Source organism: Bos indicus, chromosome 29, assembly GCF_029378745.1.
Source record: "Bos indicus isolate NIAB-ARS_2022 breed Sahiwal x Tharparkar chromosome 29, NIAB-ARS_B.indTharparkar_mat_pri_1.0, whole genome shotgun sequence".
Lineage (NCBI taxonomy): Eukaryota > Metazoa > Chordata > Mammalia > Artiodactyla > Bovidae > Bos > Bos indicus.
In genome coordinates, this window is record NC_091788.1 from 26,870,421 (window position 1) to 26,921,449 (window position 51,029).

Genomic DNA, 51,029 nt, shown 5'->3' on the forward strand with positions numbered 1-51,029 from the left:
AGATTCACAGACCCTCTGTTTAAGGGTACGACCAGTGGCCAGGGTCAGGAGGACTCGAGGGCCGACCAGGCTGCCAACGAATGGGGCCGGAGCGGCAAAGACCCCAACCACTTCAGACCTGCTGGCCTGCCTGACAAGTACTGAGCTGCCTCTCCCTCTGCTCAGGAGATGGGGATGTGAGTCCCCAAGGGCAGGGACGCTGACCTAGAGAGTTCTCTGTCCTCGGAAGGCAGCAGATCTAATAAATGCTCAAGAGATGGAATACTGAGACTGTGTGTCATTCTTGGTATAAGGACATCCTGTTAGTTCCAGGACTGATGGCCGGACACCAACATGAAGGCTGAGCTTGTGCCTTCAGACGTGTGTTTGGTTCTGGCACACAATCTCAGCATCATTCAGGACAGACGCCCTCTCCATCCTTCCCTAATCAGACCCGCTCCCTCTCCAGGCCCCTCTGGTGACACGGGGGCCATTTCCAGGCCATTCTCAGTCAGGCCTTCTCACTCCCTGCAGTTGTGTCCTGTCCCCTTCACTGTCGTGGGGTCTAGTCCCCTGGCCTGTCCTCGGTGCTCTCTGTGTGGGGCATGGACACAGCCCTAGGAGGACTGGACGGTGGAATCCTGCTCCAGAAACTGCCACCTTGATCTCCTGTTCATTTCTCAGCAGCTCTTAGAAACCCATCTATGAACCAGCTTCTTTCTGTGCCATTCGGAACTCCCTCCAGCACTGTTTCCTGCTAGTTTATATTTTCTGGTCTTATTTGAAGCCTAAATGAAGACATCGAGCCTCCTCGCTTGTGAATGTTTCCTCATAGCTTCTTATTTTAACTAGCTTACTTGCAGAAATATTAGTGGGCAGAGAGCAGGACAGAGAGTCTACTTCTGTAAGTGAGTGTCCAGAAACCAGTTAGTGATTTATAAGGGGAAATTTTCAAACAAGGTATTATTAACTGGTTGTAGGATTAACTACTAAGAGATTAAGAAATACAGAAAGCTGAGGTTTTGATCTTGTTGGGAAGCCTGTAGCCCATGGGAAGGCTGATAAAGATTGCTGGTGTCCCAATCCAAAGCTGACAAGTAAGATGTCCCCCCTGTACCCATGAAGCTTGGTATGGAACCACTCAGGGGTGCAGTTGAACTCACTGGGCATGCAGCTGCGGTTTCCTGTGAACTCACCTTAAGGCAGCACACATGGGGCAGGGTTAGAAGGCCTCTGAGCTCCCTGGAAGCCAGCCGTGGAAAGGGCAGTGCTTCGGACTGAATGTGTCCCCCCTCCCCAATTTCTATGTTGAAGCCCAACTCCTAATGGAGCTGTTCAGATCAAAGAAGTAAATAAGGTTAAATGAGGTCATAAGTGTGGAAGCCTGGGCTGGAAGGATTAGGATCCTTATAATGTTAGAGACGTCAGAGAGCTAGCTTTCTCTTTCTCCTGTAAAGACACAACAAGATGGTGTCCATCCACTGACCAAGAAGAGAGCTCCCGCCAGGGACCAAGTTGGTTTGCAATTTGGTCCTGGACTTTCCAGCCTGCAGATGTGTGAGGAATGAAGTTCTCTGGTTGAAGCCACCTAGTCTGTGGTATTAATGTATTGTTAGGGAGACAGAATGTTGCTGAACACCTTGGGAATCCAGCTGTGAGGCCACAGCAATTGCTGGGAAACTTCAGTGGCTGGGAATAACATAAAAACTCCAGAGTGCCAGTGGGTGTCCTGTGCATGAGGAGCTGGATGGAAGGAAGGACACGGGACCTGGAAGAGATGGCGGTAAATCCTACTTGTCCCTCCAGAGCCCTCTACTGACAGATTAACATCAGGCCCAGTTGGCATGGGAGAAATGTTGCCTCAAACTGCAAACAATCCAAATGCCCATCAAATGAAGAGTGGGTAAACAAACTGTGACATGTCTGTACAATGGACTTCTATTCAGCAATAAAGGGGACAGAATAAACACGACTGTTTCTCAAATTATTATATTGAGAAGAAGACTTCCACAAGAGTGTATACTTTATACGAAGTTCATGAACAGGTTAAAAAACCTGATATTTAATGATAAAGAAGAGTAGTTGCCTCTGGAGGCAGAGGGGATAGCCTGGGAGGGGCTGAGAGGGAATTTCTGAAATGATGGAAACCTTCAAAATCTCTTGAGGATGTGGGTTACATAGGTGATTGATTTGCCAAACTCACTGACAGGTGAATTAAGACGTGTGAAATTCATTGTATGGAAGTTGTACTTTTCTCTCAGTCCATTCAATCTGCTATAACAAAATATCATTAATCGAGTGCCTTATAATCAACAGAAATTTATTCCTCACAGTTCATGAGGATGTGAAGGCCAAGATCAAGGTGCTAGAAGGTTGTGTCTGGTGAGACTCTACTTCCTTGTTCATAGATGGCCGTCTTATTCCTGTCTTCTCATGTGGCAGGAAGGCAAGGGAGCTCTCTGGGGTCTGTATTATAAGGGCACTAATCCTCTCGTGACCTAATCACCTCCCAAACTCTCTACCTTCAAATACCATCACATTAGGAATTAGGGTTAAACCTATGGGTTTTAGGGGGACAGAAACTATAGCAACAACTTAAACATAACAATTATTAAATAGAAAATGCATCCCCAATAAATAAATGTCATATATTATAATAATTAAAAATGCAGATGTATAACTAAATTAGTAAAATATATATTGTGAAGCATTTAGGAATATAAAAGTAAATCTTATATGGCCTTGCCCTAAAGGGACATGTCGTCTATCTATAATCAGTGGAAAATTGCAATGAGGGAGGAGAGGGAGCATCCCGTCAAAGTAGGTTAAAGGCACAGAGCAGGCAGAAGTCTTGTACTTGGGGCTTTAAGAGGGCAAGGAAAGGAAACTGCATGAAGAACTTTTTCATGAAGCATACATTCTGTAGTTGATTTTTCTGATGAAATCAGTAAAGTAATAAACTTAAAGATAAGTGATCTAAATCTGTTAAATAGAGATTTATCACAGGCTTGAACTAAAAATTCACTGACTTATTTATTTACTAAATCCTTTATTCAATAATTATTTAACAAATATTTGCTGTGTTTACTCTATGACAGGCCCTGGGTGAAGCTAGAATATTTCTTGTCAAAATTAGGGATGATTCCCTTTTTGGGGAGTAGATTGAATTTTGAGCTTCCGTGGTAGCTCAGGGGTTAAAGCGTCTCCCTGTGAAGTGAGAGACCCGGGTTCGATCCCTGGGTTGGGAAGATCCCCTGGAAAAGGAAATGGCCACCCACTCCAGTACTCTTGCCTGGAAAATCCCATGGACAGAGGAGCCTGGTGGGCTACAGTCCATGGGGCCGTAAAGAGTCGGACACGACTGAGCGACTTCACTTTCACTTTTACTTTCAGACTGAATTTTAATTCTTTTAGTTGTTTTGAGATGGAAATTGTAGGACATTTAAGGAAAGAGTTGTCAGAAACATTTAAATTTGTCCTTTTGGTTGAATGCAGTGGCCAAACATTTACACTTTTCCTGTACTGCTTTTCACCTTCTGCTTGAAGTGGATTTCTTCAAAAGTGGAAGCAGTCCTGGACCCCAGAATTGGCAAAGTTCCCCTGCGGATGGGGGGAAGGCCCCTGGATAAGGTAATCCTTCAGACACTGCACTTGGTTTAACAGGCATTGTCCCACTTAATCATTATCAGGATGATTGCTATCTTAAGAAAATTGACCACACTGATAGGGCCAAAGTTGGTATACAAAACCACGTCTCTATGACCTCAAAGCAGAGTCTGTCCTCTGCCCTGTGATTATATCACCAACAGGCCTTGTGAGCAAAAGTCACGGAAGGGGACAACACCCATGTAAGAAGACTGTGATGACCCAGACCATTCTGAAATACAGATTGCAGTCACCCCTGTAGGCAAAGGTGAGGTGCAAAGGTTAGATGGAATAGTTGGTAGGAGAAGGTATATGTTCACAGCAACAGCAGCCATGTGACCAGTTGGAAAGGATTGTCTATTGTGAGTATTTCTGTAATGTGAATGTTTATATACATATATATTTCACAAATATTTTTCTTCTTCTCATCTATTCCTTTATCATCATACAGAATATGTACTGCTGCTGCTGCTGCTGCTAAGTGGCTTCAGTCGTGTCTGACCCTGTGCGACCCCATAGACGGCAGCCCACCAGGCTCCCCCATCCCTGGGATTCTCCAGGCAAGAACACTGGAGTGGGTTGCCATTTCCTTCTCCAATGCATGAAAGTGAAAAGTGAAAGTGAAGTTGCTCAGTCGTGTCCGACCCTCAGCGATCCCATGGACTGCAGCTTACCAGGCTCCTCTGTCCATGTACTAACAACAGTTAACTGTATAGCTCAGTGTTTAAGTTATAGGATTTCAAAAAGGGAGAATAACTCACTAGAAAAAGAATAAGCATAATATATTAGAAAAGCAAAAAGAGACTTTATCCTCTTTGTGGAAAAAGGTTGGTATGTTTCAGATGTATATGGAATAAGTACATCATGTACGGGAAGCTTGACTTTGCCATTGTCTTTATTCGGAATTAGCTATGGGTTAGGGAGGTGGTTACTGATGCTGAGTTGACAGGGAGTGGACTGTGATGGGTCTGAAGTTGATGTGTCAGTTTGGTTAGGCTAAATAATGTTTCCCACAACACCTTTCTCTTTATGCTTCTACGTAAAGTGGGCATCAAGAGCCAGTTTGCACAAGATGCGGCGGTTGGAAAGGAAGCAGCAGTCCTGCTGTGTCTATGTGTGGAAGGTCAGTGCTGGGGGACCAGGACGTTCATGAGCGTTGTGGCTTCTCTCTCGGTTCATCTCATTGGCACAAGGCAGCTGCTGGGCCTACAGCTGCTCCACCTTCCCCTGACACTCCTGCGGCTTCTCTGACTCCTGGACCAGGTGGTGGTCAGCTCCATAGGAAGGGAGCCAACCTCTGCAGACCAGCAAAACCGCAGGTGCTGAGAGAGACTGACACAAGTTCTGGCTGGTTCTCATGGGCTTTATGTCATGCTCCTGAGTTCTGGCTTGTCCTGTGGGCTTCAAGCTCTAGCATCAGACAAACAGGCAACAGCCTTACAGAGACAGTCTAACCAGAACCTACAACTGTGTCCGATCAAATATATGTACATATTTACACAGTGATACAGAGAATCTTCTGTAAGTACTACTTCTCTGACTGAACCCTGGTTAATACAGAATCGCTACATGGAACTACTGACACTGCCCTGGTTTCCTGAGGAAGGCTCCCTCCGCTTTTCTTCACCTCAGCTGTGTCGTCCAAAACCCTCAGAAAAGCCAACTTGAGGGCCAGCCGCCCCTGCCTCTGATGCTTAAAGGAGTCAACAAAAAAGCAAATGATAGAGATGGCACTGCTATAAACAGGACCATCCCTGTCTTAAAATAATGTAAGGACATGTTGAAATCCTCCTGAAACTGGTACAGCAGAAAACTTTGGATGCCAAAATGCAGGCTGCTGAGGAGGAAGACCAGCACTCTGAGTAGGATGACCACGCACAGCCTGGTCAGCTGCAGCTGCTGGGACTCACAGAGGATTCTGACCAGCAGGGCCAGGCTGGAGCTAGCAAGAACCACCAATAAGAAAATCAGTTACCCAGCAATGATGAAATCAAATACTGGACACCAATCACAGTCAAAATCCCTAAAAGGAAGCCACAATATTTCTCTTCCAGAAGATTCAGCAGCAGACACAGGGCCCAGGGCTGGCACATTTGAGAGCTGATGTGTGTCTTGAGCACCAGCAGTGGTACCAGATGGGGCCCAGGATGGACAAGCAGCGCTCAGGGCTAATGGTGCTGAGCAAGGTCAGGCCCTTGAGGTAGGCGAAGGTCAGCACAGCGGTGAAGCAGTTGGCGATGGAGCTGGAGACAGAGTGGAAGGAAGTGAGGAGTGTCTCCAGGAAATGTGCAGTCTGGAAGGTGAGGGAGAGGAAACCAGCCCTGCCTGGTTGAGGATGTAGAGGAGAAGGCTTTCCTGTGCACACGGAAGCCCAGGAGCCAGGGCACAATGGTGTTTCATGCCAGGACCAGGGCGGATATGAGGGCAGCAAGGTCAGGGTCGGGATCTGCATGTCTAGGGTTTGATGAAGGGCCTGGTCACTTCCATTCGTTGCTGTGGTTTTGGTCCCCTAGGCTGGGATGACTGGATCCAAGCTCAGAAACCCTACACTGTGCCCCTGGGAACACAAACAAGACGTGAGCACCTGCTGTGTGATCATTTACTCTCAAGGCCACCCTGCTAGGTGGGAGTGACTGTCCCTGTGTCACAGAGGAGAGAACCAGAGGTTTGCAGAGATTAAGGTACTTACTGAAATCTGTATAGCCATGGAAACCTGGAACTTGGATTCAAATCCAGTTCTCTCTGAGTCAAATGCCTGGGCTTTCTCTACTATAACACGAACCCTCCATTGACATGGGAGTGTTATGGAGCCCCACCCCCACCAGAACTCACTGCCCAGAGGTTATGCAAAGTCCCCAGAATTTCCTGAAGAGGACAGGTAAATGTCTGGGATAGAATCTGAGAGCCCAGGAGAGGGCGTTGGGTCAGATCATTACTTCTGTCCTGGGCCAGAAGTTTCTCCCCGGTGCATGAAGTCAAGAGGACGTAGAGTGACTGCAGGCCACCCTCATGACTGAGAGAGGCCCATCCACTAGGGAGAAAGAAGACTGTGCTTTAGGGACATGAGACGCATGTGATCTCTTGCTAGGAGAGGTGCGAGGGTGGCCAGGCCAGGTGGGTCAGCAGTGGCTCAGTGTGTCAGCTCCATGAAGACAGGGGAGCTTTTTATATTCCCACAGTGTGTTCTCAATAAGTATTCATTCAGTGTGTGAATGAATAAATGAATGCTGCTGCTAGTGCTGCTAGGTCACTTCAGTCGTGTCCGACTCTGTGTGACCCCATAGATGGCAGCCCACCAGGCTCCCCCATCCCTGGGATCTCCAGGCAAGAGCATTGGAGTGGGTTGCCATTTCCTTCTCCAATGCAGGAAAGTGAAAAGTGAAAGTGAAGTCGCTCAGTCGTGTCCGACTCTCAGCAATCTCATGGACTGCAGCCCATCAGGCTCCCCGTCCCTGGGATCTCCAGGCAAGAACACTGGAGTGGGTTGCCATTTCCTTCTCCAGTGCAGGAAAGTGGAAAGTGAAAGTGAAGTCGCTCAGTCATGTCCGACTCTCAGCGATCTCATGGACTGCAGCCCACCAGGCTCCCCATCCCTGGGATCTCCAGGCAAGAACACTGGAGTGGGTTGCCATTTCCTTCTCCAATGCAGGAAAGAGGAAAGTGGAAAGTGGAAAGTGAAAGTGAATTTGCTCAGTCGTGTCTGACTCTTAGCGACCCCATGGACTTGCAGCCTACCAGGCTCCTCTGTCCATGGGATTTTCCAGGCAAGAGTACTGGAGTGGGGTGCCATTGCCTTTTCTGAATAAATGAATGGAGGAGCCCAGTGAAGTTGAGGATTTGGAATATAAATTAGTATAGATGTACAAATAAAGGCATTAGGACACACATTTGTAACATGATGAAGATCTCATTCCTGTGGAGAGCTGTGTGTGTTTAGAATGACATTCTGCCCAAATAACCTACATTGATCACTGAGGTGCCTTCGAAGTGAGGACTCTACAAGGCTTTGTTGAGCACCTAGAATCATTTCAGTGCATAATTTAGGGGTAGGATTTAGGGCTGAGCTGCATACAGTGGAGGAAGAGTAAATGAGGCAAGGTCAGAGGGCCACTAAAAAGAGGAATTTCAAGTTTGGCGATGTCTGGGGGGACTGGGAAGTGGGGTGCAGGGTATGAGCAGCAGAAACCCACTCCATTTTCTATCCTGGGGGATCACTGGGAGAGTTTGGTTTGCTGAGTGAGCTTTTGTGCAGGATGGGTCTGTGAGTCTATGAGGGGAAGTAAAAAAGCTGCAGGGCTTGGAATGTAGAGACGCTGCTGCAGAATTCACTGAGAAAGAGCACTAGCTCACCTCTGGGGGTGGGAGAGCTGATAGAGAGTTTATCAGGTATGGTCTCCTTTACTCCTCTGAAGAGCCCTATTGAGGTAAGAACTAATATTGTTCCCATTTTACAGAGGATGGAATGAAGCACAATAAAGACGAATGTTTTGCTCCTGGTCTCACACAGGGTGAATCTGAACCCAATAGGGCTCCTTAGGGTCTACAATTTTGATCAGCCCTCCAGACCCACCACTGCTGTGGTGCTGATTACATGTGGATGTGCTGAAAAGCAGAGCAGTGACTCCCAAAGTAAATCCAAGGTGGCACTCAATATTGTGGCCTAAAAAAACCAAAACCAAAACTAAAATTGACTAATATAAGCAAACTCCAAAACACAGAGGTAGAGAAGCCCGTCAAACAGAGAACGCAAGATGTGAGTGGAACTCATTTAGGAACAGACAGCAGAATGCAGAAGCCCTTTCTTGCTTCACAAAGGCTCTGGAATCCAGAGGACTCACAGGGGCAGGAGACCTCCAAGCGGGAAGAGGACATGTCCTCTGCTATGGCCCAGAGAGAAATCAAGGGCAGAATCATCCGTGTTTCCCTCTCTTAGAGAAGCAAGATCCCACAGCCCTGACACTGACCATGGAAGGATGTTGGTGGGGAACCAGAACCTAAGCCATCCCTGCTTAGGGCACTTAACGGTTTGTGAATCTATTTTCTTTGGTATGAGACATATATATGTATATAGTCCAAACTGGAAGCTCCATAAGGACTGAGTCTCTCCCGTTGTTCACTATTGTATCCCTGGCATCTAGCATGTTCCTTAAAGATTGTCTGTTGTCATAGCCTCATTTCATAGAGGAAGAAGCTGAGACCTAAGGGGTCAAAGGATGTTCCTGGGATGTCACTGCAAAGAGCAGGCCCAACACCACTCCGTCTCCTGCAGCCCTGTCCCAGGCTTTCCTACTGTTCCCTGCTTCACCATTCATTATTTGTGAGGAGCGCCCGAGAAAAATCTTCATGTAAGGATTTTCTTCAAATACGCCCCCAATACCTGTTCTCCTCTTCTGTTACACACTCTCTGGCCAGCTGCTCCTTCCTTGGTCCCTTTAAGCCTCGAGGTGGAAATGTTTCACGACTGCTTGCCTTAGGGGGCTTCTCCATGCATTGTCACTTTCCCTAACCCCTGCCTGTCTCTGCAATTAGCCCCCTCATGCAACACTCCTCAATTATTCCAGTTTGGGCTGTTTCCTCCTGGGACTCTGCCAGATCCACAACAGAAGAAAACTTTGAAAAGCCAGGAAACAATGGAATCTGGGTACCAGCAGTCCAGCTCCAGGAAGCAATGCCTGTGTGTGACCTTGTTCCCTAAATTAACATAAGAGGCAACATTCTCTCCAAGACAGCAGATCTGAATGGTTGGAATCAAGGGGAGAGTGGAGATGAATCAGAAGAGAGAAAGGTCCTGGTTGACCCCATTTGGATCTTCCACCATCGGAGCTGCCAGCATGCAGAGATGCTAGTAGAGAGCTCCATGTCTCCTGCTTTTAGATGAAGGAAACACCATGACCCTCAGCATGTAGCATCACAATGTGAAACAGAGACATGGAAACTTAGAGCAAAACCCAGGACTGGCTTTGGAAATAAGACTGTTCTTGGGATACATCCTTATCTTTCTTCCATTCTTCTGGCCAGAGGGGGAGAGCTGACCTCCGCCTGTGCTGAAGGGGGAGAGCCTCTCAGGGATTGAGCGAAGCCAGAGGACTCATCTTTGTCCTCTAAACTGGAAGATGTGTTCAGGAGCTGGAGTGGAGACCAAGCAAGATTTTCAAGATGCTGGACAGACTTGTGATTTCCTGTAGAGGGCTTGTGAGCCATTCAGAGACCAGAGCTGTTTGAGATGTGATCCCTCATTGAGACATTTCTCTGCATTTGCCCCACTTCCACTCACTTCATCCTGCCCCACCTGGTCCACTTTCCAGTGAGTCATTGCTGTTCTGGAACTTGTCATTGACAACTATGAGCCTGGGTAGCAATGTCAATCAATGTGAACATGCAAGGTGAGGATTTATAACTAGAGGATACAGTCTATCGTAGGATGATTGAAAGTTCACCATGGCCTGACCCCATTTTTTTGTTTTCTCTATCATAGCAGTAATGCATTGTTTCAGAATGATTGGAAAATGTATGCAAAGGGGAGTCTTCCCAAATCCCACTCTCTAGAGGCCACCATTTGTTGTACTTTCCATTCTTCTTACTACTTTCAAGTATCATTAACTTTGAATAGTTGAATTATATTGCTATTTTTAAATTTACCGATATTAACAACTGGATAATGAGGCTCCCTTTATGAAATGTGAAGACTGCAGCATACATAACATGTCTTTTTTCTTCCTCCAATTCACAATATTTGCTATTTTTTTAGACAAGATAGTCTGTGTGTCCAGTCTTTTCAGTCTTATGTCCTATGACTTCAATTCATCCTGTAGCCGTATTGAACTACTTATCATTTTTAAACATGTGATTTGAATTAGGAACTATTTCATACATTCAAATAAGTTCTTCCATGCATTCATTCAGCAAATATTTAATAAGTACTTGTTGCGTCCCAGGCATTGTTTGAAACAGTGGATTTTTGGTGTGAAGAGCAATCAAAGTAAGATCCTGGCCTTTTGGAGCTTACACTCAAAGGCCTGGCTGAGCTCCCTCAGAATGTGAATAAAGGCTGAGAAGAGAAGAGGTGAAGGTGCAGCAAAGGGTCTGCATCTGTTAGAAGTCTGGAGGAGGAGGAGCCAACAAAAACACTGAGGAGGAACAGCTTTTGTGGACGGAAGGAGACCAGGAGAGTGTGGCATTCCTGAATCCCAGTGGACACAGTTATTGATCAGCCGTGTCAGATGCTCCCAAGTAGTGGAGAGAATGACCTTTGGATCAGCAGAATGGAATCCTTGCCAACCTCACCAAGGTGGCTGCAGTGAAGAGTGGTCCGAAGGACCAAGTGGAGTGGGTTTAAGAGAGAATATAGCTGTGGAATGGGACTCCTGGACACCCCAGACACCGGCTGAAACATCGCCACAGTCAAGGAGAGCACTGGGACAGGTGCATGAGCCACGAACATTGTTTAATCAATCAGCTGTGCTTCTGGATACAAAAATAAGTTTAAAAAATTATAGAAAGTAAATCCCAACTACTTCCTCTGAAAAGGAAGAATGATAAAGGCATTTTGTGCATTGAATAAAGCCTCAATAAATAGAATGAGACAGTACTGACCTAAACATAGAAAACTTGATTCTCGCAACTCAGAATTAGACACAAGTGTATATGGTAATTTAGCTTTAAAAGTTGCCTGTCAAACTAATGGGTAAAACAGGGACTAGTCAATGGATGGGATTGAGACAACTGGGTGGCCATCTTAAAATGAAATTGAAAATATACTTTCCAAATGATGTTAGGTCAAGTTCCAAATGTACTAAATAGTTTTAAATAAATAATAAAATATATAATTCATAGAGAACACACGGAAAAATTATTTTATAAATCAAAGCAGGGAAAGCCTCTCTAGCTATAGGACAAAATTCAGAAGAAACTAAAGAAAAGACTAAAAAAAAGACAAGAATATAAGGAAAATTTTGGTAAACATGAGCAACCATAATCAAAGGGTAAATAATAAGCTGGGAAAGTGTTTGTTACTCATAAAGTTCTAATTTTTTCTATATAAAAAAGTTCTTACAAATTGATAAAAAAATCCAACAAACCAATACAAATATTAAAATACAAGAAATGAATTCACATTTGCTAGAAAATACAAATGGTTCTTATACAGAGGAAAAACTGTGAAACCAAACTCATAACAATAGAAATGCAAATTAAATTACACTGAATTATATTTTATTTACCAAAATTTCAAAGACCAAAAAGTTTGATAGAGGGTTGTTTGGGAGATGCTGTGGGACATTTCTGGTGGGACTGAAGATTTATAGAGCTACTGACAGAAGGCAATTTGCAACATATATAAATAAATGTAAAGAGCCACACTTTCCCCCTATAATTCCTTTTTTAGAAATTTATCATATATACATGTGTGTGTGTGTATATATATATATATATGTGCACACACACAGAGTTAAAAGTTCATGGTTATTTGCATTAACAGAAGACTAGAAACATACAAAATGGCCATCAGTGTTGTATAAATTGTGGTCCATCCATACAATAGAATGCTGTGTAGCTATTTTTTTTTTAAAAAGCAAAAACCCCCGGAGGACCTCCAAGATATATTAAGTTAAAAGAGTACAAAACAATGTATATTTGTATGAAAGGGATGTACACACACACACACACACAGAGATCTTTTTGTTTTTTTTGTTTTAATCTGTATCGAGGGTACTGCCTAGAAACCCTACTTCATGCCGTTCCTTCTGTTCTCCCAGAATCATTAATCATTACCTCATATCATTGCTGGTGGAGTTGACAAATCTTGCTTGTCCTGTGTCCTCACATACCTTTGACAGAAATCCCAAGAGAGAAGTAAACATTTCCTTTGCTAATCATATTGATCACCTCTTAACAGCATAATACCGATGTGTAATCTTGTTGGGGGTGGGGGGAGATCCTTTTCCAAACAGGGATGAGAAGGGAGTAAAGTGGAGAAGAACCCATGTCCTCCCACACTTGATTCTTCAAATACAACTCTCTTCTGTTCAAATACGACTAAAAATAGAATAAGTCAATTAGGAAAAACTGCCAGAACACAAATGTCTTTAATGACTCATTTGAAAAAAGCTGCTTGAGAATAAGGAAATACTATTATTCAATATGCTAATTTGTTTACACAGAAGAATTGAGCAAGAGGGACATCACCAGTGCACACTGGATTTAAGACCTCTCTGCCCACTAACACCAAAGCCAGGAGAGATACCAACTACTGAATTTCAGCTGGAGAAAGGACACAGGTGAGACTCTCTTCTGGGGAGTAATTCTGTTGTTTTTCTATTTGGAGAGCCTTTTCTCCCATAATTGATAAATTTCAGTTGGGGAGAAGTGTTTTCTACTCATTATTGGGTCTGCTGGGCAGAGCAGGACCTCAGGAAAGGTTATGAATCTACTTTATTCTTCTTTACTGGATGACAGATTGGCCACGAACAAATAAAACACTGGTAGAACCCTCTTAGTCTTTCTAGAGATCTGGACTGAGAATTAAGGGTTTATGCTTCTTCCTAAAACCTATTTCAAGTTTTCCTATAGTAATAATTCTAAAAAGAGTAAATGGGAATTGGGAACTAAGCTATCTTTGAAATTCAAAATCGCAAAACATATGTCTATCTTATATATCATAGTTGTGTATCTCTGACCTTCTCTTTCTTTCACATCAGCACAATGAAGCTTTTAATAGGCATTCTTTTCTGTACCTTGATCATGGGAGTCACCGGTGACAGCTGGTATTCATTCTTCAAGGAGGCTGTGCAAGGTAAGAGCCCCAGAGGATGAAGGGCACACCCAGCTGACCCCAGGATTCACTCTGAGCAGAGGCCACACACCACACACCTGTCAGATGTGGCTACTCCTTTGAAAAACCACAAATGGGTGAGAGCTGGAGGGTTTCTCCTTCCATGCTGGTCTGACTCAGCACCCACCACGGGCTTCTCCAGACCCCAGGTCAAAGATGCTTTGAACCCAGCCTGTCCTTGATGGTAGTGGGCAGCGAGTAGGACTTCCAAGGCAGCCAGGACTTCCAAGGGGTGAGCTCCTTGTCGCTGTTTAGTTGCTAAGTCATCTCCAACTCTTTTGCAACCGCATGGACTGCAGCCTGCCAGGTTCCCCTGTCCATGGGATTTCCTGGGCAAGAATACTTGTGGGGACTCATAACTCAAATTTTTCCAGTCTTGAAGTTTACCTGTGAACTTGGTATGTCCCCAAGGGTGGAATGTCCAGGGAAAGGGTGACCTGAATAAACGTCACGCCCTACTCTGGGGAGAGAGGGTGCCTGGGAAAGAGAAGACCTGTGCTTGGAAGGAAGATCCCATTCTGTACCCAAGCAAACGGCCAATGGTTGCAAGGCAGAGCTCATGGAAATCAAGCCCTAATGCCTATCCACACAATAAAAAGAGCAAATTCCCACTGATCTGCCGTGCTAAGACTGAGATAAAGCCAGGAAGCAAACCTAATCTGCCATTCTTTTATAATTATTCTTAAAGATTTATTGGTTTACTTATTTTGGCTGTGATGGGTCTTTGTTGCTGTACGGGCTTTCTCTAGCTGTGGTGAGGGGTGGGGGGCTCCTCTTTGCTGCAGTGTGCAGGTTTTCTCGTGGTGGTGGCTTCTCTTGTTGCAGAGTGCAGGCTGTAGGTGCGTAGGCTGTAGGTGCGCAGGCTGTAGGTGCATAGGCTGTAGGTGTATAGGCTGTAGGTGTGTAGGCTGTAGGTGCGTAGGCTGTAGGTGCATAGGCTGTAGGTGCGTAGGCTGTAGGTGCGTAGGCTGTAGGTGTGTAGGCTGTAGGTGCGTATGCTTCGGTAATTGTGACACAGGGGCTTAGTTGCTCTGAGGTATGTGGGATCTCCCCGGACCAGGGATACTTGTGGGGACTATGTGTCCCCTGCATTGGCAGGCAGATTCCTAACCACTGGACCACCAGGGAAGCCCCCAACCTGCCATTCTTGATGGGAAATGAAGCTTATTGGCTACTTGTTAAAACAAGAAAATTATGTGGTCAATTGTTGCAATACTTTGATCTGCATGTATTGTTCTTAATTTTGTTTTATTTTCAGTATTTCTTCTTCAATGCTCTTCCTTTTTTATGTACATCTGAGTTTCTGACCTGTACTATTTTCCTTCTCTCTGAAGAACATCTTTTAGCATTTCTTTCAAGGCAGGTCTATTGCCAACAAATTTCCTTAATTTTTTGAGAAAGTCTTTCTTTCTCCTTCACTTTTAAAGTGTAACTTCACAGGGTACAGAATTTTAGGTTGGTGGTTTTTCTCTCAGCACTAAATATTTCGCTCTATTCTCTTTTGTTTGCATGAGTTCTAAGGAGAAGTCATGTAATTCTTGTCTTTGTTCTTCTATAGGTATCTTTTGTTTTCTTTTGACTTCTTTCAGAATTTTTAAAAAAAAATCATTGATTTTCTGTATATGCCCAAGTGTAGATTTTTTGCAGGGGAGGTTTTAAGGGTTTCTTTTTTTCATTCTGCTTGGTGTTTTCTGAGCTTCCTGGGTCTGTGGTTCATGTCTGACATTAATTTGGGGACTTCTAGGTCATTATCATTTCAAATATTTCCTGTCTTCCTTTCTCTGTTTCTTTCCTTCTGGTTATCCCACACACATATGTTATACCTTTTGTCGTTGTCCCATGGTGCTTGTGTATTCTGTCCTGGTTTTGGCAATCTTCATTCTCTGCCCTTTGATTTTTGAGTATTCTATTGAGATATCTTCTGTCGTGGAGATTCTTTTCTCAACCGTGTCTATTCTGCCAATAAGCCAACAGAATGCATTCCTTATTTCTGTTATGGTGTTTTTTTAATTAAAAAATTTTTTTTTTACTTTACAATATTGTATTGGTTCTGCCACACATCAACATGAATCTGTCACAGACGTACACATGTTCCCCATCCTGAACCCCCCTCCCACCTCCCTCCCTGTACCATCCCTCCGAGTCGTCCCAGTGCACCAGTCCCAAGCATCCTGTATCGAACCTGAACTGGCGATTCGTTTCATATATGATATTATACATGTTTCAGTGCCATTCTCCCAAATCATCCCAACTTCTCCCTCTCCCATAGAGTCCAAAAGACTGTTCTATACACCTGTGTCTCTTTTGCTGTCTCGCATACAGGGTTATCGTTACCATCTTTCTAAATTTCATATATATGCGTTAGTATACTGTATTGGTGTTTTTCTTTCTGGCTTACTTCACTCTGTAGAATAGGCTCCAGTTTCATCCACCTCATTAGAACTGATTCAAATGTCTTCTTTTTAATGGCTGAGTAATACCCCATTGTGTATATGTACCACAGCTTTCTTATCCATTCGTCTGCTGATGGACATCTAGGTTGCTTCCATGTTTTTTTCATCTCTAGCATTAGTTTTTTCTTTCTTAGCAATTCTATCTCTCTGCTTACATTACCCATCCATTCTTGCATGTTGACTACTTTGTCTTTTGATCTCTTAGAGTATTAATCATAGGTGTTTTAAATTCCCAGTCTGGTAATTCCAACATCCCTACCAGGCCTGGTTCCGATGCCTTCCATGGCTCTTTTAACTGTGTTGTTTGCCTTTTGGTATGCTTTGTAATTTTTTCTTAAGAACCAGACTTGATGTACATGATAGAAGGAACTGCTCTAAATAGGCTGCCTTTAGTCATCTGGAGATTGGGGAAGCATTACTGTGTGCCATGTGCTAAGTTGCTTCAGTCGTGTCTGATTCTTTGCAACCCCATGGACTGTAGCCTGCAGGCTCCTCTGTCCATGGATTCTAATAGGCAAGAACACTGGAGTGGGTTGCCATGCCCTCCTCCGGGGATCTTCCCAACTCAGGGATCGACCCCTGTCTCTTATGTCCCCTGCATTGTCAGGTGGGTTCTTTACCACTAGCACCGCCTGGGAAGCCCAGTCCTATGATGAGATCTCAGTAGTTTTTGACGAGCCCGTGGCTCTGGACTGTGAACCTCACAGGTATTTCTGGCTTTTTCTACCCTTCAACTGGGGCAGGATGGCAGGAGTGGGCTGGAGCTGGTTATTTCCTTTCCCCAGGTCACTTAGATTCTGATAATACAGAGTTTTCTGAGGGAGGCCTATTGAGAACAGAGAACTCTGGCATGTTTCAAAATGGTTCCTTTTCCTCTCCTCCTGTGAGCAGTAGCCCAAGGGAAATTTTTTAAAATATAAATTTATTTATTTTAATTGGAGGCTAATTACTTTACAGTATTGTAGTGGTTTTGCCATACATTGACATGGATCCACTATGGGTGTACTTGTGTTCGCCATCCTGAACCCCCCTCCCACCTCCCTCCCCAGCCCATCCCTCAGGGTCATCCCAGTGCACCAGCCCTGAGCACTCTGTCTCATGCATTGAACCTGGACTGGTGATCCATTTCACATATAATATACTTGTTTCAATGCCATTCTTCCAAATCATCCCACCCTTGCCCTCTCCCACAGAGTCCAAAAGACTGTTCTATACATCTGTGTCTCTTTTGCTGTCTCGCATACACAGTTATCATTACCATCTTTCTAGATTCCATATATATGCGTTAGTATACTGTATTGGTGTTTTTCTCTTCTGGCTTACTTCGTTCTGTATAATAGGCTCCAGTTTCATCCACCTCATTAGAACTGATTCAAATGTATTCTTTTTAATGGCTGAGTAACACTCCATTGTGTATATGTACCACAGCTTTCTTATCCATTCGTCTGCTGATGGACATCTAGGTTGCTTCCATGTCCTGGATATTATAAACAATGTTGTGATGAACATTGGGGTACACATGTCTCTTTCAATTCTGGTTTCCTTGGTGTGTATGCCCATCAGTGGGATTGCTGGGTCATATGGCAGTTCTATTTCCAGTTTTTCAAGGAATCCCCACACTGTTCTCCATAGTGGCTGTACTAGTTTGCATTCCCACCAACAGTGTAAGAGGGTTCCCTTTTCTCCACACCCTCTCCAGCATTTATTGCTTGTAGACTTTTGGATAGCAGCCATTCTGACTGGCGTGAAATGGTTGGAAATTTTTAAACAATATTTTCTGTGAGAATCTGGTTGAGCTCTTGAAGGTAACTGTCACAATATTATGGGGCCCAATAATAGCTGGGCCCCCCAGGAGGTTTTAGTCTCAGAGTTGTCTCCACAGAACCTCCTGCAACTTGTCAGTTCTGGTTTGGGTCTTTCTACCTTCAGCACAGGTTCGCTCACCGGTTTCTGCTCCTGAGTTTCTGGTCCAAAAGGCCTCCTTTCTCTATGTCGGTCTGTTTGTCTCTCCAGCCTTGGAAGCAATGCTATGCCCTGTGTCCTCCCCCTCTTATGGATCCAAGAAGAGTTGCTGCATTTTCAATCTGTTCAGCTTTTTAATTGTTACAATGGAGTGCTGACATTTAAGATCCTTATGCAGGACTGGAGGTGATGCTATTAATTTTGCAACTGAATTCTTTATAATTTTTGTCTTGATATTTGACAAATTCAGTCTTTCTGATTTTGAACTCATGTGCTATTCTTTCTTTTTCATTGTATTCTCTGAATACCAGGTTTTTTTTAAAAAAAGATTTCCATTAAAATTTTTTTTATTTATTTTTATTGAAGTATAGTCGATTTATAGTGTTTCAGGTATATAGCAAAGTGATTCAGTAGTGTGTGTGTGTATATATATTCCTTTTCAGATTCTTTTCCATTATAGGTTTTACAGTATATTGAATATAGTCCCCTGTGCTATATAGTGGGACTTCCCATGTGGCTCAGTGGTAAAGAATCCACCTGCCAATGCAGGAGACACAAGAGACGCAGGTTCTATCCCTGGCTCGGGAAGATCCCCTGGAGGAGGAAGTGGCAACCCTCTCCAGTATTCTTGCCTGGGAAACCCCATGGACGGAGGAGCCTGATGGGCTACAGTTCACAAGGCTACAGTCCATAGGGTCACAAAGAGTCGGACACTACTGAACACACACGCAGGTACTGCATGGTAGGTCCTTGTTCTTCACCTGTTTTATTTGAATATCAGTTTTTAAAAGTTATTTACTTATTTTGGTTGCGCCGGGCCTTCACTGTTGCACGAGGGCTTTCTCTACAGCGAGCAGGGGCTACTCTTCATTGCAGAGCACAGGCTTCTCATTGCGGCAGCTTCTCTTGTTGCTGAGCACAGGCTCCAGGCACACAGACTCAGGAGCTGTGGCTTGTGGGCTCTAGAGCGTGGGCTCAGTAGTTCAGGCATGTGGTGTGTGTAGTTGCTCCATGGAATGTGAAATCCTCCCAGACTAGAGATCAAATCCATGTCCCCTGTGTTGGCAGGTGGACTCCAATCCCTGTACCACCAGGGAAATCCTGAATATCAGTTTTTAAAAAGAGTTTTGGGGGGCCACTGCAAAGTTTCTCTGCACATAGTAAAGAATATTTTATTCCTTGCTGCTGCTGCTGCTGCTGCTGCTAAGTCGCTTTAGTCGTGTCCGACTCTGTGCGACCCCATGGACGGCAGCCCACCAGGCTCCCCTGTCCCTGGGATTCTCCAGGCAAGAATACTGAAGTGGGTTGCCATTTCCTTCTCCAATGCATGAAAGTGAAAAGTGAAAGTGAAGTCGCTCAGTCGTGTCTGCCTCTTAGCGACCCTAGACTGCAGCCTACCAGGCTCCTCCGTCCCTGGGATTCTCCAGGCAAGAACACTGGAGTGGGTTGCCATTTCCAGAGCACCACAGTCCCACCCAATTCAATCGAACTGTAAAGGGCTCGCCTTACAGTTACACCGAGATCCGATCCACAGTAAGGACTATGCATCTCAATCTAGGATTTCAAAGGATCACTTTGTCAAGAGTCAAAATCTGAAAAGTAGGGGAGAATTCTTATCCCCCGACTTCACCAACATGTCCCCATGTTACTGTTGTTGTTTTGTCTCCTGACAGGGGCTTCGGACTTGTGGAGAGCCTACTGGGACATGAGAAACGCCAATGTCCAGAATTCAGGCAGATACTTCCGCGCTCGAGGGAACTACGAGGCTGCTCAAAGGGGCCCTGGCGGTGTCTGGGCTGCAAAAATAATCAGGTAACAGGGGGTCCTGAGGGCGCTGAGCGGCGCCTGTCTGTTTCCAGAGAGTCAGGGGGCTCTGTGGCCCATCTTCCTCCTGCCCCTGCTCTCGGCACCTGCATGGACAGCAGAGCCAGGGCAGGATATGGGTGCGGAGAAAGAGAGGAGTCACTAAAGAAGCCTGATTCAGGGTATTCGAAGAACCAGTAACCAGGGCTTTGCCCAATAGGGTGTGTATTTTAGCCCTCCTTCCTGAGGATGGGCTTTTCTAGCCTCCTCTCAAACACACTTCTCTGTCTGCAAGAGGGGAAAGGAGTCAGAGGACAAAGCTGTCTCAAGCGACCCAGCTGAAATTCTCCTGTCTCCCTTCCTTCCAGCAATGTCGGGGAGTACCTTCAAGGATTCTTATACCAGATTTACCTTGGAGACAGCTATGGGTTGGAGGACCAGGTGTCTAACCGGAGAGCTGAGGAATGGGGCCGGAGTGGCCAAGACCCAGATCACTTCAGACCTGCGGGCCTGCCGAAGAAATACTGATCCTGCTCCCTCTGTTCTGGAGGGATGAGGCTATGAGCCACACCACGCTTCTCCAAAAACAGGGAAATAGTGTCACTGAGCTCTGTCACCCCAGGAACTGAGACAGGTACCCAGAGGTGCCCAATAAATGTTTGTGGAACTGAACATGTTGATGGAAGCTGGAGTCTTCGAGTCAGACTCTGGGGAGAAAGGCCTGCTGGCACCATATGGACAGTTAAAGCTCTGGGGAGGACGAGCCTGTGACCGCAGGGCCCCAGGAATCCCTGGCGACCTGGACCCTGCCCTGTGCTCACATGACCCCATTGAGCCCCGGGACTCTCAGAACCCCATTTCTCCTCCTGAGTAAGCCTGCGCTGGGAGAGCACTGGCCATCACGCTGGGCTCCTCAGTGGCTGGGGCCTGACCCTGGCACACGCCTGGGCAGCCCCATCCCCACTTCTTCCGCCCCAGTCACTGTGTTGCTGCCTCAGGCCTCTCTGTGTCCCGACTCTCCACTGCCCAGCTGGTTGCATCCTGACCCACCTCACGCCAGGCCTTATCCCCAGGGATCTCTTCCCAAATCAAGAAGGCACATTTGCTTTGGGAAGACGAGTCCCATGACACCTATCCTGGAAACTGCATCTTAGACTCCAGTTATTTCTCATCAACACCAGAGCCTACCCCTGACTCAACTGTTAACTGGTCTCAGCTCATTTTATCTAAGAAATCATTCTCAGATGAGTTTCCCTTACCTTTATCCTCACTATCTTTGGGTCAAACAAAATACTATTTTCACTTCTAGGGTGAATGTCAGTTATGTGGATACACACTTCCAATGCAGTTTAAGAGAAGCCTCCTCAGAAGCACAGACTGATGGCGAGCCAAACTCTGCTGGGGTGTGCGAAGCTGAGTCATTTTCTTTCATTGTAAATGTTCTAACTCTACACGTGTTATTTGATTTACCACAAAGGCTTTGCAGGTCTCAGTTGAAGAAATGAGGCTTGGAGATAAGTGATCTGGACCTTGCTCCAGGTCACACCTGTAGTAGGTGAGCAGCCAGGACTGCAGGCTGGTGTGTCTGACTCCAGGAGAGCAGGGATGTGTTTTTAAGACCGAGAGTTTCAGAGGCGGGGACTCTCTCCTCCACGAATCTCCAGCATGAGAGCCCTTGTGCCCAAGAGATGCCTGACTGGTTACAGACACACCATAGCTTGTTCTCCTCATGCGAACAGTGCCTTGCAGACTCCTTACCCTTGGTATCTGCTTCCTTAATAAATTCCCACATTGAAAACCCAGACTTCAGTCCACATTAGTTCTCACTCTTGAGCATTTTTTTCTTCCTTTTGTCTTCAAACTTGAAAGTGTGCTCACCTGCATGTTCTGCTTCCTCACTTCTGACTCACACTAGAACCCACACCAGCCTGACCTCTGTCCCCACCACTCAGCAAAACAGCTCTGGTCACCGCTGACCTCCATGGTGCTAACTGACAAGTTCCTTTTTCATACTAGGAAGGCTCTGAGACATGCTCAGCACAGTTGTCTTCTCCCTCCTTTCTGGTAGGTTCTCTCTTGGCTTTTGTTTACCCTCCTTTTGTTTCCCTTTAATTTCCTTTATCTCCTTAGCTGAGTCTTTTCATCTCCCCAAACCCTAAGGGTGCTTCAGACTTGGTTCTGGATTCTTACTTTTTTTTTTCACTTTTTGTGTCTATATTCTCCCCAACAAGTGTACCAAATAGTATCTATATGCTGATGGCTCTGAAAAGGATACCTCCCTGCTCAGAACCTGATTTCCCAGATCTGTGTTTACAGACACCTCTGCTTGGATGGCTTCCAGAGATCTCACACTTGGTGTGTCCCAAAGGGAACTCTCATCTGCCTCCAGAACTCTTCACCCTCAGGCCTCTCCATTTCAGTAGATGACATCATTGTTCCTTCTGTTGCTCAGCCCAGAAATTGAGGCATGTCATTGATGCTTCTCTTCCCTTTACCCCACACCCAGTCCACTAACAAGTCCTGTGATTCAACTTCCAAAATTCATCTCTAGTCCGTCAGCCTGCTCTCATATGCATCTCCATGCTCCTGGCCACACCATTTCTCACCTGGGTTTCTGCAACAGCTGTCTATCTAGTCTCCACATCTTCATGGTTTTCCCCTCTGCTTAAGTTGACTGTATAATTTTTCATCTAAACCAATTCACTTTCCACTGAGGAAAAGGGCCTTATTGTTGACTATACATGGATGGCAGGAGTAAACTGAAACTGTCCTGGGTAAAAGAGAACCCTACCTCTCAGTCTAGCATACAAATTATATTCAGATCATGTCTCTTCCCTGCTTAAATTCTTCCCTGGGTTCCCATTTCCCTCAGAATGTAATCTAGTGTGAGCTGTCCCTGGCCACCCTCCAGTATCATCTCATGCCACACCCTCCCAGGCTCCCTGTCCCTTCATCTCACCAACAAGCCAAACTTTTATTTGGCACAGGACCTTTGCATATGACATTTTCTCTGCTCAGAACACTCTTCTGCTTGGTCTTCACCTGACTGTGTGTTTCTCACCTGTGGAGCTCTCCTGAGATCACTCTTTCTTGAGAGAGGCCTTCCTGGTCACCCTGGCTGATCTACTCTGGTTATTCTGTACTTTTTGCCAATTTCAACATGTGAAATTCTTTTACTAATTTTTTGGTTTATTCTTCTGACTTCTTTTGGACTTTATTTTGGTCCACATTCATCCCTTTTACTATAAAATCAGTGAGAGAAGTGACCATTTCTTTCTTGTTTATATCTGAATACCCAGTCCTTGCATATAATGGAATTTCAACAAGTGCTTATTGGAAATTAATAAATGAATACTTGAATTCATGTATTGTTTTATTAGTAAAATTTTTTCTTTCAAAGGAGGTCAGACTGGCTTTAAGAAACAGGAAGGAACTAAGAAAGAGGGAGAAGCTAAAGAAGGGACAGTAGAGTCAGAGGAAGCAGGAGGCAGGGGATCAAGCCACAAGGGATGGTGGACCCCCAGAGGAGCAGAAACTTCTCTTGCTCTGCGGAAGGAAGGAAGGTGAAGCGTAGGGCTGGGGAAGCAGCACATTTGAGATGCAGGACATGGGACCTGCGGGAATTTGATTGTAGCTCCTCTTGATGTAGGTGACTGTCCCCGAGATTCGTCACACTCCAGGGTATTTACCTGTTTTTTGTCTGTTTTTAAAGCAAGTACATAGAAAACGCAAGGCTAAAGGCATGTCTCTCCTCCTGTGTGTCATCCTTGCATCCACAGTGCCTGTCACAGTGCCTCAAACATAGTAGTTGCTTTATGAATATATGTTGAATGAATGAAGTCTGAGAAAAGGTAGGGTTCAAAAGAGGTCAGAACTGGTAGAGGGGTTTGAGAGCTGTAGAAAGTATGGATGTTGGATACAAATTTGGATGTGGAGAATGTGGTGATGAGTTACTTTGAAGTGACAGCTAAATCTGTACTGATAACATACTAAATACCAGCCAAAATGATATAATTTTACTTCATCATAAAAATAGTCATGTATGGATGTGAGAGTTGGACCATAAAGAAAGCTGAGTGCTGAAGAATTGATGCTTTTTAACTGTGGTGTTGGAGAAGACTCTTGAGAGTCCCTTGCACTGCATGAAGATCCAACCAGTCCATCCTAAAGGAAATCAGTCCTGAATATTCATTGGAAAGACTGATGCTGAAGCTGAAACTCCAATACTTTGGCCACCTGATGCTAAGAACTGACTTATTTGAAAAGACCCGGATGCCTGGAAAGATTAACGGTGGGAGGAGAAGGGGACGACAGAGGATGAGGTGGTTGGATGGCATCACCGACTCAATGGACATGGGTTTGAATAAACTCTGGGAGTTGGTAACGGACAGGGAAGCCTGGTGTGCTGCAGTCCATGGGGTTGCAAAGAGTTGGACGTGACTGAGTGACTGAACTGAACTGAAAAATATTTTAATCTAGTGATGCTTTGCACAATCCCTCACAGATATGAAAATTAGGAATCCTACATGCAAGAAATTATTAGTCATTGCGGTAGCTGATGAGAAGTCTTGAAGAAAGAATAAATATTTTGAATGTCTGAAGTTCTGTGTTGACTATCGAGGGGCAAGTTAGCAGAGAACACTGTGAGACTAAAGAAAGGCAAAAGCACACACTGGTTCTCTGATACTGAGACCCTTAGACTGAAAGCTGTGTTACTATTTGTATACCACCAAGAAAAATGTTACCATTTAAATTCAGACAGAGTGTTTTCTTATCACCATGAATTTTTACTCTATACATTTTGAAGGGGTTCTTTTGGACTTAGATTTTAATCTTACTTCACTCTTGTGTATAAGCAAAAAGGAAAGTATACACAAAAACTAATCCTAAAGCAACGACAACCGTTTCATAAGTGCTTCCTAATAATTGGGGCTTCTCTTGTGGCTCAGCTGGTAAAGAATCTGCCTGCAATGGCGTAGACCTGGGTTCAGTCTCTGGGCTGAGAAGATCCCCTGGAGAAGGGAAAGGCTACCCACTCCGGTATTTTGCCTGGAGAATTCCATGGACAGAGGACCCTGGTGGGCTACAGTCCATGGGGTCGCAAAGAGTTGGACACGACTGAGCGACTAAGCACAACACAGAAATTACCTGTGGGAGTGGGGTGGGGTTGGTGTAATCTCCCTTAGTCCTGTAGGGGTAGACGAGGGAGCGATTACAGATTCTGTGGGTGGGGGGCGGTGGGAGAAGGAGAGAGACAGAGACAGGGACACAGAGAAGTATGTGGAGAGGGGCACTTGACAGGAGTTGTGCCTTTGATTGAGGGGCGCAGCCAGTCTGTGGCAATCCCTCCCTGAAGAAGCCGTAGGACTGAGTCAAAAAAAAAAAAAAAAAAAAAAACACACAAAAAACAAAAAAACAAGCCTCCCCTCTCTCCCCAGCTCCTGGCCAGGTTCCCTGTTGTCCAAATCCAGCCAGGGCCAGAGCAAAGGGCTCAGGTGATATAGTCTGGACAGGCCAGGGTAGCAAGTGGGATGGTGAGTGAGTGACTGGTGGGGCAAACAAGAAATACCCACATAGCTAAAAAAGCTAATCTCATAACTGGAGGATTTAGGGTAATGAACTTGTGTCCAAGACTCTCTTGCAGTGTAATAGTGATGTGAGGACTGCCTGCCTAGCCTCCCCTCCTAGGTTCAAAGTCCAATGCTGACACATGTTCCCAGTGCTGCAGTGCAATCAGAGGGCAAGGTGGGAGGACGTGGAAAAGAGTGGCTGTTGTCTGGACAGCATCGCAACTAAGGCTAACTCTTACTATGTACAGATTCAAAACACTCTGGTTCTTCAAGAGTACGTATTATCTTAATATACCCAGTTTACAGAGGATTCTCAATTTAGGGGACTTTTAACAACAAGTGGATTTATTTTCCAAACTCTGCTTTCCACTAGGATTTTTCAAACGTTCATCTTGATCCTTATGATTTGGGTCATTTTTATTATAAGTCTCTGCAGCACTGTTTCAAGCTTCAGTATTCTATCTGCTTTAATGTTTTCCACCCCTCCCCTACTACCAACCTCGTTGTTGGCTAGATTTGTAGCTGGAGGCACTTGGAGGGTGAGGGTATAGACAGCTCTTTCTCTATTCCTCCTGTTCCAGCAATGTCAAGGTGTGCAGAGAAGGCCAGTTCTGAGGTGTCTTCCCACCACACCTCCCAGATCTTGCATAAGGGTGGGAAGAGCCATTTGGCCTCATTCTGGTTAGGTGTGCTTCTAAATGATGCTGATATTCTCTGTCCAGGTGAGGGTCTCCAGGAGGTCGTGGGCATGCTGGTGCTCCTGAGGTGAGTCCAGCTTCACATCACTCCTCAGCCATGGGGGACCTTCCCAGAGAGGAGCAGGTTATCCACAATGGGTTCTGATGATGGTGCACCTCATCACCATGGGTTCTAATGAGGTGTCACCTCACCTGGCCCAGCACTGCATTTTCTCTACCTTCAGTGGTCTTTCCAGTGGATTCCAGTGGACCCCCTCAAAATGACTGGGGACCTCTTCTCTTCCTGCAGAGACGGCAGATGGGAAAAGGCTCACCCCATCTCCTTCCTAGTCACAATCCACCACTGCCTTTTCAACTCTACTGGCATGGGTGCGCCATGTTTAGAAACTTCCAGAATATTCACGGCTCCTACACATGTAGACTCTCTCGAGAACTCGCCACACTGCCCTCTGCTTGGATAGGGGCATCAGAGTGAGCTGGTAGTGTCCGCAGTGAGCACGCACCCGGCTGAGAGATGAACAGGCATTTTTGTTTTCTTCTTGGCACCCTGAATCAATTGCCAGAAATCGCCTGCCTCCGCAAATGCTGCACTCCCCGGGAGGCTGACAGCCCTGGCGTCTCCCCTCCCCTCCTCGGGCATCTCCTACGTGGACCAGGGGTGGGGTGGTGGAGGGGGCGGTGTTGACGGTGGAGCCAGCGCTGCTGCCTCTTCCTCGGCTTTGGGAGCTCACGAGGTCTGGCGCTGCTTGCTGGATGCCCTCTAGGGGGTGGGGTCCTCGGAGCCACTGTCCTCAGCTGTGGGTGATGGAAACGCAGCAGCACTCAGCAGCCTGTTTTCACACCCGGCTGCCAAGGGAGCCCTTGCACAATGCTCTAGTTTCCCAGGGTCACTTTTCGAAATCTGTGATTATGGGAAAGAAGAGCCAGGTCCTCTCTGAGAACAGTGTGTTCGGTTTACACACACATTTATTACATGTGGAGTCCTGTCAAACCACACTGTGTAAAACATGTTTGCAAAATCTCCGGTGAGTGACTCACTCGTATGTTTCCTGAAAGAACTGGGCAATGGACCAGAACTCAGGCTGCCCAGGGTGCCTCGTTCCTGAACCATCCAACCTGGGAGGAGCCAGTGCACTGAGACCTTCCTTTACCCTCTGCAGGGTGGACTTAGACCATCCAAAACAGTCTCACGTGGAGTCTGCAAAGACCTCGCTTCACCCTTCAGTAAAGATGTCTACAGAACTCCTTCCTCCGTCTGTTCACTCTTCAACTCCCACTTCATGCTCCCCCAGCACACGGCAAGAGCTGGGCCAGGCCCTGGGGATCTGAGACAGACAAGACCAGTGCTCTCACGTGAGGAACATTCCACTGGAGAGTTATGATTAAGCTAATCAGTATTTAAGAGAATTGAATTAAAATATATCGTACATTTATTTGGTTATTTGCCAAAACACGCAGTGTGAGCTCTATGACCTGAGGCTAAGAATCGCAAGGCTCCATCCTCACAGACTAGATCTGAATTTCAGCTTTGCCACTGTGACAGGTAAGGGTAGTAACATGCAAACATTATCATGGTGAGCTGTGAAATGAAAAAGCAGAACATAAAATGATAGTATTATACCACCCTGTTTCCTTTATGTGTTCATATGTCTACATCCACTTAGATAATAGACTGGAAACAAAGTTTCTACAGAGGTTCTTCCTGCCCCTCCCCGTCTCATCCAGGCTCAGGAAATTAGTATTGCTTTTATTTTTGTTTTTATGCTTATTTTTTATTGTTCAAGTTTCCTCTCTGAAGATGTTCATTCAGTAAGATTCATCAAGCCTGGCTGTGTCGAGGCTTTTCCTAGGCACTGAGTATGGTGGTGAAGAAAACCAGCAACTTACTTCCTATCCTCATGGGGGTGAGATAAGGAAAAACAGCAAATGTCCATTTACACTGTAGTTTACATATATATGCTTCTCTGTCTACACACACACACACCCACAACATCACTAAATGTGCAAACACATACACATAAATAATGCACATGAATTCATAAAGATTATGATAAGATAAAAATTGACAAATGTGTCAGAGTCACAAGTAAAAATTCATGATGGAAAATAATAGGGAAAGGACGTCGGTAATTTCATGTTCCATATTCTATCTGTTAATAATCCTACTGTGACTTTTTGTTTTCCCTATGATTTCTTTTTCTCTCAGGACTGTACCTCTTTTAGGGTTAAACACTGTAGTTTTAGCAGTTGGCCTAGGAAACTACAGGCCCTACTAATCTCTGGAGAAAGAATTTTCCCCAAGATAAGAAATAGAAAATGTTCCATCTCTTCTGCAACTGCAAGAACAGCAAATGGAAGAACAAAACCTGTATCGACAAAGCTTATTTCTAACAAAGGAGTTTTGTTTTGTTTAATGACAACAAAAGAGACATCAGAGATAGTCACTATGTCCCGTGACAGCAACCCTCTAATATTTTATTTATAATGTAGATATTAATTTATGTCTTTGAAGCAAAATTCTTTTCTGATGGAAGCTGTTATACTGGAAAAGCAGATAGCTCGTTCATGCCAAGGCAAGAGCACAGAGCCATAGAAATCCTCCCCATTGCTGTAGGATCTGTGAGCTGGGCTGCCCCCCTGGACAGCAGAGTGACACTTCACTGTGAAACTAAGCCTATGCACGCCAGCTCTGTCCCTCCTGTGATACACATGGCATGGCGCAGGTATCATTTGTATTGATCTGACACTTAAAACATGACTGCTTGTCAGTTTACTTTTCTGGTTATTAATGACTTGTGCATCTCTTTCTGAGCTTATTTCTTATTGCGTGTTGTCTGTAAACTATTTTTTTTCTAACACTTCACCCATTTTTCTATTGGGGCTGCCATCTTTTCCTTACTGACTTATAGAAATTCCTTGTATTTTTGAAATATTAATCCCTTGCCATATTTTAAATATCATCTTTTCCCATTCTCTATCTGCAATTATGTTCTTATTTTTGATGTAATCAAATTCACCCCTTCCTGATTTGGGGTTTGTGCCTTTGAAATTTGAGAATTTCTACACCATCTCTCGGAGAAGGCAATGGCACCCCACTCCAGTACTCTTGCCTGGAAAATCCCATGGACAGAGGAGCCTGGTAGGCTGCAGTCCATGGGGTTGCTAAGAGTCGGACACGACTGAGCGACTTCATTTTCTCTTTTCACTTTCATGCCTTGGAGAAGGAAATGGCAATCCACTCCAGTGTTCTTGCCTGGAGAATCCCAGGGACGGGGAAGCCCGGTGGGCTGCTGTCTATGGGGTCGCACAGAGTCGGACACGACTGAAGTGACTTAGCATAGCATAGCATACACCATCTCTAGATCACAAATATATTCTTTGATATTATTTTTTATTAACTTTACAGTTTATCTTATATTTACATATTTAACACTTCTGAAGTCAACTTATGTATGTGTACTAGGCAAGGGCCTAATTTTCTAGGCAAGAATACTGGAGTGGGTTGCCATTCCATTCTCCTGGGGATCTTCCCAACCCAGGGATCAAACCTGGGTTTCCTGCATTGCAGGCAGATTCTTTACTTCTGAGCCACCAGGGAAGCCCTATTAGGTAAGGGCCCAGCTTTATTTTTCTCTTTGCAAAACTATCAAACCATCCTATCTTCAATGATTTGTGATGTCTTCTTGAACATATATTATACATGTGGCCCTAGCTCTCACTCTCTATTCTGTCCCATTGGTCAATGTGTCTTTAATTGAGCAAATACTATTTTTATTACTGTATTTTGCTGTTTATCTTAACACCTGGTATGGTAAGTTCCTCTTCTTAATATCTTCCTTTTTTGAGGCTGACTTTTAATGCATTGACTTTTATTTCTGTATATGAATTTTAGAGTAATCATCTTCTGTTCCAGAAAAATTCAACTGAAATTTTCAGTATTACATGTGTGGATTAATCTGGGGTCGAATTAACATCCTTAATGTTAAGTCATCCCATCAGTGAGCTAGAAACTTCTCTCCATGTTTGAATCATCTTTTAAGGTGTTTGTTAGCGGTTTGACACCTTCTTCATTGCAGTTCTGTGAATTACTGATGAAAGTAATTGCTAGGAATTTTATAGTTTTGCTGTTACTATGAATAGTTTATTGTTTTCGTCATGTTTCCTATTTGGGTATTTCTACTATGGAAAACCTGTTGGTTTTTGGATCAAGTGTGGGCCATCTTATTAAATTTACATATTAATTAGAGTAGTTTGTTGATTTTGAGGTTCAGGCCTTGATGATTATAGTAATGGAAATGATGACATTTTTATCTCTGCCTTTCCAATCCTTGTATCTCTTCTTTCTTTTTATTTTCTGTGCCTTGGCCAGGGCTTCCAGAACTGTGTTAGACAATAGTGGTGACAATGGGCATTCTTTGCTCATTCCTGATTCTTCAAATGATGGGCTAAACGTTTTTCCATTTTAAAATCTTTTATGTTATGAAATTAATTTAATTTTATTTCATCTTAATTTTATAAAATTAAGATGGTTTCCTTTAAAATGTAATTTTCTAAAGGATTTTTCTCTCTCTTTTAAAAAATTCTTATTGTTGATTTATTATGTTATGTTAGTTTCTGTATACAGCAAAGTATGTCAATTATATATATATCCACTATTTTTTACATTCTTTCCCCATATAGGTCATTGCAGAGTATTAAGAAGAGTTCCCTCTGCTATGCGGTAGGTCCTTATGTATCTATTTTATATATACTATTATGTGTTTGTCAATCTAAGTCTCCCAATTTATTCCTCCTCACCCCCTGCTTTATCCCCTGATTACTACAAGGTTTTTTCCCTACATCTGTGACTCTACCTTAAAGGATTTTTTATTTTTTTAATATAAATTTATTTATTTTAATTGGAGGCTAATTACTTTACAACATTGTATTGGTTTTGCCACACATCAACACGAATCCACCACAGATGTACACGTGTTCCCCATCCTGAACCCTCCTCCAATCTCCTTCCCCATATCATCCCTCTGGGTCATCCCGTGCACCAGCCCTGAGCATCCTGTATCATGCATCGAACCTGGACTGGTGATTTGTTTCACATACGATGTTATACATGTTTCAATGCCATTCTCCCAAATCATCCCACCCTCTCCCTCTCCCACAGAGTCCAAAAGACTGTTCTATACATCTGTGTCTCTTTTGCTGTCTGACATACAGGGTTATTGTTACCATCTTTCTAAATTCCATGTATATGCATTAGTATACTGTATTGGTGTTTTTCTTTCTGGCTTACTTCACTCTGTATAATAGGTTCCAGTTCCATCCACCTCATTAGAACTGATTCAAATGTCTTCTTTTTAATGGCCGAGTAATACTCCATTGTGTATATGTACCACAGCTTTCTTATCCATTCGCCTGCTGATGGACATCTAGGTTGCTTCCATGATCTGGCTATTATAAACAGTGCTGCAATGAACATTGGGGTACACGTGTCTCTTTCAGTTCTGGTTTCCTCAGTGTGTATGCCCAGCAGTGGGATTGCTGGGTCATATGGCAGTTCTATTTCCAGTTTTTCAAGGAATCTCCACACTGTTCTCAATAATGGCTGTACTTGTTTGCATTCCCACCAACAGTGTAAGAGGGTTCCCTTTTCTCCACACCCTCTCCAGCATTTATTGCTTGTAGACTTTTGGATAGCAGCTATTCTGACTGGCGTGAAATGGTACCTTATTGTGGTACCATTTCTCTGATATGCATTTCTCTGATAATGAGTGATGTTGAGCATCTTTTTATGTGTTTGTTAGCCATCTGTATGTCTTCTTTGGAGAAATGTCTGTTTAGTTCTTTGGCCCATTTTTTGATTGGGTCGTTTATTTTTCTGGAATTGAGCTGTAGGAGTTGCTTGTATATTTTTGAGATTAATTCTTTGTCAGTTGCTTCATTTGCTATTATTTTCTCCCATTCTGAAGACTGCCTTTTCACCTTGCTTATAGTTTCCTTTGTTTGCAGAAGCTTTTAATTTTAATTAGGTCCCATTTGTTTATTTTTGCTTTTATTTCCAATATTCTGGGAGGTGGATCATAGAGGATCCTGCTGTGATTTATGTCAGAGAGCGTTTTGCCTATGTTCTCCTCTAGGAGTTTTATAGTTTCTGGTCTTACATTTAGATCTTTAATCCATTTTGAGTTTATTTTTGTGTATGGTGTTAGAAAGTGTTCTAGTTTCATTCTTTTACAAGTGGTTGACCAGTTTTCCCAGCACCACTTGTTAAAGAGATTTCTTTTCTCCATTGTATATTCTTGCCTCCTTTGTCAAAGATAAGGTGTCCATATATGCGTGGATTAATCTCTGGGCTTTCTGTTTTGTTCTGTTGATCTATATTTCTGTCTTTGTGCCATTGCCATACTGTCTTGATGACTGTGGTTTTGTAGTAGAGCCTGAAGTCAGGCAGGTTGATTCTTCCAGTTCCATTCTTCTTTCTCAAGATAGCTTTGGCTATATGAGGTTTTTTGTATTTCCATACAAATTGTGAAATTATTTGTTCTAGCTCTGTGAAAAATACCATTGGTAGCTTGATAGGCATTGCATTGAATGTATAGGTTGCTTTGGGTAGTATACTCATTTTCACTATATTGATTTTCTGATCCATGAACACGGTATATTTCTTTATCTATTAGTGTCCTCTTTGATTTCTTTTACCAGTGTTTTATAGTTTTCTATATACAAGTCTTTTGTTTCTTTAGGTAGATGTATTCCTAGGTATTTTATTCTTTTAGTTGCAATGGTGAATGGAATTGTTTCCTTAATTTCTCTTTCTATTTTCTCATTATTAGTGTATAGGAATGCAAGGGATTTCTGTGTATTGATTTTATGTCCTGCAACTTTACTATATTCATTGATTAGCTCTAGTAATTTTCTGGTGGCATCTTAGGGTTTTAGTTTTACTTTTTCTTTTCCAATTTGGATTCCTTTTATTTCTTTTTCTGCTCTGATTGCTGTGGCCAAAACTTGAATAGTAGTGGTGAAAGTGGGCACCCTTGTCTTGTTCCTGACTTTAGGGAAAACGCTTTCAATTTTTCACCATTGAGGATAATGTTTGCTGTGGGTTTGTCATATATAGCTTTTATTATGTTGAGGTATGTTCCTTCTATTCCTGCTTTCTGGAGACTTCTTATCATAAATGGATATTGAATTTTGTCAAAGGCTTTCTCTGCATCTATTGAGATAATCATATGGTTTTTATTTTTCAATTTGTTAATGTGGTGTATTACATTGATTGATTTGTGGATATTGAAGAATCCTTGCATCCCTGGGATAAAGCCCACTTGGTCATGATGTATGATCTTTTTAATGTGTTGTTGGATTCTGATTGCTAGAATTTTGTTAAGGATTTTTGCATCTATGTTCATCAGTGATATTGGCCTGTAGTTTTCTTTTTTTGTGGCATCTTTGCCAGGTTTTGGTATTAGGGTGATGGTGGCCTCATAGGATGAGTTTGGAAGTTTACCTTCCTCTGCAATTTTCTGGACAAGTTTGAGTAGGATAGGTGTTAGGTCGTCTCTAAATTTTTGGTAGAAATCAGCTGTGAAGCCGTCTGGACCTGGGCTTTTGTTTGCTGGAAGATTTCTGATTACTCTTTCAATTTCCTTCCTTTTGATGGGTCTGTTAAGATTTTCTATTTCTTCCTGGTTCAGTTTTGGAAAGTTGTACTTTTCTAAGAATTTGTCCATTTCTTCCACGTTGTCCATTTTATTGGCATATAATTGCTGATCAGATCAGATCAGTCACTCAGTCATGTTTGACTCTTTGCGACCCCATGAATCGCAGCATGCCAGGCCTCCCTGTCCATCACCAACTCCCGGAGTTCACTGAGACTCACATCTATCGAGTCAGTGATGCCATCCAGCCATCTCATCCTCTGTCGTCCCCTTCTCCTTTTGCTTCCAATCCCTCCCAGCATCAGAGTCTTTTCAGTGAGTCAACTCTTCGCATGAGGTGGCCAAAGTACTGGAGTTTCAGCTTTAGCATCATTCCTTCTAAAGAAATCCCAGGGCTGATCTTCAGAATGGACTGGTTGGATCTCCTTGCAGTCCAAGGGACTCTCAAGAGTCTTCTCCAACACCACAGTTCAAAAGCATCAATTCTTCGGCGCTCAGCCTTCTTTACAGTCCAACTCTCACATCCATACATGACCACTGGAAAAACCATAGCCTTGACTAGATGAACCTTTGTTGGCAAAGTAATGTCTCTGCTTTTGAAATAATTGCTGATAGTAGTCTCTTATGATCCTTAAAGGATGTTTTTAAAAGAAACATAACTTCAGCTTTATCAAACCCTCCTTTTTTTGATCAATCAAGATAATATATTTCTCCTTTAGCTGATAATGTGATGAATTACATTAATTGTAGTCATAATGTTGACCAATTCTTGCATTCCAAGAGGAAACCTCACTTGGTTATGAGGGATTTTTAATGCTCATATTTGGTTTGGTAACACTATAATCTGTTTGAATTGTTTGCACCTTTAGAGGTGAAATGGAACTATTGTTTTCTTGTATTGCCCATCTCTTACTTTAGAGTCAAGTTACTCTACTTCTTTAAAATGAGCTGTACATTTCTACTCTTGATTAGTTTCCTACATCATCCTATGTAACATACTATTAACTGTCCCCTGAGATTTTAGCAGACTTTCCTGGAAAACCACTGGCCTTAGTAGGGGACACTGGGAAGAAGAGACATGTGATAGCCACTTTTGCTTATTTAATACTTAACTAACTTCCTAAAGACATCTATGTTCTTTACAACAACAACAACAACAACAAAAAGGTGCTTACTTAAAAAGTTTGAGGCTTTATGTGCCACCAGGAGTTGATTAAATGGAGATCTGAGCTCCATATTAAGTTTAACTTTGAACCAGGAAAGAGGAATTCAGATAAATGTCACTCACTTGGGTCTGTGTGGACAGTCTACCTCTGTGAACTGGTTTTAACCAGCTCAGAATAATGCTGCTGAAGACCTTTTATGTTGAGAGATACTAGAGTCATTGCAAAAAGTTTCATGTTGTGCTGTGTGTAGCTGTTGTTGGTGTTGACTGTTGTGGCTTCTGCCAAAAATCACTGGGTGTACACGCATGAACTGTGGGTGTTGTCCTCCGTGTGAGTTGCCAGAAGTTTTCTGAGAGGAGAAACGTGGTGGATCTGGTCTCTTAGATGGTTGTTTTCAGATTTGGAGTGACTGGCATCAGATTTGTGTGCGATTCTAGGCAGTCAATCTTTCCTTATGACATCAGCAGTCAGTGGAGGCTGTTTTCCTACACTGTTGGACCAGGGGCAGAGTGAGGAGCCCCCCAGAGCAGAGTTGACTGCCTCCTAGCAGGTGACCTCAGAATCAGGGGGCTGCTGTCCTCTACCAGATAAACAGAGATCCTCAGGAAGCTCAGAGCAGCTGTGCAGTATGTTTCCTTTTCTGATGTGTCAATTCCAACCCTCACGTGTCTTTTCTTTTTTTGAGGAAAAAAAAAAAAAAAAGAAGCTACATACTCTACAATGTGCAGGGCATTAATAATTTATTCAGTGCTATTTTCTTTTAATCTCCTTGGTGTACTGTAGGATGAAGAGGAGGGAAGCCAGCCTTTCTGGTGCTAAAGCTGTGTTTCTTTTCCTTTTGGTAAACTGAACTTCACAGGCCTGTCTCTCTCTCTCTCTCTGGATGCTGTCTAGTAGAATTCCAGGGTTTGGCTTTAGAGTAGCTACATGTCCTCCCAGCTTCCAGTGTGAGGAGAGACTATCCTCTCTTCTGCAGCTGCAACAAATATAGGTGTTTTTTCTATATCATAAACTTTGGGACCTAGGCCACAAGTGTTATTCACGATCCTGTGGGTGTTTGTTTTTTTGTTGCAAATCTTTGGTGTTCTTCTCATCTCTTAATTATAACAGAAAATGAAGGTCTCTTAAACCTCTCAGTAGTTTTATCACGCATGACTATTAGGGGAGGGGTACCTTCTAATTTATTATATAAACCAGGTCTCTTTCAAAAATAAAACAATTTGCCAATTGTCACTCACTATTAACTATTAATCAGAGACAACAGACACTAACAGAGATCATCTTGCAAACCAGGACACAGCTTCACATGGAGACTCCTGGGAAATCCCTTAAGGCCTGAGGATTCTGAAATCACCATGACAGGATGGTTTTCTTTTGCGGGACAAACAAGTGAAAAGAGCTGACCGCCCCTGTTGTCTATTGTTCTAAGCATGGCCCTGCAAAACTGGGTGTTCCTTCCAGTAAGACTGAGTGCCTTCAGTAACAAGGAAGAGAACTTGCAATGCCTGACTTGGTGTCTAGAAATTGTTTGCTTTGTCTCTAATGATTTTATCAAATAATGAATGACTGGAATGATGCCACAGAGTGGGAAGTGGAATTCCAGTATGGAATGGCTCCAAACAGAGTCAGAGTTGCAAAAGAATGTGATCACTGGCCCATGATTTCTGCCCCGAGGAAGGTAGAAGAAGAGATGTGGACATCATAGCCCGTCTCTGTGGAGTTGCCCCAGGGCATGTCCAGGGCTGATGACTATAGATGGTTGACAGCATCCCCTCTCCCCACCATGTCTACTCCTGGGACCAAGTCAGCTAAGCCAGCTCAGGGACCTAGACTACCCGAACCACAGTGAACCCAACTTTCCCAAGAAGTGTAAGTTCTGTTGTGAATATTTAAATATTGCTTAGCTTTGCCTTGGATAAAAAGCAAACACAGCAATCCTTTAGACAGTTTTCCGCCCTACATGTTCATCTCATTACACCTACAGGAAATAAAATATGTCCCAGATCCAGAAAGAGGCATCATCCTATTTCTGAGAGGTTCTACTCTAAGACAGGGCTTCTCATGTGGCCTATTGGTAGAGAATCCACCTGCAATGCAGGAGATGTGGGTTCGATCCCCGGGTCAGGAAGATCCCCTGGAGAAGGAAATCTCCACGTGCTCCAGTACTCTTCCCTGGAAAATCCCACAGACAGAGGAGCCTGAGGGGCTACAGCCCATGGAGTCACTAAAGAGTCAAACACGAACTTGGTGACTAAACACCAATAACACATCTAAGACCATGGTTCCCAGACCACAGTGTCATCCTCACCTGGTGTGCTTCCGCCTGGGCCAGTGCTCTTCTTTCTAACGTCCTGCTCATATTTCCCAGAGTTTTTAACAAATTGGAAATGCTTTGCCCTCCTTCTTCTCAGGATTACTACTGGAGCACAAGTCCCAGATCCTTCAAGACTCTAATTTACCATCTCCCCTCGTCTCAGTTCGCAAGTTTCCATGATTTGCTTGCAACTGTCTTGGAGATCACTTCCCTGTGTCTCCGATACACTGCTCACATTCCTGCTGTCCTGTTAACACTCCAGGCAGGAATCCTGAGGTGGTGCTCCTGGGCTGGGCCTTATTGCCCTCCTGTCATCCTCAGGCTTCCAACCCAGGCCCCACCATCAGGAAGAGCAGTTCCATGTCCTTTAGGTCCCCACCATCTCTGACATATTACACATGCATCATCTCTCCTCCTCTGGGAAATCCGGTGACTTTTGAAATTTCCCTTTAGAATGAAGAGGCAGAGATGGGACATGGAGTTCATCAGAGATGCCATCCCCGAGAGAGCACCTGCATGAAATCTCCTCCCAAGATTATCTTCCTGAACTCACAGAATAAAGCTCAGTCCTGCTTTTCTGATGGATACAGCTATTTTCTGACATCATACACTCCAGCATTCTTGTGATAAATCAGCTTTCTCTGCATCCTTCCTGAACCTTCTATCCTGATAATTTAACAGACATCTCAATTTTCCTGTTCATTTTTATGGTGTCATTTCTATATAGGATCACAGCAGATTTCTACACTATAGTTCATCCTTCTTGGGATTATAATGACCTCTCAATAAGACCTACTGTTATGACCATCAACAGCATCTGATCATGAATACACTTGAAGCTGGAAGACTCCCTTTTCCAGTGCTGAATCCACCCCATGTGGGTGCTGGAAGTTTGATTTTCCTGAGTTTCTGTCTCCTTCCTTTCCTGCTGCTGTAGCCTGAGGTCCCAGCTTCATCCTGAGCTGTTCCTTGTAATGGACCCATTCTGCTGTTCCATTTGCCCTGTATGCTCATATTCTTTACTCAACTCTCTTTTTCTAATGTTAATCTTTGGAATTCCTAGGTGACTCAAATGGTAAAGAATCCACTGGTAGTACAAGAGATCCGGGTTGTTTCGATCCCTGCGTCAGGAAGCTCCCCTGGAGAAGGCAATGACTACCCACTCCAGTATTCTTGCCTGGAGAGTGTCATGGAGAGAGGGGCCTGATGGGTTACAGTCCACGGGGTCCCAAAGAGTGGGATACAACTGAGTACCTAAGCATACACACGCTTCACAGCAAATGTCAATACACTACTGTGGGGGATGAAAACACGTTTGCCACTGGAGTGAGACTTGAAATGGAAAGAAAAGGTCCAACATGCTACATTCTGAACTGCAAATTGCACAATCTAGGAAAATTCGATGTGAGTGAAGAATAACACTGTTGTTTTGTACCGGGGTCCAGCCCCGGTTGGATCCAGGGATTCCCTCGGGAGGATGGCGTCGGCGACTGAGAGAAATAGAGAAAGAGATAAGGAAAGAATTTTGCAGTTAAGAAAATAGAGGAGAGAAAAGAGACTGATATTCCTTAGTTTATGCTGAAAGCCAATAAAGCCCCAGCATGGGACTCGCTATGTTCACGTAGGCCACAGGCACCCTCTCGAATAGCTGAAGGTGCCCGACCTTAGGCATCTTCTCGAGTGGGTCTTAGAAGCCCAGGCAGGAAAGTGAACACAGAGGGCCCCTGTGCTCCAGGGAATCAGCCTGAAAAGGAAAAGGAAAGAGAAAGAACAACATGGGGAGACCAAGCTTCGGTGAGCAAGGCCTGTAGCTTTATTTTCAAAGGGAGCTTATATACCTTAAGTTGTGCATAGAGGATAATAGGGGGTGTAAAATCACACAAAGTCAGCAGTCTTTGATCTTTATTGAGACCAGGCTTTCTTTTCTGCAAACTTTTCATATACAAATGGTTTAGGTAATTTATATCATCTTCTGGCCAGAAGGCCTGTTAACATTTTATGACTCTGATAAAGGTTTGTCAACCATAAGACTTATTTTCTCTAAGAGTAATTATTTTAATTTTGGCGCCATCCTCTGAAGGTGTTAGATAAAGTTGCATTCCTATAGGGCAGAGGAGCAATGGGTTTACAACAAGGAAAGAATTTATTACCTTAAGGGGTCTAAAGTTGTTAGCACCAAGGCCACTACTTATTTTTTCTATATACCAACTATATTAATTAATACACTTCCAAGGATACAATACAGGGGATGTGGAAACTTGGCAGCAAGCATTGGCTCAACAATGAAATCTTCTACTAGTTCTATTCTAACAATTTCTAACTCTCCGAAAGGCTCTATACTATTTGAATATCTTAAGCTTCCTGTGCCTCTCGTGGTTGGGAGGCTATAAACAATCATATGCGTAGCTGTAGGAGTCCAGGGAAACCTGTCAGGCAAGTTAGAGAGCCATCTGAGGGGTTTGGATTGAAACATTCCTATTATGCCCAGGAGGCTAATTAACTAGAGCTCTAAGCTGATTTCCTTCAGAGAAAGGTGATTGGGGAATAGCCCCCCGTTGATGTCAGAGGAGTTGGTGAAAGTCGTAAAATAGTAAAACAGACAGATTCTGGTTTTGGGGTAGATGCTCAGGCAGATCCGGGGTGGGGGGCCCTCAGGTCCTGACTCGCCTTTGCATATCAGGCCTCTCCGCATGACCTTTGTCATGGGTGGGAACTCCCATGCTGGCTCCCAGAAGTTTTGGATACTGTGTTCTGGTCAGGAGGGATTTTCCAAAATTTCTTTCCTTATTTCTTTTTTTTTTTTTTGGCTTCCACCCCATTTCTCATTTGCTCCACTGGCCGAGTGAGAGTATATAAAGCACCGGCCCTGTCTCCCAGGCAGGCAGTACAGGCAGCTCAGCTTCACCAGGAGCTTCAGCAGGAGGGCACGGCCACAGGTGAGGTGCTAGAACTCTCCAACACTTTTCCTCTTCGGAGACTCTCTCTTCAGCAGCATTATTGTGCTGCAGCCCAACTCTGCTTCCTTCCTGAATCTACTGTTCTGACCATTAGAATCCACCAGATTGAGCACTTCAGGGAGTAGGGCTCACCTTGTCTGCGTCTTCTGTGCAGGCAGCGATGGGGTGAGCACGCAGGCCACAGACAGCTGTGCCTTGTTCACCTCATCTCGTATCACAGAGAGGCAGCATGAACAGACTCCTCTTGCCTTTGGGAAACTTGCAGTGCAGCTGGGTCTCAGGGCTGATAGAGGATGACTGGACTGGAAAGTGGTTTATGCTAAAAGCCTGTTGCAATCCTTCACACAGGAAATCATTGGGATTCCAAGATTTCATATGGAAATGAGAGCTGGATCCTCTGTGTTACAACCTATCATCCATCTATCTATCAAGATAAAATTCAGAGGGATTTATGTTTGGAATGTAATAGTGTATCCACATTACAACTCAGCCCCAAGACCTGTCATTCTTGGTTGAGTCCACTCATCTCTCTGTTGCAGGATGAACCTTTCTGCGGGCATCATTTTCTGCTTCCTGATCCTGGGCGTCAGCAGCCAGGGATGGGGGACATTCCTCAAGGAAGCTGGTCAAGGTAAGGACCAAAGGATGGGCCAGGGGAGGCTGTGTCTGCTTCCCCAGGATTGACCTGAGCAGAGGACACATCCCCACAGGGCAAAGGCCACAGGTGGGCCGAAAAGGAGCTTAGGTTTCATGGTAGCTCTTCCCGAAGCTTTTCTGGCCAGCTTTGCACTCTTTTTGGGCATCCCCAAGCTCAAGGTCATATAAAGTTTGAGTCTGTACTTTCAGCTGGAGTGAGGAAGACATCTGGGGGGCGGGGTGCATGTTCCCAAAATACCAGTAAGGCTCTGCTGTCCCCTCCTGGGCAACTAGAGATGGCTCATTTCCAAGTCTTCTATAGCAAAGAAGTGGGTGCAACCACTGAATACTTATAACGAAAATACCTGATTTTTTAGTAGCTGCTCAGGACTGTCTAAGAGCTTTATGTGCAGGAATCGACTCGTTTTCCCCCTCAGGGTTTAATCCTTGAGTCCTGCAATGTAGGGACCATTACCCCTTATCAGAGAACCTGCTGCCCCAAGAGATTAAGATAGGGTCCAACATCCTCCAGCAGAGCAGGATTGAACCCAGCATCCTGAGACCTTGCTGTTAACTTTGGCCCTTCTACTGCCTCCCAGACAAGAGTACATGTGGAGGGTGAGGGGTCTGTAAACACGTGTCCTGCTCTTTATCTGAGCAGATGGCAGAGAGTGGGGGTTGCTGCCTTTGGAAGGAAACCCGATAGAGCTCCCCTCCCCACAGTAAATGGCAGCATGAGTTTCCTTGATGATGGTTCTGCTGAGGCTGAGACCTGGCGAGAATCCTATAGCAGGAGACATAGACCTCACTAGCCAGAGCAAACTGGCCATAATTTATTTCCCAAAACTATTTGGTGTTATTATTTTTCTGTGATAATTGCTGAATAATTGTTTTAAGAGTTTGTTCTTAATTCCATCTGAATTCACACAGGCCCAGATAAAAGTATCTTTTCGTCTCTTAAGTCAGTGTTGTTCAAGGATGACTTGCATGAGAATCACCCGTGGTCTGGGGTGGGGGGCTTTGTGGAATGCAGGTGCCTGGATCCATACATGGTCCCTTCCCTGAACCACAGTCCCTGGGGCTCTCTGCAAATCTGTCCATTATTGAGCACCCCACTTGATTTTGTGCACATACAGACAACACTACCTTGTTTTGCACCCAAGGGACAAATATGTCGTGCATTTGGAAGCACTTATTGAGCAACTCTAGACTCCAGGGAACTATTTAAATCTGTAATTCAGGGTGAATAGCTATAGTAAAAATATACTCTTCAACAAAACTACAACCTTCCCTTGTTGCTCAGACGGTAAAGCGTCTGCCTACAATCTGGGAGACCCAAGTTCAATCCCTGGGTCGGGAAGATCTCCTGTAGAAGGAAATGGCAACTCATTCCAGTACTTTTACCTGGAAAATCCCATGGATTGAGGAGCCTGGTGGGCTACAGTCCATGGGTCGCAAAGAATCAGACACGACTGAGCGACTTCACTTTTTCAACAAAACGATTTTTCTGAACACCTGAAATAGCTAATACCTAAAATAAAGATAAGTTATCTCACAGAGATATTACATGAACTATGATTATAATCCATGTTATATTTTCCTCTTTTCCCTAATGAGCTAATCTTTTAAACCTTTGTCATTTTATTCTATCTAGGTTGGGTTTTCTGCCCATCCTCCCTGATCTTCATCCTACTTTAGTTCCTTCATTTATTTATTTTTTGCCTTACTTTTCTGAGGACCAGAGAGGTGATAGTATAGTGAGCACTGACAATGTTCTATAAACCCAACCTGTATTTCCTCAGTTCTTCTACATAACCACCCTGACGGAGGCATTACTCCTCCATTTTACTGGAGAGGACACTGAACTTTAGAGCTGGTGGGTCAGTTGCCCTTTTTCTGCATCTGATTACCCTGTTTCTTCAAAGCCCTCTTAGGGAGCTCACCTTTATCACCTGCTGATTTAATTCTGACGGGTGCCCATGTGCAAACATGCCCTGAGTATTCAGATGTACTCAGGCCCGAGTTAGTCCCCAGGGCTGGATTTCTCCCCTTGACCAGGCTGGGAGTATCCTATATCCACAGCCTTTCTCAGTATCGTCCTTCTTCTCAAGCTCTGGTCAGAGCCTCTCCTGCATCTTTCCAGGTGGAGGTTCATTGTATAAACAAATATCCCTTAAAGAAAGAGCATTGACCTGTTCTTCACAGACATCACACACCTCCAGAAACAAAGTTCCAACAGACTTAGAATGAAATCAAACAGAATAAACCTTGCACCAAGTGTGATACTGTCAACTTCAGATCAGGGAAGTAAGTGAGAAGCAAAGAAGTATTCATTTCAAGCCAATAAAATAATCTCCAAGGGCTTGGTCGAAGGCTGAAACCTAGAATCAGTTGGAGGAAATGATTTATTTCTCTTTCACCAAACACGATCAGATTCATGTCATCATTTTGTTTTCCTCCCAGGGGCTAAAGACATGTGGAGAGCTTACCAAGACATGAAAGAAGCCAACTACAAGGGTGCAGACAAATACTTCCATGCCCGCGGAAACTATGACGCTGCCCAAAGGGGACCGGGGGGCGCCTGGGCTGCTAAAGTGATCAGGTACCAGGGTCCCTGGGGATGCAGGGATGGGTGAGCAGAGCTTGGCTGCCTAGGACAACCTGGAAGGGCCAAGCCTTGGAGACCTTTCCTGTAGTCTGTGTGCCCTCCTCCTCTTACCCACCTTCCTGCTCTGTGCCCACTGTGAGGTCTGAGGGGCTGAAGAGCAGAGCAACTTGGTGGGACAGGCGACTCTCCACCCTCCCTCTACGGGTGCTGTTCACCCAGCACAGGGCTGAGGTGGGCTGAGCCTGAGGAGCCTCAGGGTTGTAGCCCCTCTTTCCTTGGCTCCTCTCAGAGTCATTGATCCCTTGGAAAGAGGAGAGATGGGGAGGGTGGGGCTGTGGCTCATAGTCCTGGATTAATCCCCTCCCTGCCCTCTTCCTTTCCAGTAACGCCAGAGAGACTATTCAGGGAATCACAGACCCTCTGTTTAAGGGTATGACCAGGGACCAGGTACGGGAGGATTCGAAGGCCGACCAGGCTGCCAACGAATGGGGCCGGAGTGGCAAAGACCCCAACCACTTCAGACCTGCTGGCCTGCCTAACAAGTACTGAGCTGCCTCTCTCTCTGCTCAGGAGATGGGGCTGTGAGTCCCCAAGGACAGGGACACTGACCTAGAGAGTTCTCTGTCCTCAGAAGGAAGCAGATCTAATAAATGCTCAAGAGATGGAATACTGAGACTGTGTGTCATTCTTGGTATAAGGACAGCCTGTTAGTTCCAGGACTGATGGCCGGACACCGACGTGAAGGCTGAGCCTGTGCCTGTGTGTTTGGTTCTGGCACACAATCTCAGCATCATTCAGGACAGACGCCCTCTGCAGCCTTCCCTAATCAGACCCGCCCCCTCCCCAGACCCCTCTGGTGACACGGGGGCCATTTCCAGGCCCTTCACTGTCAGGCCTTCTCACTCCCTGCCGTTGTGTCCTGTCCCCTTCTCTGTCCCCAGGTCTAGTCCCCTAGCCTGTCCTCTGTGCTCTCTGTGTGGGGCATGGACACAGGAGGACTGGATGGTGGAATCCTGCTCCAGAAACTGCCACCTGGATCTCCTGTTCATTTCTCAGCAGCACCTACAAGTACAACTATGAGCCAGTTTCTGTCTGTGCATCCGGAACTGCCTCCAGTGCTGTTCCCTTCCCTCTCTTTTCCTTGCCTTATACAAGTTCCCAGGAACAAACATGTCAAGGAGTGGAGGAATAATGGCAACATGAAAATTCAGAGCCAGGCGCCTTTGTTTGCCTTGGATATGATTCATGTCCTTGAGAGGAAGTCGTTTTCCCCTCCTGGTCCTTTCTCAACCCAGGGAAGCCAGCAGCAGTTACTTTTTATTGAGGAAAACAGTGTCTCTTATGGAAGGGAGTTGGGTCTGTTAGAGCACAGGAATTATGAGTGACTCTGTGAGTCATAACAATGCTGAATATGTAAACGCATACATACACATAAATAATGCACATGAATTATAGAGATTATGATAAAATAAAAATTGATAAATGTATCAGAACCACAAGCAGAAATTCATAATGGAAAATAAAAGGGTGTATCATGAATAAAGTCATAATGGATTCAGTAATCTTCATGTTCCATATTCCATCTGTTGTTGCTGTTGTTCAGTCACTCAGTCATGTTGACTCTTAGGGACCCCATGGACTGCAGCATGCCAAGTTTCCCTGTCCTTCACTATCACTTGGAGTTTGCTCAAACTCATGTCCATTGAGTCTGTGATGCCATTCAACCACCTCATCCTCTGTGGCCTCCTTGTCCTCCTGCCGTCAGTCTTTCCCAGCGTAAGGGTCTTTTCCAGTGAGTCAGCTGTTTGCAGCAGTTGGCTAAAGAATGGAGCTTCAGCATCAGTCTTTCCAATGAATATTCAGGGTTGGTTTCCTTTAGGATTGAATGGTTTGTTCTCCTTCGATCAAAGGATTGATTAAAGGAGTTTGATCTGCTGTCCAAAGGACATTCCATTTTCTGTCCATAAGTATTCCATATTCCATCAGTTAATAATCCTATTTTGACCTTTTCTGTTCCATATGATTTCTTTTTCTCTCAGGGCTGCACCTCTTTCAGGGTTGAACAGTGTGTTTCTAGCACTTAGCCTTGAAGACTATAGGCCCTACTAATCTCTGGAGAAAGAAGTTTCCTCAAGATAAGAAATAGAAATGTCCCGTCTCTCCTGCAGCTGCAAGAATAGCAGGTAGAACAAAAACTGTATCTACAAAAGTTATTTCTAACTAGGGACATTTTCTTTTTTTATAACAACACCAGCAAAAGAGATAGCAGAGATTGCCACTATGTCCTGTGAGACCAACCCTGCAATAAAATATTTAGTTTTCTTAAGACATTAATCTGTGTACTTGAAGCAAAATTATTTTTTGATGGAAGATATTAGACTGGAAAAGGCTTCATGTGTTTGATCCCTGGGTCAGGAAGATCCCCTTGAGAAGGAAATGGCAACCCGCTCTAGGATTCTTTCCTGGGAAATCCCGTGGACAGAGGAGCCTGGTGAGCTACAGTCCATGGGATTGTGAAAGAGTCAGACACAAATGAGCGACTAAATGGCAACAACAGCAATGACATTAGACTGGAAAAACAGAGAGCTGGATCATGCCAAGGCAAGGGCAGGGAAGTGGGCTGGGCTGCACTCCTGGACAGTAGAGTGACACTTCACTGTGAAACTCAGAGAGGCCACACCAACACTGCCCCTCCCTTATACACATGGCATGATGCAGGCATCATTTTTTCTGGTCTAATGCATACAACGTGACTGCTTATTTGCATTTTTCTGGTTGCTAATGATTTGTGCATCTCTTTGTAAGCTTGTTACTTATTGTGTGTTGTCTGTAAACTAGTTTTTCTATCCCTCCACCCATTTTTCTATTGCGGTTGTTGTCTTTTCTTTAATGACTCATATACTCCTTGTATCCCTTGCCATATTTTAGACATTGTCTTTTCCCGTTCTCTATCTGAAAATAAATTCCTAATTTTCACAAAATTCGCCATTTTCTGCCTTATGTTTTGTGCTTTTGAAGTTTTATTTAAGAATTTTCCTCCATCACTGGGTCACAATTATATAAGTGGATACTCTTTTCTACCAACTTTATAGTTTTACCCTCACATTTACATATTTAACACTTCTATAATAGAGTTGATATTTATATGTAAATTAGGTAAAGATCCAGTTTTTTCTCTTTCCAAAGCTAATAAACAAACCATCCTGTCTTCAATGATTTGTGATGTCTCCTTAATCACATACTAACATCCTACACATGTGGCCCTAACTCCGTGCTCTCTGTTAAGTTCCATTGGTCAGAATGGGAATATCCCTTACCTTTGCATCATTACATCAAAGTCTGACAGCACATTGTACCAATGTTCACAGTCCCAGCAAATCTTCACCAGGCTGTTTCACTTGGGCTGGTGCAACTGACTCCAGTCTTCTGCTGGGTTTTGTGCCAAGAGACCTTGGTTCTCCTGTCACTCAGATTTGTATCATCTCCTTTGCCTCATACCGTGTTAATCAGCACTAGTACTGAAGATATTATACATTTCCTCCCATGTAAAATCTTATTGACATTAATATAAATTGAGTGAATCTATCGTGGTTCTTTTACAAGTTTGAGGAGTTGGTAGAACATCGTGGTTACCTAACATCTTACAGTGATAAAGTAAATAGTAGATATTCCATCTGTTGTCACCCTTTGCATGCCATTTAAAAAGTTTATTTATTTATTTTTGACTGTGCTGGGTCTCCAAAGCTGCTCTCAGGCTTTCTCTAGTTGCAGCAAGTGGGGCCTCCTCTTCTTTGCCATGCTTAGGCTTCTCATTGCAGTGGCTTCTCTTGTGGCAGAGCACAGGCTTTAGGCTCTCAGACTTCAGTAGTTGTGGTACAAGGGCTTAGTTGCTCCAAGGCATGTGGACTCTTTCTGGACAAGGGATCAACCTGGGTTGCCTGCTTTGGCAGGCAGACTTCCAACCACTGTACCATCAGGGTGGTGCATTTTAAATTAACCAAGACCTAGACAGTTTTCTCTTGATGGATGTCTAATTTCAGCCTTTCAATTGTGAGGCTAACTTCTTCCCAATGGTAATACTTTGCAGACTGTATTATTGGAAATATTTTGGAAATAATACAGTCCTAGATAACTGTAAAAAATTTGAACTATGTATCAACACAATAACTGTCACATATCTTCTGCAATGCAAGAAAGGGAAAATGGCCACTAAAGAATATTCTATTTAGGTTTTTTCAGAACACCTTCCTCAAGTTCTGTTTTCTAATTCATAATTTCAAGAATAAAAACATTCAATTCCTTGAACATTTAATCACATTAATAATTTAAAAATAACTGGGCTCTTAAGATGTGGAAATTTTCAAGGATTTGTAATCAGTCATTATGAAAGGGTCTCAATAATAATTTTTTTTCAGAATTTTTTCTCTTGAATTGTAAATAAAGTTATTAAATGTAACTCTTTCTAATATATATTTTATATTGTGTGAAAATTATGTTTATTATTTTTTCTATACTATAAATTAACACAAGATTCCAAAATTTTAAAAGCTCCAAAAATTTAAAAGCTCTAAAAAAAGGGAATCACTGTATTAGACAATGTTCTTCAGAGTAACAGAACCAATGGGGTGTGCACGTGTCTTGTATGTATATATTTATTATATGATGATTTGTTTTATATATGTAGATTTGTTATACACACACACACATATATATTTGTTATGAAGATTTGGCTCATATGATTATGGAGGTTAAGTTTCAATTCTGCCATTTGCAAGCTGGAGACCCAGGAAAGTTGGTGCTGTAATTCTAGACCAAGTCTGAAGACCTGAGGATCTGAGAGCCAATAGCATAAATCCCATTCCAAGGGCTAGAGAAGACTATGTTACTCTTGACAAACCCCACAATAAATTATTTGGCACATTTTGCTATAGTCCTTGAGAATCCTTGTGATTTTATGGGACAGATGATCATGTTTTTTACAAATGAGTTGGGAGGAAGGAATATGTGAGAATTAGCTGGTAAGTGGAAGGATCAATGAATTCATTACATAACACAGTGGTTCCTTGGTTGGATTCTCTTTATCTATAGTTGGAGGGATATAATTTATCTAGCAAGTGGATACGGTTTAAAATCTCTACAGGTCAGGTTATTTTGGTATATTTTTCCCTTCCATCTCTGATATTGAAAAACAATAGTTTGAAACATCTATTTACAGGCGAGTATAAGAAGAGTGAAGAATTTTCTAGCTGTCCCCAAATTTGGGACAGTAGTTCCCATTTTCCAAGTAACTTAACTAATTAGAATCAATGTATCATCACACTGATTTAACAATTATCATTACCTGCAATTATAACAATGTTGGTAATAATCATAATCAACATAAAAGTGCAACAGTATATTTACAATATATTTTAAAATTAATTTATTTACTTTACTTTACAATATTGTATTGGTTTTGCCATACATCAACATGAATCCGCCACGGGTGTACGTGTGTTCCTCATCCTGAATCCCTCTCCCACCTCCCTCCCCATACCATCCCTCTGGGTCATCCCAGTGCACCAGCCCCGAGCACCCTGTATCATGCATCAAACCAATATCAAATGTATCAAATCAAACAAATGTGGTGATTCGTTTCACATATGATATTTTACATGTTTCAGTGCTATTCTCCCATATCATCCCACCCTCGCCCTCTCCCACAGAATCCAAAAGACTGTTCTATACATCTGTGTCTCTTTTGCTGTCTCGCATACAGAGTTATCGTTACCATCTTTCTAAATTCCACATGTATGTGTTAGTATACTGTATTGGTGTTTTTCTTTCTGGCTTACTTCACTCTGTAGAATAGGCTCCAGTTTCATCCACCTCATTAGAACTGATTCAAATGTATTCTTTTTAATGGCTGAGTAATACTCCATTGTGTACATGTACCACAGCTTTCTTATCCACTCATCTGCTGATGGACATCTACGTTGCTTCCATGTCTTCGCTATTATAAATAGTGCTGCAATGAACATTGGGGTACACGTGTCTCTTTCAATTCTGGTTTCCTTGGTGTATATGCCCAGCAGTGGGATTGCTGGGTCATAAGGCAGTTCTATTTCCAGTTTTTTAAGGAATCTCCACACTGTTCTCCATAGTGGCCGTACTAGTTTATATTCCCACCAACAGGGTAAGAGGGCTCCCTTTTCTCCACACCCTCTCCAGCATTTATTGCTTGTAGACTTTCAGATAGCAGCCATTCTGACTGGTGTGAAATGGCACCTCATTGTGGTTTTGATTTGCATTTCTCTGATAATGAGTGATGTTGAGCATCTTTTCATGTGTTTGGTAGCCATCTGTATGTCTTCTTTGGAGAAATGTCTGTTTAGTTCTTTGGCCCATTTTTTGATTGGGTTGTTTATTTTTCTGGAATTGAGCTGTAGGAGTTGCTTGTATATTTTTGAGATTAATTCTTTGTCCATTGCTTTGTTTGCTATTATTTTCTCCCATTCTGAAGTCTGTCTTTTCACCTAGCTTATGGTTTCCTTTGTTGTGCAGAAGCTTTTAAGGTTAATTATGTCCCATCTGTTTATTTTTGCTTTTATTTCCAATATTCTGGGAGGTGGGTCATAGAGGATTCTCCTGTGGTTTATGTCGGAGAGTGTTTTGCCTATATTTTCCTCTAAGAGTTTAATAGTTTCTGGTCTTACATTTAAATCTTTAATCCATCTTGAGTTTTTTTTTGTATATGGTGTTAGAAAGTGCTCTAGTTTCGTTCTTTTACAAGTGGTTGACCAGATTTCCCAGCACCACTTGTTAAAGAGATTGTCTTTTCTCCATTGTATATTCTTGCCTCCTTTGTGGAAGATAAGGTGTCCATATGTGTGTGGATTTATCTCTGGGCTTTCTATTTTGTTCCACTGATCTATATTTCTGTCTTTGTGCCAGTACCATACTGTCTTGATGACTGTGGCTTTGTAGTAGAGCCTGAAGTCAGGCAGGTTGATTCTTCCAGTTCCATTCTTCTTTCTCAAAATTGCTTTGGCTATTTGAAGTTTTTTGTATTTCCATACAAATTGTGAAATTATTTATTCTAGTTCTCTGAAAAATACCATTGGTAGCTTGATAGGGATTGCATTGAATCTATAGATTGCTTTGGGTAGTATACTCATTTTCACTATATTGATTCTTCTGATCCATGAACATGGTATATTTCTCCATCTATTTGCATCCTTTTTGATTTCTTTCACCAGTGTTTTATAGTTTTCTATATATAGGTCTTTTGTTTCTTTAGGTAGATATATTCCTAAGTATTTTATTCTTTTCATTGAAATGGTGAATGGAATTGTTTCCTTAATTTCTCTTTCTGTTTTCTCATTGTTAGTGTATAGGAATGCAAGGGATTTCTGTGTGTTGATTTTATATCCTGCAACTTTACTATATTCATTGATTAGCTCTAGTAATTTTCTGGTGGAGTCTTTAGGGTTTTCTATGTAGAGGATCCTGTCATCTGCAAACAGTGAGAATTTTACTTCTTCTTTTCCAATCTGGATTCCTTTTATTTCTTTTTCTGCTCTGATTGCTGTGGCCAAAACTTGAATAGTAGTGGTGAGAGTGGGCACCCTTGTCTTGTTCCTGACTTTAGGGGAAATACTTTATATTATTCACCATTGAGGATAATGTTTGCTGAGTGTTTGTCATATATAGCTTTTATTATGTTGAGATATGTTCCTTCTATTCCTGCTTTCTGGAGGGTTTTTTTTAAAATCATA

The 51,029-nt window shown here is 43.5% G+C and overlaps 3 protein-coding genes across 3 annotated transcripts in view; all 3 read left to right on the forward strand.

The window, feature by feature from the left end:
- Positions 1-262, forward strand: part of LOC109554400 (serum amyloid A protein) — a 3,209-nt gene extending 2,947 nt beyond the window's left edge. Inside the window, exon 4 of the mRNA XM_019954856.2 lies at positions 1-262. This exon is cut by the window's left edge and continues 22 nt beyond it. Coding sequence (XP_019810415.2) covers positions 1-144 — 144 coding nt within the window. The 3' untranslated portion in view covers positions 145-262.
- Positions 263-12,782: 12,520 nt separating this feature from the next.
- LOC109554403 (serum amyloid A-4 protein) lies at positions 12,783-20,343 on the forward strand. The gene is made up of 4 exons (XM_019954860.2): positions 12,783-12,899; positions 13,320-13,414; positions 19,542-19,680; positions 20,040-20,343. The coding sequence occupies exons 2-4, from the start codon at positions 13,324-13,326 to the stop codon at positions 20,197-20,199; spliced, it is 390 nt and encodes a 129-aa protein (XP_019810419.2). The 5' UTR covers positions 12,783-12,899; positions 13,320-13,323; the 3' UTR covers positions 20,200-20,343.
- A 19,556-nt stretch (positions 20,344-39,899) lies between these two features.
- On the forward strand, positions 39,900-43,939 carry LOC109554674 (serum amyloid A-3 protein-like). Its single transcript, XM_019955347.2, has 4 exons — positions 39,900-40,007; positions 40,568-40,659; positions 43,128-43,266; positions 43,656-43,939. The coding sequence occupies exons 2-4, from the start codon at positions 40,569-40,571 to the stop codon at positions 43,819-43,821; spliced, it is 396 nt and encodes a 131-aa protein (XP_019810906.2). The 5' UTR covers positions 39,900-40,007; position 40,568; the 3' UTR covers positions 43,822-43,939.
- Positions 43,940-51,029: the final 7,090 nt, after the last annotated feature.

Bases quoted from the DNA above. Each gene is read 5' to 3' on its own strand.
- LOC109554403 (XM_019954860.2), top strand. From the start codon at position 13,324: ATGAAGCTTTTAATAGGCATTCTTTTCTGTACCTTGATCATGGGAGTC. The intron at 13,415-19,541 runs GTAAGAGCCCCA...GTCTCCTGACAG, and splicing joins CTTCAAGGAGGCTGTGCAAG to GGGCTTCGGACTTGTGGAGA. The intron at 19,681-20,039 runs GTAACAGGGGGT...CCTTCCTTCCAG, and splicing joins TGGGCTGCAAAAATAATCAG to CAATGTCGGGGAGTACCTTC.
- LOC109554674 (XM_019955347.2), top strand. From the start codon at position 40,569: ATGAACCTTTCTGCGGGCATCATTTTCTGCTTCCTGATCCTGGGCGTC. The intron at 40,660-43,127 runs GTAAGGACCAAA...TTTTCCTCCCAG, and splicing joins CCTCAAGGAAGCTGGTCAAG to GGGCTAAAGACATGTGGAGA. The intron at 43,267-43,655 runs GTACCAGGGTCC...CTTCCTTTCCAG, and splicing joins TGGGCTGCTAAAGTGATCAG to TAACGCCAGAGAGACTATTC.